General features: G+C 42.5%; 1 protein-coding gene across 1 annotated transcript; it reads right to left on the bottom strand.

Moving 5' to 3' along the window:
* Positions 1-32,767: 32,767 nt before the first annotated feature.
* DBX2 (developing brain homeobox 2) lies at positions 32,768-63,612 on the bottom strand (the record flags this gene model as incomplete). The annotated part of the gene is given in 5 exon segments (XM_080939623.1): positions 32,768-33,203; positions 41,335-41,519; positions 49,097-49,192; positions 63,089-63,449; positions 63,451-63,612. Coding segments are annotated over 5 exon segments (1,131 nt in total). The 3' UTR covers positions 32,768-32,876.
* Between the last annotated feature and the right edge of the window lie 8,477 nt (positions 63,613-72,089).

The raw sequence follows: 72,089 nt of genomic DNA, 5'->3' as shown, positions 1-72,089 counted from the left end.
TCTGTGAAAGCTGTTGTTGTCATAAAAGACAATAAAAATAGCCTCCAAAGATGGTCTACTTAGTGCCATTGAGTTACTACAATAAAAATCCGTTGAGGCTGCATGGCTTATGGACGGCATGAGTGTGGTGCATGCAGTTACAGGGGCTGGAAAGGTCTCAGTCCAGTCACGGTTAGGTTGTGTCAGATGGTAGCCTCCTCCTTACAGAGATGTCTGTGTTGTCTTAGTTAGGGTTTTACCTCTGTGAACAGACACCATGACAACATTTAATTGGTGCTGGCTGACAGGTTCAGAGGTTCAGTTCATTATCATCAAGGCGGGGAGCACAGCAGCATCCAGGCAGACTTGGGGCTGGAAGAGCTGAGAGTTCTACATCTTCATCTAAAGGCTGCTAGGAGAAGACTGGCTTCCAGGCAGCTAGGGTAAGTGTCTTAAAGCCCACCCCCACAGTGACACACCTACTCCAAAAGGCCAAACCTCCAAATAGTGCCATTCCCTGGACCAAGCAAATCCAAATACCTCGTCCCACAGCTAAAAGAACTAACAGCCTTCTACAGAGCCTCCTTAACAAAGACACTAATCTCCCGTGCCGAGAGCATACCCTCATGATCTGACCATATCTCCAACCAGGCCGTATCTCATAATACCATCAGCTGGACTTTGACATCCGAATTTAGGAAGACACCGACATTCAGACCAGAGAAACCACAGAGCTGTGAACCCCCAGGTCCTGTGATTGTGTACTTGCTAGTCAAAGGAACCTTGCAGAAATGATTAAGGTGAAGGACCTCCCTGCAGTGGGGACATTGCCTAGTTATACAACAGCTTGATCTAATCACTGCATAGTCTTCAAAAGAAGAGAGATTTTCTAATTGCTATCAGAAAACCAGTGAAAGGACATTGCAAAGAGGTCTTCTTGGGTTCTGTTTTTGTTGTTATTTGCTGGGCTTTGATAACAGACAAAGGAAGCTGCATTTGTCAGGGGAAAGGGCATTTCCAGAAAAGATCAACAAAGAGGAGGGCAAGAGTCACTCTAAAGGTTACAGTGCCATCCTGTGGACCAGGGACCCAGATGGAATAGGAGGTAGGCATATTTGTGTACCACATCACAAACATCCTCTCTCCCTCTCTCTCGCTCTCCCCCTGTCATGAAGGACTGAAACCAGGGACCTAAATAAACCTTTCTTTCCTTGCCTGTGCTGAGTGGGTTTTTTTTTTTCACAGCAACAGGGAAACTGCCACACTGACCTAGCCAATAATTGAAACATCTGTCCAGGCAACATTTTATTTGTCATAACCATAGCAGCTTCACTCATAATAGCCTCGAATAGAAAATACATACATGTTCTTCAACACATGAACACACAGTGTTCACGATTTGCTTACACAGAGGCGTGATGCTTGGCAACGGAAAGGGATGACCCAACTGGAGGACTCTTGAAATCACATCACCGAGCAAAGGAAGCCAGATGCAGAAGATGCCACACAAAAGCAGTCTACACAGGGGAAGCAGAGCAGTGGCCACTCAGCAAGCGCAACTGAGCGTTAACTAGACAGAAGCTCAAGGAAGTGCTTTAAAGATAGATGGGTGCAGACTGTATCTTCCTTGTGTTGGTGTCCCCTGGAATACGGGTCTGTCAAAATTCTTCCAACTGCACAGTTTAACATACAATATATGAGTGGGAAAGAAAGGGAGAAATACTAAAGTTGAGTATGTGGCTGTGAGTAAATCAGAGAATGGGATTGGGGAAGGGGGACATTTTTTGTGAATGCATCTCACGTCATTTGCACCTTCGATTTCCATAAAAACATAACTCATCTCCTCCATCTGAAAACTTCATTTTAATGACTGTCTTAGTCAGGGTCCCTATTCCTGAACAAGCATCATAACCAAGAAGCAAGTTGGGGGGAAAGGTTTTATTCAGCTTGCACTTCCACACTGCTGTTCATCACCAAAGGAAGTCAGGACTGGAACTCAAGCAGGTCAGGAAGCAGGAGCTGATGCAGAGGCCATGGAGGGATGTCACTTACTGGCCTGCTTCCCCTGGCTTGCTCAGCCTGCTTTCCTATAGAGCCCAGGTCTACCAGCCCAGGGATGGCACCACCCACAATGGACTGGGCCCTCCTCCCTTGATCACTAGTTGAGAAAATGTCTTACAGCTGGATCTCATGGAGGCATTTCCTCAACTGAGGGTCCTTTCTCTGTGATAACTCCAGCTTTTGTCAAGTTGATACAAAACCAGCCAGTACAATAACTCTCTCTCCCTAGGGCACGGCATCATTTCCCTTGCCCAAGACTCTTGATTTGTTGCTGTTCTTGTTGTTGGTGGTGTTTTTTTTTGGGGGGGGAGGGTGTTATGGTTTTGTGAACTTATTTTTTTCATAATTTACTTTTTAAATTCACATTACATCCTCTCCTCCCAGTCCTGCCCTTAGGAATCCTTCCCCCTACTACCTCCCCTGCTTCTCCTCAGAGAAAAGGAAATCCCCTGAGGTCATCTAATCCCTGGGACATCTGGTCTCAGCAGGACTAAGCACCTCCTCTTCCACTGAGGTCCAACCAGGCAGTTGAAGTAGAAGAAGAAGATCCAATGGCAGGCCACAGAGTCAGAGACAGACCCTGCTCAAACAATCCTGTGCAAGAAAAGAATATCTGGGAGTATTACTATAATACAAAACTGTCTAGCTCCTATGAGAAGTAGGTATTGAATAACAGAAAATGGTGAGAGGGTATTTTCTCATTGGTCATCACAATCATTAAAAATAAGAGTCATTGGATGGAAAGAAAGAAAGGAATTAGAAATAAAGTAGGCCAGTCTCAAGTACTGTGCTACATTGTTTTCAGATAAAACAAAAAAGAAAAAAAAAGGCCCTGGATTTTTTTTTTTTTTTTTACTGACTCCAAATCTTAATGTTTACTTAGATTATTGGAGTCAAGTTAAATGTATTAACATTCTAACTGAGAAATGTTCCTTAATATAATCGAGGAAGTGATGGGCAGATAGAACAAAGATATATTTACTCCCCAAAACTTAAAGTGTAAACTAAGCCCCATATGGTCAAAATTGTCTCAGTTCCTGCACCAGTAAGCAGTGTCACTGAACCTCTCATGTGTTATAAAAGTTTCTCAGATGATGCCATTTTCATGACACCAACTTCCTGGTTGGAGCTGATTGGGGGAATAGAGAACTAAATCTATGAATGCTACTCTCAGTGCTCTTCCATGAATGGGCTGTAAGACAGGACATTGTGACACTCCTGACAAGGACAAGCTGTTAGGTCTGGCTGCTGCTTAGAAAGGTCAAGCAGGAATTGATCATACAGCTGAGTAGTATATTTCCTTCTGCTGAGCAGGATCCAGACTCAGGTACTGTCCTGGTTAGGACTTTCATTGCCATGAAGAGATAACATGAAAAAGACAACCCTTCTAAAAGGTAACATTTAATTGGGGCTGACTTACAGTTCAGAGGTTCAGTCCATTATCGTCATGGTGGGAAGCATAGTAACTTGGTAGACATGGTCCTGGAGGAGTGGAGAGTTCTACGTCTTGATCTGATGGCAGTCAGAAGGAGACTCATCTGCACTGAGAGGATCCTGAGCATAGCTTGAGCATAGGAGACATCAAAGCCCACCTACACAGTGATGCACCTTCTCCAACAAGGCCACACCTTCTCCAACAAGGACACACCTCCTCCAAGGACACACCTCCTCCAATAAGGCTACACCTCCTCTCACAAGGCCACACCTCCTCCGACAAGGCTACACCTCCTCCCACAAAGTCACACCTCCTCCAACAAGGTCACACCTTCTCCAACAAGGCCACAATTTCGTTTTTTAATCATTTTTATTGGATATTATCTGGATTTACATTTCAAATGCTATCCCTTTCCCTCCCACTCTCATTCCCCCTTCCCCTCCCCTTGCTTCTGTGAAGATGCTCTCTCTCCCAACCACCCACTCCCACCTCAGCACCTTGGCATTCCCCTACTAAGAAAACAAACCTTCACTAAACCAAAGGCCTCTCCTCCCATTGATATCAGACAATGCCATCCTCTGCTATATATGCAGCTAGAGCCATGGGTCTCTCCATGTGTACCACTGGTTCATGTTTTAGTCTCTGGGACCTCTGGGGGATTTGGTTGGTTGATATTGTTGTTCTTCCTATGCGGTTGCAAACTCCTTCAATCCTTTCTCTAGCTTCTGCATTGGGGTCCCTGTGCTCAGTCCGATGGTTAGCTGCAAGCATCCTCATCTGTATCAGTTTGGCTCCTGCAGCATTGTGAACAGCCTCAACAAAAGTCCGGAAACAAGAGTTGAGTGACACAGATTGAAACTTTCTCTAGATAGAAGTAGATAGACCGATGATAGAAATACAAAAATGGATAATGATGATGATAGATAGTGATAGATGAATAGATAGATGGTAGATTAGAGATGATAGATGGGTAGATAGATAGATAGATGATAGATAGATAGATAGATAGATAGATGACAGATAGATAGATAGATGATAGATAGATAGATAGATAGATGATAGATAGATGATAGATAGATAGATAGATAGATAGATAGATGATAGATAGATAGATGATAGATAGATGATAGATAGATGATAGATAGATAGATGATTGATAGATAGATGATAGATAGATAGATAGATAGATAGATAGTAGGTAGATATATAGATAGATATATGGTAGATAGATAGATAGATAGATAGATGATAGATAGATAGATAGATAGATAGATGATAGATAGATAGATGATAGATAGATAGATAAATAGATAGATGATAGATAGATAGATGATAGATAGATAGATAGATGATAGATAGATAGATGATAGATAGATAGATGATAGATAGATAGATAGATGATTGATAGATAGATGATAGATAGATAGATAGATAGTAAGTAGATATATAGATATATGATAGATAGATAGATAGATAGATAGATAGATAGATAGATAGTAGGTAGATATATAGATATATGATAGATAGATAGATAGATAGATAGATAGATAGATAGATAGATAGATAGATAGATAATACATACAGACATACATTTGAACATAGAGGGTTTTTTTTTTTAGCAAAATCTTAACTATTCAATGTTACCAATGAAGACTCAGGAGCTTTTCATATTGGTATGAAAGCTTAGTGGCTCAGACAGGCAAAGAAAGCTCCCAGATGACCTTCCTCCTCAACAGACATCCCAGAATGAATGCCCCTCTCTCACAGTGTCTCAAAAAACAAAATAACAACAACAACAACAAAACCTTTTGAACCGAATGCCCCCTCCCTTTTACTTCCTGTGCATCCTCCTGACTCCCTCTTGCTCTCTGTGGTTTTATCTTAACAATAAATGTTCTCTTCCTGTCAACTTGTTGCTTGTTCAGCCTCGTGACCTATGGTTGACTTTATTTAATCCTGTTTACAATATTCAACCAGAAAGCTCTTAGATTAAAGGTGTGTGCTAAGGCAGAGCCACACCATGACTAGAAACAGTTTTTTTTTCCAGTAAATAACACAACCTCAGGGTTCACAGTGTGATCAAATATCCTGCACTACATAGATATATGCATATATATATATATACATATATATATATATATATATATATGTGTGTGTGTGTGTGTGTGTGTGTGTGTGTGTGTGTGTGTATGTTGAAGGCAAATAACACTGTTAGGAAGGATTACATAGTACACCAAGAAGTTGCTGTATTACATTTGCCTGATGAGATTCTGAGTCACCTTATTTTTCCTCTTCTGCTTATATATGTGCCAAATTGTTTTCTCATAAATATAAATTCTACTTTTAATTGCTGGGAAAATAAAAGTAGTAAACAAGTTTTTTTTTTTTTAAAAAATTGTTTCTTAAAATATTGAAAAATATTTCCTAAAAAACCTTCCTAAAAACTTTCCCATCTGTGAGGAAAGCAGATCCCAGATCTCTGACTGACTCGTTTGTTGCACAGCTATTTACAACTCTGCTGTATTAAGGGTAGATGAATAGTGAGTTTTCATGCACCTTATTATTATAGCTCAACGTGTTCGCCATTTTGATAAGGGAGAAAAGCTAAGTGGCAGTTGACATAAGTCAAAAGAACTAGAGACTGGTGGCTGAGGGGGAGTCACATCAATGAATGACAAAGCACCTTGTGAGTCACACAAGCATGGATTCAGATGTGAGTCACACAAGCTTGAATTCAGATGTAGTCACACAAACATGGATTCAGATGTGAGTCACACAAGCATGGATTCAGGTGAGAATTTAGTGGGCTCTTTCCAGTATTTTCACTCTCTTCTGGGATACAGGAAATCACTGCTGCTTCTCCTTTTAAAAATTATTTTCTCAGAATATTGCATCTTGATCTTGGCATACAGCTCTGTATACGATCCTGAAAGGGTTCAGCCTCCATGGAAATAAACTGCTACTGAGATTGACTTATCAGGTCCTAGAGCAGATTCTAAAACACCTGGAATCAGAAATACAAATGGAGGCATGGCATCCCAAGGGCGGGATGACAATTTCACCAAAGGAACCCAGGAATAAGAATGCCTAAGACATGGTTTCTGATGAGAATCTTGCAGCCAAGAGTACTTGGGACATCTCATCTTGGAATTCTAGAAAACTTATTGTGGAAAGGTCTGGAGAACAAATGATAGCAAATGCATAGGGTCATCCACATATAGTAATACACATACACACACACACACACACACACACACACACACACACACACACACACACACCTACCAGACTGGCAGGGCTTACTAGAAACCCCAGCCTACCTATTTACCTCATATTATCCTAAGCAAATTTCCCTGTCTGCTTTTGTTTCTGCCTCTGTAACATTGTGATATTATTTCATTCATTAAGTCATTGTAAATACATGTGTGTTTCTAGGAAAATGTAGGTACTCCATCATTGGTAACTGAGGACTGTGGTGTAAAATCACAGCCCAAGCCACTTAATATATAATCACTGATAAACATGAGCTCTGGGCCAACCTAGGCAACACAGACCTCTACCAAGACCCATAGAAACAAAATGTACTAGTTATACAGCATTCCCTTTGGACCACTCACTGTGACAGATCCAACACTGAGAACATGTGAGTTGGTTGAGAAAAAGCTTGTGTAAGTAATTTGTAGACTTAGAGCAGAATTCATTCTCTTTCATGGAGTCCTCCAACAGTTTCACCCACGTACCTACATACCCGCCTTGCAGTTTTAAATGTATTATTTCCTGCATAAGAATTGAACAGTTTAAAAAGACACACAACTATTAAACTCTTGATTAGCTGTCGCCTTGTCCTGTAGGCATATCTAGCTGATAAGAACCGGTGGCGGGAAAGTGGGTTGCATTTTGTGCAAGCGACACAACCGTGTGCATTGCCTGTATCTCTTGTGTTCACAACTCATCATTTTATGAGGAACACAAGCAAATCCTTTGATTCACTGGTTTGTGAGTTTCCATGAGTTTCCGCACTAAGCGCATACGAGACTCTGAGAAGCTATTGGTAAGCATAGAAAAATGCCTTTCTGATAATCCAAGTCAATGTTAGGATATAGATTAGGAAGAAAGGGAAGTTATCCAATCAGTCCAACCTGATAACTAGTAAATTCTCCCTCCCTCCCTCCCTCCAAGAGAGTTCAGTGCTGAAGCCACTAGGTGGAGCCAATCAAGGCAGGTTCCAATCTGCCTTTCCATCTGAGCATTCCACTGTGCCCTGCATGAATTCTGTGGCCCGGAAAAAAACCCTTGCTCACTTTCTCTCTGTGTATTTCTGTTTACCGCTTTATGACTCTTTCCATTGCATGAACTCTGAACTCTGCTCTATTGGGTTTAACCAATATACCCATTCTTCAATGCATCTGCAACCAACACACACACACACACACACACACACACACACACACACACACACACACACACACTTTACTCTTCTTACCTTTCTTGGAACTTATTTGGCTACTGAGAATGGGCCCAACAGTCTGAAGAGAAACAGCATGTAGGTTGACCTTGGTTTTCCCTGTAGGACACAACCTAGAATTTAATCAGTATCTCTTGGTGATTTCTTGGGGGAAAATATGAAAGATTACTTTATTTGGGTAATAAAAAAGAATATAAGTAGGGCTTGGAATTAATAAATTCACTTACCAATTCAACTTCTGCCAAGTACTTGGGACTTATCAGGTTTAATGAAAAGAAAGCAGGGTGGGTTGGGGGGTGACAGGGTAGAGGGCACTGGAAATGGAGACAGGGAGAGACAGTATGGAAGAAGCCACATACATGTGTGGAGTTCGGTAGGGCCAGCAAGGGCCTGGTGGGGGAGACATTTATCATTTGCAATCCATCTCCCTTAATGGCTTACATGCTGCCGTTATGTATTATTTAATACTTTCCATCCTACACATTGTATCTTCCAACCATCACCATAATACTGTGACGTGGACAGATGAACAGGTGTGATGAGCTAAAGACCCTTAAGCCTAGCGCAGTGATTCACACCTGTAACTCCAGCACCCACGAGGCTAACACGGGACAATTAGAGTGAGTTCAAGGCCAGCCTGGACTACAATAAGACCTTGTCTTGGAGGGGTGAGATTATGAAACTTTCCAATGGCTACTGTCAAGGTTACCATTTATGTTAGTGTTGTATAGGGCTAGAATTCAAATTAATTGCAGCATGCCCGAAGAGCACTTAACTTCCGGGTCACACATTCACAAGTTCATAGGTTGAAAATAGAATGTGGTGTAAGTGAAAAATCTCATGATATTAGCAATTGGAAGACTCTAAAGAGCACAGGAGGAACATGCTCCCATGATGCCTACTTCTAGCTATCATGGCAGATATTTTAACTTCCCCGAGAATGATTAAATAATTCTCTTACGGATGACCTGAAATGTCAGCAAGGCACAAGTGATAGTAAAGTTTCCATGATACAAAGTTTTCAAGATACAAAGATTCCACATCTTCTGGGCATGTATCTGATGAGTTTGGTCTTGTCTGGTGCAAAGAAATCAACAAACCTTATCAGAATGAAGAACAGTCTCCAAGGCTAAACCATCAAACATGAAAGATCAATAATGACCCAATTACTGCATCGCAATTACAAGCATTAAAGAGCTAAAGCAAATAAGTAAAAATATGATCTCTAATAGGATCCTAGATGTAAAACACGGGGCTTTAGGGAATATTATTGACACTAACGAGTATTTGGATACTGACTGCCTTAGATGTTACTATTATGTCAGTGTTGAAGCTTTGACACAATGATGTAGCAGACAACGTTCTTGAGAGGTTAATCTTGATCAGGAATATTCCCCAGCACCCACACACAGATGAATGCATGTGAAGTAGGAAAAAGCAAAGGGGAATCCATGCATCAACCTTATGTCTCACAAGTATACACAGGTGTTCATTTTCTCTACCTGGACCCTTGGTAGATCACATTAAGAAAATGTATCATGTTAGACAAACACTGAAGTCCCTTGATTTAAAGAGACTTACACACCAAGGGGAATGTTTGCTATATTGTCATCACCTGAGACATTTTTGTAAATTACCATTAATTAAAATATCCTGTCATCTCTGGCCTTCCTATGTCCCAAGCCAATTCCTTTCTTTAACATCTGTGTGAATGTCCAAAGAAGCAAATCTTTCTTAAAATTTTGAAATGAAGTAATTAGGAAACTAAGCAGTGAATGTTCAAAGCTTTCTAATGGCTTCCTGAATAATGGGACCACTTTGAAATGCCTTGAATTTATAATGTTCTTGTGGCCTGTTATATAGGGATTGAAGTTTTTAACACAACCTTTTAGTCATAATCTCTGTAAGAATGAGGAAAGGGGGAAATTTATATAAAAATCATTGAGCAGAAAATCTTGGGGAATTATCCACTGTTGAAATTCACTGGTGTTATTTGTCCTAAGAGCTCTCATGTACAAGAAAGGAGTGAGGTTGTGCCAAGAATTTTTTTTTCTTACTGTAAAGCATTATGAACCCAGTGTGGCTTACACGTGCAGACAACATCTGGTGCACTCAATAAAGAATGAAAGCCGGAAAGTCTGCTAAAGACGCAACATGGAAAGGCCAAACCTTTGATACTTAAATCATAGTTTCTTTTAATGATGATGAACTCGGTTTGCAGACTGGAACGTATAGTTTCTGATCATTATTTGTTAAATGTTTCAAATGGTGGAAAGAATGGGAAAAAAAAACTATTTTTTCCTCCCTACAAGGGAATTCTTGTGAATTACTGAATTTCCACTTTATTATATAACTTTGAAATATATCTAAAAGCTAGTGTTCCCCTATTGCTATGTACATGATCTTGGAATAATTGTTAAAGTATGTCATGCTTCTATTATCTGCTTAAATCTAAAGTGGCTTAAGGATTCTTGAAGATGTGATTTATTAAAAATTTAGGTAAAATACAAGTGATATAAAGGATCACGTTGAACCATATTCTTTGAGTCATTTATTCCCTTTTACCGTATCTACTCTATGAGGCCACTGCATTGAGTTTTCAAAACCTGAAGGTCACTGAGCATGAACTTAGTCTTCAATGCATAGCTAATCACAGGGTTAGTCTCTCTGAAAAGATCTCTTGAACCCATGTTATCTAAAAAGACTTAGTCACTAATTTCCTTCTAAATACCATCCCCAGATAACAGTGTTCCCACTGTTGACAAAAGGCAGCTTTCATAATGGACATTTGTAAGTAGTCCAGGCTACCAAATTTGACTCACTGAGAGGTGAGACCTCCTGGATTCATAACTAGAAACTCCAGTTCATTGGCTGCAAACTCAGTTGTCCCTTTCCCAGAGTAGATTTTGTCTAAGGTTGGTCTTGAATCAGTTGAGATGACAGTGTGGTTTCTACCATGGTCTATGTCTGTTCAGAATTCATTACCGATTTCAGGGTGTTAAACCTAACTTGTATCCCTGGGATGAAAACCAATGTGGATGTGATGGAAGATCTTCTGAACTGTAGGATAATTTCCGTGGTGCTCCTTCCCTTTGTATTTTATGGGTGCTAACTCTTCTTTGTGCCTTTGATAAAACTCCATGGTGAGCTTCCTACTTACTATAGTAATTTCACTGTTTTTCTTAACTCATATGTGCCTAGAAATTTATTAATTTCTTCTAGATTTTCTAGGTTTTAAAAAAATACATTATCTTTCAGTGGTCTCCATTGAAATCTCAATTTTTTCATCCATAATTTTTCTTAATTTGGGTTTTTTTTTCATTTGGTAAGTTTGGCCTAATTATTTTATGTCAATCATATGGCTTGTTTGGTTTGTTTGTTTGTTTGTTTTCATTACTAACTTCTCATTTGGTATATTTTATTTATTGTTCTTTTATCTTTCATTTTATCAATTTCTTTTTCTTTGAATTTGTATGTTAATAACTTTCAAGGAGCAGGCACATTGTTAGGTTTTATTATGAAATTTTCAAACAAAATGTTTTATTGATTCTTCAACTTTCTCTTCAAACCCCACCCCCACCCCAACTGCTTCTCTTGTACCCATCTGTGCACCCTGTGGCTTCCTTTCTGCTTTCAGGTCTCTTGTTGTTGCAGAATATTTGATCACACTGGGAACCCTGAGATCGTGTTACTTACAAGAAATACTCGTTTCTAGTTGCAGTGTGCCTCAGCTTTAGCATGAACCATTAATTCCTCTGGCTAGAATATAGTCACACCCTTAGAACCCACCTTTTATCCCAAACAACTAGGGTAAGGGTAACGTTAGTTTGTAGATGGAAGCATCCATGTTTGAAAGTGAGGTCTAATTGAATGGCAAATTGATGAATGAGAGAACAGATTTGACAGAATAGGCTATGCCCAACAAAGGAAAGAGAAGCTACTTAAGAGTGCAGCCTAGGGGAGGAGGCAGTTTTACCAGGGTAATTTTACAGAAACAGGCTACAGAGAGAGAACAAGCTAGACATGGGTGAGGACAGAACAAGCCAGATAATGAGGCAGAGCCAGATTAGAACGCATAGCCAAAGTTAGTATGCCGCCAATCAGAGCAATTCAGTAGAAGCCAAGAGAAGCAAGATGGAATCTGTCAGCTTGGAGAAGAATTTGACCCAGAACAGCTGAATTGAACCAGCCAGAGTTCAGAAAGAACTAGAAAGGGGTGACCTTATTCAGCAGTAAGTCTCAGAAGCTGAAAACATTCTCAGCCTAGATAAGATCTTATGGAGATTAGAAACTGTAGATTTTCCTGCAGTGTTTGTATTTTGTTGCTAATTCCACTTCCTCAAGAATGGCTGCCTAGACTCTTACTCAGGTAACTTCATCATAACCTGCTCATTTTAATTAGTAAAGTAAAATCAAGAGCAGGTGATTAGGCAGGGGAAGGGAGGTGGAGAAGAAAACAAAAGGGAGGACGGAGAGAAGCTCCAAGTTGGAGATCCAGAAGGATGAATGAGATCCAAGTGGGCCTAATTTGCATTAGGTAGCTATAAACGTTTTAAGGACTTTATAGGTCTTATATCTCACATAGAAGGGCAGTTTGGATCTTTGTCCATTTGATGTAGTCTTGTTGTGTAGAAGGTTTGTGGATTGAGATTTGAATATACAAACCTGTATGAAAAGCTATCTGGCCTTAGAGTTGTGTTTGTGTTGGGATGTGGGGTAAAGAAACATTCTGGGAGGGAGTAGGGCAGGCGGCGGAATGAACTGTCAGGGAAGGGAGTCATGAGGACAGAATGAGACCGTGGGGAGGCTTGGACCGAGCGACAGACTCCGTGCGCCGGCCCCATACTCGAAACGGCGCCTGCGGAGTGAGACCCAGGGGCCGATATAAAGATAAGCCTAACCAGAGTTAATAATCACTGCAACAAGAAGCGTCTAGGATTAGCCCTAGGTTGGCAGACAGAGGCAGTAAGATCCACAGACAACTTCAGAAGAATAAAAGCTCCTTTTCCATTTTGTGTCCTTTACCTCCCTTCTTTCCTCGATACCTCTTTTCTCCCTCCTCACAGCTTCTTTCCTAGTTTCATAACCTATACCCACATTCAACCCCATTCACACACATCCAAATAATCCAGGCTAGGATCAGCTCATGAAAGAAACATGCAGTTCTTGTCTTTCTGAATCTGACTTGTCTTCTGTAGATTTAATATTATACAGAGGCATCATTTTCCCGAAGATTTTATGGTCTATTTGTCTTTGCATATGAATAAACTCCCACCGTGTATACATACCACCTTTTCATTGCCCATCCATCTACTGGTGGATGTCTAGACTGGCTGGGTCCTTATAATTGTCAATGATGCTGCAGTGGACAAGATGCATCTCTGTTGATGCATTCCTGATGTGGACTATAGATTCCTGCCAGTGTAACCCCAGGGGTAGTATCAGCTCATCTCTGGATGTTCTTGTTCTATTGGGGGGGTGGCTCTATATTGATTTCCAGTGTGGGTGCAGTAGTTTACATTCCCATCGTCCATGATTGCTCCCCTCATGATCAACAGCATCTCCTGCTGGCCTTTTTCTCCCTGACAGGCATCCTAACTAAGGGGTGATGTAATCTCACCCACCGTGGATTCTTTGTTTAATATGGAACACGCCACAGAATTGCGTGTCACCCTTTCACAAGTGCCATGCGTGCTATCCTCATATTATTCCAGTGTTACTGTATGTGCTGCCAAAGCGAGCACCCGTCACCGTACTTTTAATACGCGGTATTTTTAAGACGCACTTCTCTAGTAGCTGATGGTCTCACAGACTTTATAAGTGCTTATTGGCCACTTGTGTTTATTTATTGAGATCTGTCCGCCCGTTTCATTAGCTCATTTGTTGACTGGCAGATTTAGAGGAGACTGCTTAATTTTGACAGTTATCGATTATATTTAAGATATTAGCTCTCTCTGAAGCATACCTGCCAAAGCTTTTCTCCCATTAGCAGTCTGTTTTTCCTACTTGATAAGTTTCCTTTGCTGTATAAGTTTTTTTTTATTTCAAGGAGTCTTATTTATTAATTATTGGAACTATTTTCTGTGAACAGCGTTGTGTTCAGAAAGTTCTTGCATATATATATATATATGTATAAATTTATATAAACATTATGTGTGTTTATGTGTGTGTGTGTGTGTGTGTGTGTATCTTGAAGTACATTCTGTTTACCTCTAGGACAGTGGTTCTCAACCTTCCTTAATACAGTTCCTCATGTTGTGGTCAATCCCAACCATAAAATAGCTTTCATCACTACTTCATAACTGTAATTTTGCTACTATTATAAATCATAATGTAAAAATCTTTGGGTTTTTTTTTTGGTGATATTACGTGACCCCTGTAAAAGGGTCATTTGACCTTCCCTTGCTGTGGTAGTTCTAGCATTTTGGGTTTTAAATGAAAGTCCTTGGTTGAGTTAGAACTGATTTTGGGCAAAGTGAGAACTCTGTATCTATTTTCATACTTCCTCAGTTAGATATCCAATCTTGCCAGCACCTTTTATTGACTAGGTTGTCTTTTCTCTAGCATAATTTATTTTGATACTTTCTTCAAAAAAATCAGGTAGTCATGGTTCTGTGAGTTTGTTTTCATATCTTCTGTTCAGTTGCACTTTTCCATGTATCTACTTTGTGTCCTTACCGCACTGTCTTCCTTACTATGTCACAGTGATATAATCTCAAGTCAAGTGCTTCTAATCCAAGAACATCTCAACCTCACAAAGGCAACAGCAGTATCGACCTTTCAGGGCTGGCGTGCCTTTAGCACTGTGCCTACTGCCAACTAAAGCTCAATGTATAGCCATTTCCTGAGTGGTTAATAAATATGATACGTCATTTGCATAACAATATTTTGAGGATAGAACCAATGAGACAAAAACATGTCATTTATAGGAAGCAAATATTGCCAGCTGCGGAGCTACTGATAACACATGCTAAGTGGCAACTTCAGCTCTATTTATAAAAAGACAAAAGGGCGTTCTACAGATGACTAGAGAAACATGGTCTCTGACTTCATAGAAACCTCTTGAACCTCTTTTAAAGAAAATAATTGGTCCTATTTGTTCAACTCCTGCTTCCTGGAAAAACAGCTCCTCTCAGTTTTAGGCACAGGGGTATACTGGAGTCCAAGTCATCTATGATGACAGTGACACATGCAGGGTTTGTGTTACTGTCTATGACAGGAAGCAATGATTTGGTGCAAACATGACTCACCTCGTTGTGTCTATTGAATGTTCCACCATAGTTATGGCAGCTTGTTTATACAAGACTCCACTCTGAGTCCTAACCCAGCTATATATCTGTCTTCACAGCATTCGTGATTTTGACTCTGTGAATCATCCACAGAGCTGTGAGTTCATGAGAAACTATTTCCCTTGGGAAAAAGCCAAAAATGAATGTGTTCTATGATTCAAGACCTAAATACCTCAACTAAACTTTTCCTTGTAATTCAGATTTCTGCCATCTCTGTCAAGCTTGTGATATACTGACTACTAAATTTCCCTTGAGAACATGTGTTACATGGGGGCATAGCCATATTATAAGCCAAGACTCTTTGTATTGTTAGTTAATAAAACTCAAATGCAAGCGAGCTTAAGTAGACTTTATTGGCTTAAACAAATGAAGGTATTCTGGGCTTCCAGCTTTAAGTGTGACATGTCTTCATCATAGCTTTCCCTGTTCCTCCCATGGAAGGTTAGCTCAATCTTTTTCTGTGAAATTCATGTATTGACTTTAGTTTTAACAACTTTCCACCCTTTCTCCACAAAGAATCACACCAACTATGGTGTTTCAATTTGGAAATCTCTCTTTAGCACAATTTTAAACAAATCTGTTGCCTTCTCTCTCTCCCACTGCCTCCCCCCCCCGTGTGTGTGTGTGTGTGTGTGTGTGTGTGTGTGTGTGTGAGTGTGTGTGTGTGTGTGTGTGTGTGTGAGTGTGTGTGTGTGTGTGTGTGTGTGTGTCGCTTAGCAACTTCTCAGACAGGAAGCAATGTTCCCAGCAGTTCTGGCAGACAATGACCGTGAACAACACTTCTTCAGCATGGGTCAGAACACTAGGGCAGTAGTATCATCAGCCAAACCTAGGGTGTGTCCCTCTGTGCCTTTGAGAGATAGAGTCGTTGATACTCAAATAACACTGAGATTTGTCATAAGATGGAAATTAGATAAAACCACTGGTCTTTCCTACAGATTTTCAGGGGAATGAAAGGTTCTCTAATATCCAATAGAAAGTATAAAACCAACTATGAAATGGAACACACAGGTCTAACATATAAAAGATAAACAAATTTAGCACCATGGACAAAGGAGCCTCATGCATCCTACCAACCCAACAAACATACATAGTGAAGCAAAGGCTTAATGATTTCTGCTTCCCTGTTTGATGTTTATATTCTATAAATACTGCCTTGTTGATCCTCTTAAAGCTCCACTTAAGAACTAATAGTGACCAATGTCTACCCACATTCCGATTCTTGAGTCTAACTATAGCCCAAGAATTCTGTGTAGAATTCTACTCAAATTCAGTCAATGGTACAAATATAATATGACCAAATAGGAATCCTTTCATCTCTTGAAGCTCTACATTACTTGTTTGGGGTTTACTGGATCATATTTCCTTTGATGGACACTGGGAGGGAAAGTCTATCAGTGTCTGGAGCAAACAGAAAGTGTCCTGCTACCTTGTTGTTCACGTTTCCTCCATAGGAATGACCTGCCCATTTTTACATTGTCAGATCCTCCTGATCATCACTCAGGGTGACTCGGAGGGAGGCTATTAGAGGGAAATCCTCATTGGATTTCCCAGATAAATTTGCAAGGCCTAAATCTGTGCTTGCAACATCACAAAGGATTGACAGATGTCTACAGAATTGGCTACTTAATCCCCCACCCCAAATAGATGGCATTATTTGATTCAGTCTTTGTGCCCTCAAGCTCCTAGTCCATAGCCTCAAGCAAAGGAAGATTTTGCAGTTAAATCAGTTACATAATGGATGAAATCTCTCCAAATGCCACAGTATTCCCCCATTCGAAGGAGGAGTGATGGATGTGAACACCTCAGCAGTAATCATGATAATAATTTCCAGGACTTCAAGCTCAATATTAAGAGTGGAAAAGGCGAACATGATATGTCTTCTTGTTCTATGAAAAATGTATACATGGCCTAGTCAATTAAGCGCTAGCATCAGGACCAAGGTTGGATCCTAGGATTAGATGAAGTAACTGAATATAGTCCTATGCACCTGTGAGCCCTTGGCTGGAGATAAAGACAGGAGAATCACATCCCTAAAGCTCACTGGCAAACTAGCACAGATGAGCCTACAAGCTCAAGATTCTGTGTGAGACCCTGCCTCAATACATAAGGCAGTGGTCAGTTGAAGAAGACGCCCAGCACTGACTTCTATACCCCACACAGGCATGCACCATATGTGCACATGTACTCAGAGACACATTCCCATGCGTACGTGTACACAGTCAGAAACACACAAGTGCACACAGTTAAAAGCATAAAGGGTGGCACTTAGGTAGCTCACTGCCATTTAATGTGTCGACTGATCAGTCTGGCTTTTATGAACCTATTTTTTAACCATTCAGTCTCAGAATAATAAGCAATGAAAGGGATGGATGACTTAATAGAACATGTTTGATGTCGTAGCACATTACTTCTTGACACAGGGACCTGGGCAACATCATCAGCCTTTTAATGAAACCACAGCAGAAAGCTTTGTAAATTCCTAAGTAGTGGGATTTTTATGCAAGTTAATAATGCAACTGTCACCTATGAGCTCTGTGTCTTTGTCCAGGACTGTCTTAAGTGCTCTAAGGGGCAGTGGTTACAGCGTTGCTTTATTGCCAGTTTAGTAGAGCAAAGCTCACTCAACACCACTCACTGAGTCCTGTGCATTTGTATTCTGAATCGGTATGATAAAATAAGGAAGAGACCACAGGCTCTCACTGAATCCTGATGGAGCTGTGCATGTGGACACGGCCTGGATGTGCATTAGAAAAGTCTCTAGTGTAAGAATATAACCTTCTCTTGAAATTCAAAGACCCTTTGGGGGCTGACTGGGGGAAAAAAAGACCTTGATGTATTAGTATCTGAGTGAAAACATGCTGATCATATTTACATCAACATACACATGGGTTTGAAAATGAGGAGAGAGTAGCTGCAAAAGGTTTGCTTTCTTTCAAAAATCAAAACCATTAAACTAATTCTACCATTTTTCCTAAAATAATGTCAGTTTGGAATGAGGCTCTGGGAACCCGACTTGCTTCCCAAATGAAGACCGACTAGAGCACTTCAGCGGGACATTTGAACCCAGGATCAGTTGACTCAAAGTGGGGGGCGGAGGGCACTGTGTGTGACTAAGCCTCAGAAAGTCCCCAAAGTCCCTGAAAATGTGTTCAAAGCTGAACTCTTAACTTTGACACTACTGAAATTGTGGACTAGATAATTCTTCGTTGTGGGCGGGCGCACAGTTAGAATGCTAAGTATCACCCCCCCCTTTTGATGCTCCTAGCAGAGTTGCAGCCATGACTATCAAAAACACCTCTCTAAATATCACATTCTCAGAGCACCCCTGACTTAGAGAGAGGTTGTTAGCTCTTACTGGGATCCAAACACATACAAGAAAGCATGTATGATCATCATCACTTCCTTGAAATCTCTCCATATTTAACTCCCCAAACCCCAAAGCTATTGCTGGAATTCACAGGCCGGGGAGAGCAGTGGGTTTTCCCCATTTGGAGTTTCTCCCTGGGACCTGTGATACATAAATGTCAATTCGTTCAGAAACTATGTTGCAAGATCTCCCAACTGCCAAAGTGATAGTCTCAGTAACAACTTCTTAGGTTGGTTGACATCAAGGACTTCATTTTCTCCATCTTGACTTGATTCTCCACGCCCTAACCCAGGACATGACTCATCTAAGCTACTGGAATCTGATTCAGTGAAGTGTGAATCCCACTCTGTGGTGGAAGTGCATTCTCCAATGACCCCTGGGAAGAACCCGGCTCTGGATGTCCTTATTTCCCCAATAACTTAGTCTAGACCTATTGCCTCAAAGATCTACTCTGGAAGTGACTGAGGCCAGTGAGCTCCTGTTCCACTATGAACATGGATTCCTTTGCAAAAGATTCTCTCTTTGTTCCACATAGGTCTGGCCCCATGTGCAGGTCAATGGTATTATGGTTGGTGGGAAGCCTGCATAGGCTCCTTAGCTCCCACTCTGAAACACTAATGAAGAATGGTGTGGGTTATCTAGCTCTCTTTCCCTTTTGAAACTAGACTGTCACCAAGACCTTCTCTACCAGAGAGTCCTCTCCAAATCTAAATCTTGGAGGATATAATCCTTCTGGGGTTCTCCTGCCACCATCAGCAGACGAAGAGACCTCTCCTGCCCACTCCAAATTAAATATATTTCCCAAACTAAGTGTTTCATGGGGAAACACAGAAACAAAATAAACTAGGGGACAAAATTTGCATTTGTACGGCTCTGGGGCCACCTTCTCTGCTAGCCTGTCCCTTTCCACCTCTAGTTTAGCTCTTTACTAGTTTTCCCTCATCTTTATTGGTTACTTATGCAGCCCACAAGACGTTCAAATCTCTCATTTGTATTCTTCCTGCTTTTGTCTAGAGTTGTGGTTCTCTAAATTCTGGGACTTTTACTGTGAAAAATTTTCAGGTTACTGTCACCGTCACCTGAAAATTTGTGAAAGAATGGACTCCAGACTCAGTCCAAAGCTATCAACCTGAAAATCTCAACTTGCTAGTCAGGGAGGAAGGGAAGAGTAGCCTTCTCCACGTCATCATGGAGGACACAGGCTGGTGGACAGTGGAGCAAACATATAAGGCATATATGGACCAGGCTATGAAGTGAGTCATTGCATAGAACCAAGTCACACGCATATTCCCAGGCTTCCTGAGAACTCTTGCCCTGTTCTGTGTATTTTTGGAAGGCAGCTGTAATCGTTATGAAAACAGCCCAAATTCTTCTGGCATGGCCAGAATGGATACGAAAAAGACAGTGTCTTAGTTAGGGTTTTACTACTTGATCTGATACCATGACCGAGGCAACTCTATAATGACATTTAATTGGGGATGGCTTACAGATTCAGAGTTTCGGTCCATGCTCATCAAGAGGGAACATGACAGCACATAGGCAGACATGGTGCCGGAGGAGATGAGAGTTTTCTATCTCCCTTTGAAGGCTGCTAGGAGAAGACTGGCTTCCAGGCAGCTATAATGAGGGTATTAAAGTCTACACTCAGTGACACACCTACTCCAACAAGGCTACACCTCCTAATAATAGTTCCATTTACTGGGCCAAGCATATGCAAACCATCACAGTCACCATGACATGGTTAGACGCTACAGCCATTGTATAAGGAAAGTCCTTGTGTGCACACACAGCCATCTTGCTAAATGCCATGGTTGTCTACTCACTGGTAAAATAAATCCTTCTTCCTCCTCTGGAGAATGGAGCGACATCTATCATACAGGTCTGAATCTGAACAAGAAAGTCCAGGTCACATTTCCTCTCCAGGAGTTGAAGGCAGACTACGAATATCTTCCAATTATATACTTACTTAGTGGGATGGGATTCTAAAAGCTAGGCATCTACCCAAGTGCTTTTATTTATTATTATTGGGGTAAAGGAGAAGCTGTAACGCTAGAGAAAAAAATTCTACACTGTGAAGAGAGATTTGAGAGGCAGGTCAAGTAGGAACAATCACGCAAGACATTTTTCAAAAATATCAGTAATTGTGATGAATGTAACAGGACCATGGTTGAAACGGATTAGACAAACTCAGCTTTCTGTTGCCTACAAGACAATCTTGTAACAGGGGGTTTAGAAGGTGTCCAAGTGTGCAGGACCACCCCAAGCTGAGCACACATCTTATGTCAGGCAACACAACTGGCTCTGTATTTAAAGCCTATCCAGAATCTAACCATGTCTCTGTGCCTCCAGTGCTGTTACCATGGTCCAAATGACCATTTTCCATTTGGAAGGTTGTTCTATGATCCTCTAGTAAAACATGGAGATCCGACTCTTGTTTGTACTATATCCGGTACCCTCTGACCCCCCCATACCACACTCCAGACTGTTGGTGCTCTACAGCCACTCTGCCCTCCTTGCTGTCCTTTGCACCAAACTCATTATTAAACTCTTACTTACCAACATTTACTGCTCTGGACTCCATTTTCCCTCTTAGTTACAGATCTTGGTTTCATTTCTGTTGCCATGATAAAATATCCTGACCGAAAGCAACTGAGGGGAGGAGAGAGTTTATTCAGCCTACAATTCCAAATTACGTTCCATCCTCCCCGCCCAACATTTCAGAAAGCCACGGTGGGAATGAAGTACAAACTTAAGGGTTCTTTGGAAAGTCGGTTGGCTGGTGTTTTCCTGGGGCAAACACGTGAAGGAACGTTTCATTAAAGTAGACACAGGTGTGAAAGGCTAAGGCCGACTCATAAAGGAATGTTTGGCTGAAGCAGACACAGGAGAGAAGATGTTCTGCTAAAGCAAACATGTGAAAGGATACGTGATGAAAGATTCTTTCGTAATGACATACATGTACTGGTTCGCCTTATATTGTGTAGTTGAGCTGCAATTGTCGGAATGCCATAGAAAGAAATGACCAAAAAACTTCAGGTGGTATGCTGCAGTTTGTTGCTGATTCCAAGGACTTGGGCTGATTGGATGCACGTGCTGAGGCAAGGCACAGGGAGGACACTCGATGTTTGCAGGGCATAAATAGGACTTCACAGAGTGACAGAGACGGAGCTTGACTTGCTGTTACAGCTAGCTGTGCAATGCTTGTGGGTCTCACGTCTTTGCTGATCTTCACTTCACTGAGAGGGGAAGAACTCAGCCTAGAACTCCTGGTGTTCCTGCTGTTCCCTCCTACTGACTTGAGCTGAGGCTGAGACTTGGCTGTCTCTGCTAGGTCATGTCACAGATGTTGCTAACCCAACTTTACCGAACTGGACTGCTGGTGTATCCATGGGGTGTTTTTGAGTGAACTGAGCTGCCGCTGCTGACCTTATTTCAGGACAAAGCAGATGGGAGTTGCTCCAAAGAACCTTTTCTAAACAGACCCTCTACCCCCATATCCTTTCTTTTGCACTACCTCTGGTGGGTGGTGGGTTACAAGGAAGGTTAAAGCATTTAAGAACCATCCTTGAAAATAGGATTTGAAAAAATTAAAGTTACATGGTAACTCAACCAGCCACATCACATCCACCATCAAGGGCAGAGAGGAATAAACATGTTCTTGCTTGATTGGCATTCAGCTAGCGTTCTTTACTCTTCCACACTCCAGAGCCCAGCCCATAAAAGCATGCTGCCAGCACTCAGAGTTGGCCTTCCCACATCGATGAACAAACAGGACAATCCCTCACAGACATTCCGGAAGGACAATCTGATCTAGATAATTATCTCATCTGGACTCTCTTCCTAGGTGATTCCAGATTGCAGCTGGTTGACAGTAATGCCAACCAGTGAAGATACTTTCGGTGACTGTTTCTTCTAAGTTCTCTTCCCTAGGAAATCTGCATGACACTGAAATAGGGTTCGATGAAGCTAAATGTTTTAGGCAGCATGAGATAAGAGATGTTAATAAAGCCGTAGAGGCAAAACAGAGCAAGGAGGACATGCACTTGGTATGGTTTGGAGTAAAGACATATGGTGGCCAGTGAGGACGGAGTGAGAGCTGAGTAGGGGGCCGTTTCACTAAAAAAAAAGAATCTATGTAAGCTCAGTTACTGGTTAGACTCCAGAACAGTGACGGAGCTGGAAAGGCAGTTCCACAATTATAGATCCCGCTGTAAAAACAAGCAGACCAGAGTTCAGATCCCCAGAAGCCACGGAAAGATCTAGATGAATTTAGCAGCCTTCCTTTGATTCCAACCTTAGAAGGCACAGACAGGGGACCCACAGAGTGAGCCGCTACTCAAGAGATCTCTGGTTTCTACTGGGGAAGCCTACCACAAAAGAGTAAGGGGGAAGAAGAATCAAAGAAGAATCCCAACACTGGTTAGGTGTCTGCTTGAACACAGTCTGCACATACACATAACAGTGGGAAGAGGTGACAAGGTGCTCCCCAACTGTTCCCCCCTCGTTCCCCCACCCTCTCTGCCACCCATGGCTTTCCTCCATTCCATTAGCCACTCCCCTCCCTGGCCTCACTCTAAGACCTCATTGACATCAGACATTACTGCTAGATCACAGTGTAGGTTTTCACACGGCTCATGGCCTTCGCTTTCTCCAGGACCCTCAGGACACACACCCAGCACTTTCTCACTAACAACCAGCCCCTGCCTGTGTCAGCTCTTCCCTCGTCCTTCCAGTAAACCTCCCACAGTCTACTAACAAAGACCCTCGTCTCCCTTTCTTCTTGTATGTCATCTCGCTTTCTTCTTGTATGTGCAATGATATTTAATATTGCTATAAGGGAATACATGTGAGCTTTACTTAGTGTTCAGATCACAGATCATATAGAGATGCTCTATAAATCCCAGAAACCCTACTCAGCCTTTACCTCAAGCTGATGATTAAGGTTCACCCTAAAGACATCACAGATTGAGGGACCCATCTCCCCACTCTCTACATCAAAGTGCCCTGGACCTTATTTATTTTTCTCTGCACATCTTTTCTCCCAAGGAAGGTCTCATCTCCATAGTGGGTTTCATCCAATTGCTTTTACCAGCCAAAGCTGACTCCTTTTCTCCCTGTTCTTATGATGCTGTCTTTCCTCCCTAGCTAACCCATGCCATCTTCATAGCATTGTCTGGTAATGCCCAACCTGAAGGAAAGAGAACTATGTGCTTTTACTGCACAATTGCATCTAGCCTCCACCCTCTGTCTCCATTCCTTTAGAAACTACTTCACACTTATGACGCATGCATCCCATCCTTCTTTTCGATTTGCATCCTCTCTTCAGCCAGGGTACTCTGATGTTTGCTCCTTCCTGTTCTAGTTAAGGTTGGCTACGTCAAAGCCATTACCATCACCCTGTTGTGAGATCTGCAGAACTTTCCTCCCTTGTGGTTTGTGAATGAAGACTCCTCCTACTAAGAATCCACTTGGGGTCCCACTTGTCAATGCTTGATCTTTGAACTTCTGTGAGATAAAGGACACTGTCATTCAGACAAAATGGTGTCCCACAGATTGGGGAAAGATCTTTACTAAACCTACATCCTATAGAGGACTAACATCCAAAATATACAAAGAACTCAAGAAGTTAGACTCCAGAGAACCAAATTACCCTATTAAAAATGGGGTACAGAGCTAAACAGAGAGTTCTCAACTGAGAAATATGGAATTGCTGAGAAGCGCCTACGGAAATGTTCAACATCCCTAGTCATCAGGGAAATGCAAATCAAAACAACCCTGAGATTCCACCTCACACCAGTCAGAATGGCTAAGATCAAAAACTCAGGTGACAGCAGATGCTGGCGAGGATGTGGAGAAAGAGGAACAGTCCTCCATTGTTGGTGGGATTGCAAGCTAGTACAACCACTCTGGAAATCAGTCTGGCAGTTCCTCAGAAAATTGGACACAGTTTTACCTGATAACCAATTTTTAAAAAGAATACACTTGGGCTGAATTTTGATCCTGGAATCAGCATTGCCCATGTCACGTTTCTCTCCATCCTCACTAATATTGGGAAAGCACTTTGGGCTCTTTCTGTTAATGCCATCTCCACTCGCTAAGCTGCAGTGCAGTACCACATTACATCATCTTTGATGATGTCATCTTTGATTACCAGATCCTTGCACCTTGGACTTGCCATGTTAGTTTTATGACATACTAATTTGTCTTTATTTAAAATTTCAAAGAAATTCCCACATGGATCCCAGATGTTGGCTATTTAATGCAAGAAGGTGTTTCCTCATTACACAAATGGGGTATGCGTCCAAAATATTGTTTAGTTTATGAATTACTTAAAATAACTATATCACGAAAAAACAATGGCTCATGTGTGAGTCATAAATTAAACAATGCCAATTTTTTTTATGTGTACCACATTTGTATAATAAGGAAACACCTTCCTGGATAAAATGGTCAACATCTGGGATCCATGTGGGAATCCATGTGAGCGCTTTAAAAATTAGTGTTGCATTTTCTTAAAATTTTCCTGTGCATAAAAAAATTCAAAATGAAAGCAATTTTACAAAAAAAAAAATGTCCTGCCCAAATAGCCTTACGTTACGAGTAGCATATCGCTTGGCTGATACAAAAGCACAAATCCTCTCAATGTACATGAAATTGCCTTGGAAGAATGCTGAGAGGAGCTGCCCTTCCCTTTAATTCGTGCTGGACCTTTAACTATAATACATACATTGAGATAAGTTGTACTGGTCCTGTAAATGATATGCCATGTTTAAAGTCTGAGACCTGTGAATTTGACCTCATTTAAGAAGAATGCCTTTGAAGATGCAATTATGTTTAAGGATTTTGAGACATGATCACCCTGGATTTGGTTTAAGGGAAAAGGACAGAAAAAAAAAAAATGGACACAGACGAGAACATCTAGGGAACAGCATCTATTTTTTAAATTTGATATTTCCTTTACTTATATTCCAAATGTTTCCCAGTTTCCCATCTGGGATTCCCCTATCCCACCCCCCTCCCCTTGCCACTATGAGAGTGTTCCCCCACCCACCCACCCACTCTCTCCCATCTCCTCACCCTGGCATTCCCCTGTACTGGGGGATTGAGCCGTCACAGAGCCAAGGACCTCTCCTCTCACTGATGACTGATAAGGCCATCCTCTGCTACATAAGTTGCTGGAATCATGGGTTCCTCCATGTGTATTCTTTGGTAGGTATTTTAGTCTCTGGGAGCTCTGGGGGGTCTGGTTGATTAATATTGTTATTCCTGTGGGGTTGCAAACCCCCTCAGCTCCTTCGGTCCTTTTTCTAACTCCTCTATTAGGGACCCCATTCTCAGTCCAATGGTTGGTTGAGAGCATCTGACTCTGTATTTTTCAGGCTCTGGCAGAGCCTCTCAGGAGACAGCTATATCAGGGACCTGTTGGCATGTACTTCTTGGCATCCACATTATTGTCTGGGTTTGGTAACAGTATATAGATGGATCTAAACAGTCTCTGGATGACCCTTCCTTCAGCCTTTGCTCCAAATTTTGTCTCTGTATTTCCTCCTCTGGATATTTTGTTTCCCTTTTAAGAAAGACTGAAGCATTCTCTCTTTGGTCTTCCAACTTCTTGAGCTTCATGTGGTCTGTGAATTGTATCATGGGTAATCCGAGTTTTTGGACTAATATCCACTTATCAGTCAATGCACACCATGTGTGTTCTTTTGTGATTGGGTTACTTCACTCAGGATATTTTCTAGTTCCATCTATTTGCCAAAGAATTTCATAAAGTCATTGTTTTTAATAGCTGAGTAGTACTCCATTGTGTAAATGTACCACATTTTCTGTATCCATTCCTCTGTTGAAGGACATCTGGGTTCTTTCCAGCTTCTGGAAACTACAAACAAAGCTGCTATGAACATTGTGGAGCATGTGTCTTTGTTATATGTTAGAGAATCTTTTGGGTATATGCCAAGGAGTGGTATAGCTGGGTCCTCAGGTAGTATAATGTCCAATTTTTTGAGGAACCCCAAGAATAGTTTCCAGAGTGGTCATAACCAACTTGTAATCCCACCAACAGTGGAGGATTGTTACTCTTTCTCCACATCCTCACCAACATCTGCTGTCACCTGAATTTTTATCTTAGCCATTCTAACTGGTGTGAGGTGGAATCTCAGGGTAGTTTTGATTAGCATTTCCCGGATGACTAAGGATGTTGAACATTTCTTTAGGTGCTTCTGATATTTTTCAGTTGAGAATTTTGTTTAGCTCTATAGTCCATTTTTAATAGGGTTATTTGCTTCGCTGGAGTCTAACTTCTTGAGTTCTTTATATATATTGGATATTAGCCCTCTATCAGATGTAGGATTGATAAAGGCCTCTTTCCAATCTGAAATTGAGGAAGACCTCAGAAGATGGAAAGATCTCCCATACTCATGGATTGGCAGGATTAATTTGGTAAAAATGGCCATCTTGCCAAAAGCGATTTACAAATTCAATGCGATACCCCACAAAAATTCCAACTCAATTCTTCATAGAGTTAGAAAGAGCAATTTGCAAATTCATTTGGAATGATAAAAAAAACCCAGGATAGCAAAAACTATTGTCAACAATAAAACAACTTCTGGGGAATCATAACCCCCAACCTCAAGCTGTATTACAGAGCAATCTATGTATAGAAAAAACTATATGGTATTGGTACAGAGACAGGAAGGTAGATGAATGGAATAAAATTAAAGATTCAGAAAAGAACCCACACACCTATGCTCACTTCATCTTTGACAAAGGAGCAAAAACCATCCAGTGGAAAAAATAGCATTTTCAACAAACGGTGCTGGTTCAACTTCAGGTCAGCATGTAGAAGAATGCAAATCGATCCATTCTTATCACCTTGTACAAAAATCAAGTCCAAGTGGACCAAAGACCTCCACATAAAACCTGACACACTGAAAATAATAGAATAGAAAGTGGGGAAGAGCCTCAGACACATAGGCACAGGGGAAATTTTCCTGAACAGAACACCAATGGCTTATGCTCTAAGACCAAGAGTCGACAAATGGGACCTCATAAAATTGTAAAGCTTCTGTAAGGCAAAGGACATTGTCAATAGGACAAAACAACAACCAACAGATTGGGGAAAGATTTTACCAATCGTAGGGGACACCATCTTAATAGAGGCAGGAGGAACCGTATAATTTAAATTATGAGTCACTAGGAGTTAGCAGGGTCTTTTTCTTGCAGTAATAGCATTGTATGTGTGAGTGTGTGAGTATGTGTGTGTGTGTGTGTGTGTGTGTGTGTGTGTGCCTTCTGAAATAATTACATCACTGTATTTTATTCAAATATGACATGCTTGGTTTTTCAGCTTCAATTAACATTACGGACTAGATGGTTCTGTTTTGAGTTTGAATAATAATCAGGGTTTCCCAACTCTTGGTTTAATCTTGGAATGTTCTGATCTAAAAGACTTCTCAACACACCCATATATATTTTTCTATTTAAGCAACACTTAATGTTGAAAACAGAACCACGAAACTGTGAGGATTCAAGGTGGTGTGGGTACATCAGACTTGTATAATCATTCAAAGCGGTGGCAGATGGCACAGCCCTCTGAAGGTTGGTCCTGTGCACTTTGAGGATAGCAATTCAGACTCAAAAGTGACTCAAGAATATACACCGTTTAGTAATGTAATAATCTGACAGCAAAGCACAGGTGGAGAAAGGTAGGCTTTCATTCCGTTTTAGGACTTCTTTTAGCTGCTGGCTCTGTTGATAATCAAGCACATACACCTGCTTAGACTAGAAATGGATAGAGTGCGTTCTGATAGACTTCACTGTGGCCTTTGAGAAACCACTGTCCCTTTGGCATGTTTGGCACACCATGAGACTGAACACCCCTGAGAGTATAATGCCAGATTTGCTCAACTTGCCTTTATCTGCTGAGATTTTTATTTTTACCAAAAACACAATAGATTATTTCTTTCTGAAGAACAAGGTCCTGTGGTCATTCTTCCTACATCCTGTCATCTTCTGGCCCATTCTCTGGCTCACCCCAAAACTAAAGAAGCTACATAGAACAATGCATCCACCAAAGCTTTGAGTAATCTTTAATGATGTGGGAAGATGGTTTATGAACAAATAAAAAAAACACAGGAAAGCTGGATATACACTACAATTCAAATCTGATGGGCATATATATATTTACATGCATTTAAAAGTAACTGAAGTTTCTTTCTCTGTCGACTGGGATTTCATAACATTTACTTTGTTACCTGTTTTCCAGTACATTTATTTATAACCACAAATAAAAACAATAACACAACGTAACCCTAGATGCTAAGAATTGGCAGTGTATCAAGTGCTATATCCTCAGAAATGCTTGTTTCAGGAATCGTTTGAAAAAGATATAAACAAATCCTGCAGCAGTTTCCTCATAAAGTCAAGAATTCGGCACCATGATTTCTCCCACTTACATGCCTCTCTTCTTAGTGGGGCTAAAAATTTTAAAAGAAATGAGACGGATCTCACTGTGGACAAAGGAAGCTAGTGAATTATTCTTCCTGGAAGCCTTCCTGACTCCTGACTCTTGTGGCAACAGTGTCTGGAAGGAATGCTGCATGCCTTGTGTTTTCTGATTAGTGGAGCATGCAAGAGAGCTCTCACTGCAAACGGAGGTGAGGTCCATAGATGCTAGTTTTTTTTCCCTTAAAATTATGCAAGTCTGCCAGCAGTTATACTCAACGGTTTAAACGTTGTGTGGCAAGGCAGCTAATTTAGAAGCTGTTTAAAGACAAGGACCTTTTTCTCCTTAATATAGATCTACACTGAGGGTGGAACAATGCCTTGTACACAATGCCCTGTAGATGCTGAAAGAAAGAAAACGAGAGAGACACAGAGAGAGCTAGAGATGTACTCCAGAAAACTAATAGACATGGAATAAGCTTCATTGTGTCAAAGACCACATGGCTGAGTCTTGTTGAACACTAGGAAAAATGTAGTTTAGGAATGGTGACATCAGAAAGGTGGTTTAGAGAACAGGATATTTATAATTTTATATTTGAAGTTTTAAAAAGTGTATGTTGATTGGGAGAGTCTAGTAGGAATATAGGTGCTGGAGAAGGGGGTGGGTGCTAGAAGAGGGGGGGATGCTGAGGGAGGGGAGTATGGGGGCTAGAAGAGGGAATTATGGGTCTACGGGAGTTAGACAGTTATGGCATGGTTATGTGGGTGGGTTTTAAATCCTGAGAATCACTTGACTAATTGGTTTTCTTGTTTATCATTTAAAAGGCAGAGCTGTCTTTTTAAATACTGGTGATAATCATCTTCATTGTCTCCAGAGCCTGTGGTCATCTCTAACCTGTTAATATATTTCTAATCCCTAAGTATTAATATATATATATATTTAATTTACATATAAACCAATTAAATTTTTCTTTTGAGGTTTGTTCTTTTTAATATTTCATCTGCCAGGATTCTCTGGTCCTGGTATTAATTGCAAGCAGTATTTCTCTGGAAAGAAGACAGGAAATATATTAATATGCTATCCCTTCCAGAAAGGGATCTGCATCCAGGGAACAGAAAATGCTCGCACATGGCCAGACTGAGGGGCTCGTAATCAGAGGAGAAGAGGGGCGTCCTCTATGGCAAAGCCCTAGCTCCAGTCTAGAACAAGAGAACACAAAGAAAATGTAGAAAATCCCATGTATCACAGGGTTATGCTGTGTGTGAGGACACTGGATGTGTACCATGACTGTGCTTGTGAGGAAGGCACATACGTGTGCCTATCTATGCTTGTGAACACACACATGTGCATATGTTATACATAGGAAGGCTCCTGTGTGTACTGTGACTATGCTGTGTATGAGGGAGCACATGTGTGTGTATACTATGGTTAAATTTGTAAGGGTGTTCATCTACATAGCATGACTACACTTGTGAGGGCAAGTTTGTGTCGACTACGACTATGCCTGTGTGTGAGGTCACATGTGTATATACTCTGGATGTGTCTGTATGTGTGTGAGGGCACACATATGTACTATCACCGTGCCCCACTAAACTAAAGTATGGCTTTCCTGAGCCTGGATACATTCCCAAGGGGAAGAAAACTAAAATACTGACCTGCATGTTTGAGCACCAGGCCCGTCTTATAGGAAGAACATCTCGGAGCTCCCGGGAGTTGGGGAAGCCATTCGGGCAGTAGCTCACCCATGTGTACCACCCAGATGATGCAATGGCCTTGAAAAGTCTCTCTCATCTGACCGCCAGTCATTCTCCATACATGATGACCACATACCAGGACTTTGTGCATGAATCATGTACTTGGGGAACTTCTCTGACCCTACAGCCCACAGAGGCCTCAACGCTGAAGATTTGCAATTCTTTACCTGAACCCCAAAATCTAACATGAGATTTTGTTGATTAGCCAGCGGCTGTAGAGTGCAGAGTACTCTTGACTTCCTTCAGTACATCTTACCATAGCTCCCCAGAGCCTCCTCCTGCCCGGCATCCGGTGACCTGTGTGACTATATCCATGGTGCTGTGTGTCCCACAGGGTTGGTAAGATTCTATGTCATGAAACTGGGTGTAGAAGGCTTACTGTATTAGCCCTGAAACTCTGAATTATCCCCTTTGTAAGCAGTACCTTGACAACCCCTGAGGAGCAACGGGAACCCTGGTCAGTAACAACCCATGTCCCAGGGTTACAACCATGAGAACTAAATGGCCTGATATGCCGAATGCTCAGCCTAGTCTGGCAATAAAGAGCAGCCCACACATGCAGTAATTTGGCAGTAAAGAAAGCACGCTAGGATTTCACTGTTTGAACGGGTTTTCAAGTCTAAACGGTCATCAGACCCCTGGATCCCCAGATCCCACAAGGGAGGTCAAAGACAACCTTTTAATGTGATCGTTAGGGAACATAAAAGTGACAAAGACACTGATGAAGTGACAATTAAAACTCCATTAAAAAAAAGAACCCACAATTTCCTGGTGTTGATTAGAACTGTTCTCTTCTCCTGTGGTCTTTCTTCTTCACACCAAACCCTTGTATGGAGAAGGGAAGCAGGCTGGAAGTCATTTTCTCACGTGCTCACTAATTAAATACCACAGAAGGACTTGAAATTGTGCGCTTGTCCACAGACTCATCCAAAACCATACCATTTCCATCCCCCCCCTCATTTCCTGCAAAGTAAAACATTTTGTTTTGTTCTGTGGACTTAGAATTAATATATTTGGATTAACTAAGAAAATTGTTACCAGAAACGTGACTTTACACAGAGACTATTTCAGGGTAATCATAAAACATCTGGGTGGTGTCTCTTACTATATAAAACCACATACCATGTGTACCGTGGACGAATTAGGTGGGAAATTCAGTTCATATGGCATATGCAATCAGAGTTGACCACAGAGCCCATTGGCCCTGGGATTGTTACTCCTGTTGTCCACTGTTTAAGAATGCTGACCCTGTCTTGACTTTACCTTGGCCACGGATTACAAACTAGTTGCCACAGATGATCAAAAGTTACTGAGTGCCAACTAGTTACCTGACAAGCTCTTCCTTCTACTTAGGCATTAGCTGTACTTAGAAAACTCTAGCCTAGGAAACCCCTAAAGACAAGAGACTAAAAGACTATCGATGCCTCAGTGTGGACCTTCTTCGCAGTCTCAGAACTGGAAATTAGAGATACTAATAACTATATTCAGAAATAGTAGTTTCCTGTTGAGCCCCTCTTCTCTTTCTCCAGTGTGTGTCTAACCACAGCTAACTTGACTAGGGCTGCTAACCTTGCTGAGATCCATTTACACAGCTAGATACCAAAGAAGCCAGAAGATGGAAATTTATACAGGTATGATTAATCGTGCAGCACTGAAGCCCAGATTTTACACTGTTTGAAAAATGAATATTTGCCTGACTTTTTTTTCCTTCATACAAAAATGAAATGAATCTGCTCCATGTTAAACCTGGAGAGAACTGGTTTCTGTTGATGTATTTAATGTGCATATACATACAAACACACAGACACACCCATATGTACACATATTCGGAACAGGCTCTGGTCTGATCCTGGCTCTTCTTTCAGACTTAACACACCTTCTGGAAGGTCCTATTCCATTTACACATTGAGCCTTAGTCTAGGGCTAAATGAGAAACAGTAGGGTGGCTCTCCTTAGGCAACAGCCCAGGCATCATGCCAAGGTATTAGTTTAAGGCAGTTTTGAGGCACAATCTAACTGGCTTTAATCCAAATGTTACTGGCTAAGGGTTCTCTTAGACAAACATGGAACATGTTTCTGTCATATGACACTACAGAGTCCATCCTTGTCTCTGGGTCCCTTCTCAGGACACAGATACAAGGCACCTCGGAGTGAATTTGCTTCTGGTAACCCTGGGTTCTCCTGGGTCAGTCTTTCTGCAGATTCTGGAGAGCCCTCCCTCCAGCTTGGGCTTGGGTGTGGCTGGGAGACTTCCCACACTGTAGGGCACTGCGGAGGACAGCCCACAGCAGGCAGGGCCAGCCTGTCTTCCTGAAGGCTCACTTCCTGGAGACACCTATTGGAGAGCACTTCCTTTTCTTTGGAATTTCGCCACTTCATCCTTCTGTTCTGGAACCAAATCTTCACCTATTGATAAAATAATCAGGAAGACATCCTTATTCCACACATAGCACTTGAGTGATTTACTTATGTATTCAGACTCCTCCTTCAACATTTCCAACTGCTAGCTGCTTCTATTACAAGTTTTACAGAATCTTTTATTCTGGGAGCTTAACTAGAGGCTCCCTGTGGCTTTTCCTGTGGGTTCCTTCAAAAGTACTTGAGAAATCAACCACAGGTCACAGACGAAGGAGTGCAGTGCCCTGATTACACTCTGTGTTTCTGTGGCTTTTGAAATTAACTTAGTTTTAAATATTTTAAAACATCATTTCATTTGGTTTATGCTGATACATCTATTAAAGAAAAAAATCAACGGGTATAGATAGCACTTACATGTTTTGATTTGGGAATATTTTGTTTGGTCGGTTAGTTGATTGCATGGGGGAGTGTGTGTGTGGGTGGGGGGGTGTCTGTGTATGTGTTTGCATACACATATGTTTACATGCAATATGTTTATATGTGTATGTGGGGGTGTTTATATGTGTGTGTGCAGGGCATTTGCATGTGTGTATTATGTGCATGTGTATGCATTCGTGTGTGTGTGTGTGTGTGTGTGTGTGTGTGTGTGTGTGTGTGTACTATAGGTGAACTATTTAGTTTGATGAAATTTTCATGTCATATGTAAGGAATCAGTTCTAGAAAATTGGCCAACTCAAGATCACACAGGAGAGCAGAGTAAAGAGCTTCACCCCCTGGTCCCTAGGCTGTGTTAACATGCAGACCTCACCACGAGCTTTGTAACATTAAATTAACAATGCATTTTGCAATGCTTTGATAAATGTGAGCTTTATACAGCTTCCAAATTTTGATTACTCCCAGGAATTATCAAAGTATGATAATTAGTCCCAATAAATAACCATTGGTTGTAATTAGGCCAGAAGTGTTTGATTGTGGTTGGATATGAATCATAAGTTCCCCCACCACACCCAGCCTGACTCTTTGATGAACCACCCCCATCCGCTGTGCACTCAACCATCCTTAAGCAGAATTCCCAATGACTTCCCTGACATTTTAAAAGAAGAAACAGTCACTGCTGCTGTGCTTCATTCTGCACTATTTACGTTTTCATTCTGAAGCAAACAAAACCCCTTGCTAAACTCAATGAGTCTAGAAAACGAATGCTTGAAAGGGCATGTGTGGTAAGGGGGATAGAGGGAAGACAGAGACTAGAAAGGGATGACAGGTATCCGAATGTTCTTTTTACATCAGTGGTTCTCAACCTTCTTAATGCTGCAACCCTTCCATAGAGATCCTCATGCTCTGGTGACCTCCAACCATAAAAGTATTTCCATTGCTACTTCATAACTGTAATTTTTTGCTACCATGATGAATCATAACATAAATATCTGATGTGCACAATATCTAATGTGTGCCCCCCCAAAAGGGTCGAGAGAGGCCCACAGGTTTAGCACTGCTGATAAACATCTACTGAAAACAAATTTAATAATTTTAAAAAAAACTCCCATTGGAAATTATAAAAATTAAAATAAGAACTTTTACCCAAGAAAACAATTATCAAAATATACAACCAAGAAGGATGGGGACACAGCTCAGTTAATAGAGTGCTTGCCTAGCATCTGTGAGGCCTGAATCCAAACCCTGACATCACACACACACACACACACACACACACACACACACACACCAAGCATGGTGACACAAGCTTGCAACCCCAGCACTCAGGAGGTAGACACAGAAAGATCTGGAGTTCGGACTCATCTTTGGTTGGATAGGAAGATGGAGGTCAGCCTAGACTATATTAGATAAATATCACACACACACACACACTGAAGAAAGCAAACCAGGAGACAGTCCTTCCACACTGACAAGAGCCTCTTCACCTTTCCCTTTTAAGTGTCAGCACAGGAAATCTACTCCAGGCAACTGAGTTCAATGGCAGCCACATGAGCTACAGTGCTGAGTTTAAGGCTTTGACTAAGAAAATAGCTCTACAGTATGCACACCAGGGCACTCGGCTCTACTCTGGATGCATTCATAATTAGCAGTGGGCATTTGCTCCTGAAGAGCTTGCCAAGTCCTTAATGCATTTTCACCAAGAGAGTGTGGTTCCCATGGATGCTTCTGCTTTGCCCAGCATACTTGTTTTCTTTTTCCCTTAGAGCACACATCTGTGTGTGTGTGTGTGTGTGTGTGTGTCTGCCTGTCTGTCTGTATGTGTGTCTATGTCTGTCTATCTGTATGTGCATAATGACTACGTGCCTGTATATGCATGACTACCTGTGTGTGTCTGCATGTGTGTACATGTGTCTGTGTGTGTCCATGTGTGTCTATCTGCATGTGTACACACACCGGTATGTGTCTGTGTGTGAGAGAGGGTGTATATATGTGTGTGAGGTGTGTGGAGAGAGCCAGGCAGAATGATTTAGAGATAAATCTTGGTTTAAGTAATCTCTTAATTAAAAAAAAAAAAAAAGACACGAAATACTGTCTTCACAACCAACGAACAAATGCATGTATTTAGTGAAACACACTGGCATATCTCTCTCAATAAACACAAAAACAACTCCAAGTGGCTTAAATAGCTGAACATAAAAAAGGGAGACTGAAAAAGTCCTAGAAGAAAATATACAAGATTATAATTATAGTCTTTAGGTCACAAATCCTTTTTAAAGCAAACCATAAAACAACCAAGGCAATAAAACCAAGAAGATGGAACTGGCTACATGAAATTGAGAAATTCCTGTACAAACCAACACACTACAAACAAATAGAAAAGCAACAAGTCAAAAGAATTAAAAGCAGGAATTTGCAAAATATTTGCATACATATCTTCCCAGCAGCAGCATCTACAATATCCAAATATTGGGAATAATCCAGGTCATCCAGAGATGAACAGTTATGCAGATAAGTACATCCATATAGTAGAATATTATTCACTCTTAGAAAGGAAGGGAATTCTTTAAATTATTACAATATAGATGAACCCTGAAGGCATTGTGTTATATAAGACAATCCAATTAATTTTTAAAATGCTGTATAAACCCTCTCATATCAAATGCTTATATTCAAATGCCTCTGTGCTGCAACTGAACATAGAATGAGAGGTAGCAGGAGTCTGCCATGGGGGGAGGAGGTATTGGGAGGGATACAGAGTTTCAGTGTTACAAGATGAAGAAAGCTCTGGAGATGAAAGGATTATGCACCAGTGTAAACACACATAGTGCCCATGAAATGAGAGATTTAAAGATTAAAGCGATTGGTTTTGTACATATTTTACCACACTAAATATAAATGTACAAGAGGGGAGAGAAATGCTAGGATACCTGTAACAGGAAAGTTGGACTAATCTTAATATTCTTAATATCCTGATTAATATCCAAAATAATTGCTACATGTCAACAAAAGAACATGTGGAAGTATTCAGCCACAAAAATGCCAATGAACATACTTCAAATTGTCAATAAATTATCAAAAGCTTCTGAAATTCTGGAAGCTAGAAAAATTCAAACTAAAAGAATAATAAATACAATTGCCCATGATGCTGGTAAGCCTTACAACTTTATTTTTTTTAAAAAAGAGATCCATGTACAGATTTTTAAAAGCATTTTGGCATAAAATTATATGGATATAATTTTGTCAGTACTTGATTTTTTTTAAGGTTTGATAGTATGCATTGAAATCTTATGAGTTACCATAAGCATAAAATACATGTAAAACAAAATGTAACATGGAAATAGTCAAAGTTTTCTTAGTGTGCATAGATTAAACATAATGATTTTTAAATACCAAAAATTGCCACAAGGCAATTTTCTTAGCTCTTGAGTTCTTAATGACTTAAGGTCTAGGTGTACCCCACTCTGAGTGGGTGTTATACAATTGCTGTTGTTGTTTATTTTTTCTAAAAAGGACTGAGGCTTTCACCTTTTGGCCTTTCTTGTTTTTTAGCTTCATATGATCTGTGAGTTATGTCTTAGGTATTCAGAGTTTTCTGGGGCTAGTATCCAATTATCAGTGACTGCATATTATGTCTGTTCTTTTGTGATTTGATTACCTCACTCAAGATGATGTTCTCTAGATATATCCATTTTTCCTAGGAATTTCATAAAGTCATTGTTTCTAGTAGCTGAGTAGTACTTCATTGTGTAAATATACCACAATTTTTGTATCCATTCATCTACTGAAGGACATCTGGGCAGTCTTTTTAAAGTGATAAAGAATAAAGTGTTTGCAATAAAAGGACTTGTGTGAGTGGAAGTTTTATATAAATTATATGTGTGTATGTATATATACATATATATATGACTAGAGAAAATTTTTAATCTGTCACAATATATACATAGACATTTTAACATATAAATCTCGTTCCTAGTTCCCTATCTTACAAAACTTATTTTCTAAGTGTACACAAAGAAATACAGTGTCAAAGAAAAGAAATTACTTGGTGATGGGAATGTTTGATACACCTACAGGATGTTATATAACAAGGCTCATGTGAGAGTAAATGAAAAACATGTACAGGTCAGGCACAAATGACCCATCCCATAACACTTAAGAAAAGGAACAGACTGGCCCATGAGATCAACATTGTTACTCATGACATCCCAGTCTTGGGGATGCACATGCCTGTCTATTAGTAGCAGAATGTCTTGCTGGGAGCTGGGATAGTATGTGGTCTTGGAGGACCCAGGCCAACTAGAAGGGGGCTATCAGGGTTTTTGTCTTCTACTGCTTGATCGTCATCATAGAGTTGATTTGTGAAAAGCCAAAAAGGCACACAAAATGTATTTCATTTGCATAGATAGGTAGTCACCCCCACACACATACCAGGTCTGTAGAGCAGGGAAAATATAGCAGATACTTCACAGGATCCTTGCAAGCATTCAAGGACACCAATTATTAGGGCACTGGTAAGCATCATGCAAACATGAGCAAAATTTCAATTCTTGCATATCTATCCCATATATGTTTGTTTTAAGATCTAATATTCTAATAAATTGAACAAAGAAGCATTCATAAACAGAAGAAAAATTAATCTGGATTGGAGAGATGTAACAGGAGCTTCCATTTGTAACCTCACTAATTTTCTTCTTGTTCTGCATAGCTGATAAACAAGGAAGTTAATAAAATGCCAAATTGCTTATTAAAATCCTCCTCAATACAAAATTCAAAAAGCATTCATTCTGAGATGCCTGAATTTTGAAAACAAGGTAATTAAGTGAAACTGTGTGCTTGGGTTAAGAGCCAAATGATAGTGTACAAATAAAATCATTTGTTTCCTTGGTGTGGAGACTGCAGCCATCCCTGGAGCTTATAAAAGGTTGTGGGATTTGATACCAAAGTGTTTCTGTGGCGTGTGGAAGAGATGGTCACACCACTCAGCATGAAGCACTCATTTCTTCTCTCGGCATCTGTTCCAGTTGATAACCCTGAGATCCCTGAAATCCTGACCTTCATGTGGTCTTTCCTCTAACCACAGGTCTTCCTATCCCTGCTTGTGGCACCCCAACCAGGTCGACTGAGGTACCTGCCACTCTAATTCAGGCCTATCAGGCAGGTCTGTCATCTGACTTCCTGGAATTTGAGGACCATGACAAGACAGCCATCTCCAAACATGGGAGGCACAATTTGCAGCCCTATAAAAAAGTAGACTACTGGTCTGACAAACAAAGGCAAGCCCTATAATCTTGTTATCTAACTTATACTGCAAAAGTAACTTCCTGGAATGCCGACACTGATATCCCACCCAGCATTCCTATGCAAACACTGAGACTCATGAAATTCAAAGCAATCAATTAAGGTTCTAGACCAATTACCCTCTGTCACAAAAAAAAAAAAAAAAAAAAGTTCCTACAAGTAAAGCGTATTGGGAGGCATGCAGCTTATAAAATAAACCATTTTCCCAGAAAAGGAATTGAGGAACAGTGCAATTCACACACTAGGACATGTTTGAGATATTGTCATCTACACTTTACTTATTTTATACCAATTCAAAATATCCCAGTGGATGTGGGTCTATAAGGAAAGTGTGGTGTGTCTGATGTATTTCTACTGCCACAGTTGCCACCCCCTTCAGTCACTTGCCCTTTATGATGGCTGCTTTTCACATCAACTATATATAACTATATACAAGCAATAGTGTTCTGAAAGAAAGGAGCCTCAATCAAGAAAATACCTCCCTAAGATCAGGCTGTAAGCAACCCTGTAGGGCATTTTATTAATGAGTGACAGATATGGGAGGACCCAGCCCATTGTGGATGGTGCCATCCCTGGGCCGGTCATTCTGGATTCTGTAAGAAAGCAGGCAGAGCAAGCCATGGAGAGCAAGCCAGTAAGCAGCACTCCTACCGTGGTCTTCGAATTAGCTCCTGCCTTCAATTTCTGGCCCTGTTTGAGTTCCTTTCCTGACTTCCTTCAATGATGAACAGTGATACGGCACATTCGCCAAATGAACCCTTTCCATCCCAAGCTGCTTTGGTCATACTTGTTCGTCACAGCCATGGTAAGCCTAACTGAGACACCCTCATAGGTGGACACCCTGCACAGCTGCAGATGGTGGCTCAAGGCTAAGAAAACCAGAAGTTCCATATTAGGCTGCCTGAGACCTGTGTCACATGGCACCACACCTACACTCAGTCTTCTGCATTTGTTTCTCAATCTGGAAAATGGGCAGGATTGCAGTGGATGGCGGTGTTACTATGGAAGACGGAATAGGGAGATGCTGGCATCCTAGGAGCTACTTGGCCATCTTGAGAGGATTCTGAGCTCTCGAGCCTGGCATCCGAAAATGAAGGCAGAGACACTGCAGACATGGAATCTGCAGAGTGATGAAGCCCATCCTGAGGGGCCCAGGAGCCTCCTGTGCCCTCTCCAATATGGGGTTGAAAGTGAAAAGGAAGACAGGAAAGTTGGCTACTGCTTTTGAAGGTTGTTGTTTACTCTGTTTCTCTGGATTAAAGACAATGCACACACATATACTATATACATAATAATAATATATATATAATACCGAGAATGTATCATATGATATATATATATACATACATATACATACACACACATAAAGTATATAATGCCAAGGATGTGTCATATAATATATGTATACACATATACACACATATGTAATTATATATATATATATTCCACATATAATCATAATTCCGCATGTAATTATACATATAATTCCACCCAGCCTCTTTTGAAACTTCTTATATATGAATAAATGCCTAGGTCAAGAGCTTTGAGTCATTTTCTCTGGCTTATAATCTACATATCCCATTTAAAGCTAGTCTAAGTCATACCACGTGGTTAGTTCCCTCTCCTCAGGTTCATGAGACAGTCTCCTCCAGTGCTGGTGCAAATCTCCTGTGCCTGCTTTCCTAGAATCCCCCCTCTGCTGGAACTTCCACACTTCTTTCTGTTTCCCGCCTCAGCTCATTGTCCATAGTTTTTTTTTTTTTTTTTTTTTTAAATGACAGGTGATACGTTTACACAGGTGTACTGGCTGGTTTTGTGTCAACTTGACACAAGCTGGAGTTATCACAGCTGAGGACATGTCTCCATGAGATCCAACTGTAAGGCATTTTCTTAACTAGTGATAAAGGGGGGAGGGCCCAGCCCATTTTGGGTGGTGCCATCTCTGGGCTGGTAGACCTGGGTTCTATAAGAAAGCAGGCTGAGCAAGCCAGGGGAGCAAGTCAGTAAGCAACATCCCTCCATGGCCTCTGCATCAGCTCCTGCTTCCTGACCTGCTTGAGTTCCAGTCCTGACTTCCTTTGCTGATGAACAGCAATGTGGAAGTGTAAGCTGAATAAACCCTTTCCTCCCCAACTTGCTTCCTGGTCATGGTGTTTGTGCAGAATTAGAAACCCTGACTGAAACAACAGGGTACAAGAAAGTCTCTCTACAATGCCAAGGACATGTATCCCTTCATTTCAGAAAAATGAATTCTGTAGCTCTGTTTTGCCACCTCAATGTGTGTGAATCTGTCTCCACATAGGACTTGCCCCATGGGTCTCCACCTAATGAAAATTCAGAACAGTTTGTAGTACAAACCTGGCATAAGATACAAATGCCAAAAGAACAAACGTCATGCTTCTGTTGAAACTAAGAATAGGAGGCATCTTCCTCCTCATTATACCTGTGACTCCTTCAGTCCCAAGCTGACAGCGAGTTTCCTTCGGTCTGTTTTGCTGATGTATTTCTGTTTCTGAAACATTTTCTCCAGAGCCTTTCTCTGATCCTCTGAGAACACAGCTCTTCTTAAAATCCCCCTTCGAGCTTTGGAATTTGAGTCCTGGGTCAGCAGAGGCAGCCCGTGTTCCTCTGGCGGAGAGAAGAAATACAAAGGGGCACAGAGTTAGAGAGGGCGAGCCCTCCGACTCTCAGAGCAGCGGTATCTCATGGCTGACACAGTGGCAGGCTGTTCTCTCTACAGCGAGAGCTATGCTGCTTAAGCTATCTGGTTTGTGGACGTCTTTGAGGACCTGAAAAATGCTGATCATGGAAGGATGCTCCAAGAAGTGAATAAAATACCAAAGAGATAGCTCTGAAACCCTGTCCTAATCAATAATCCCACAAACCTGCTTCTCCCTTGGTAGCTCATTTACTCCTTACATGGAGATATACATACACATACACACCATACACATATACATATACATTGTATACGAGTACACATATACATATCACCAACCACTTCCAAAGTTACTAGAGTGATGCAGGTCCAATTCTATGTAAAGAACACAAAGCCCAGGTGCCACCCAGACATTCTCAGTTCTGCCTGACTTTCCTCTGCATATTGGCTCCCTTGACTTATAACTGTATCCAATCTAACAGTGTAGCCCAAAGTATCAAATGCCAAGTATGCAAAAAAGTGAATAAACAGTCCAACCTCTAAAGATGAAATGGAAGGACAGACAGCAACTCAGGAAGGACCACGTGTGATGTTTTAAAGCATGGCAACAAGGTATGAACTGTGCTTACAATCAGGAAATAGTGCTAAGGAGAAGAGGTTGAATGGCCAACATGAACACAGGAATGTGGATGTAAAATCCATGCCCGCTGTCTATAGTCTAAGCTTGAGTCTATTTCCCAGCCGGGGACAACTTGGCTGTGGCATAGGCACTGAGTAGGGGGCTAAAGATGAATCCAACTTGTCCTTAAGGTGCTCACAGTTGATGAGAAGAAGTTCAAGGGCTCTTTGAGGTGAGCACATGACCATGGCGGACAGTGCAGAGTCACAGAGGAGCAGTAGCCAGAGTAGGAGAGACCACAGCCAACGTATGGCCAGCCAGAGTGATGAAAAGGGCCTCACTCAAAGACAGGATGAACCAGGACCACGGGGAATTAAATATTATTTAACAAAAGTGTCTGCATTTATATCCATAACACAAAAACCTTATAGACTATAAAGGTGATAAAAAAAAAAAAAAACTGAATTTTTCCCTAAACAGAGTTATACCTGGGGTTTCTGATTTTACTCAATTTTAATGCCTAGGCCAAGTTCTAGGTCTTAAGATAAGGCAATGGGGGAATGAAACTCATTCATATACTCCTAAAACTTTCCATAAAAATCCTAGCAAGTTATTTTTAGGTAAAAAACAAAATGCACTTCTAACGTTGTGGGGACATGCACTGAAGCCAAACCTCGCACTATAAAGACCAAACCTTCTCCTGGACTCATAACCAAGTTCAGGTTAACTTCCGGGCTTAGTTTCTCTAGTTTCTCAGGTTTGGGTGTCCTAAAATGAACAGTAACAATGAACAAGCAAAAGCTATGGTGAACACAAAGAACACTGTATCCTTTGTGTCTTCTCAATGTGTCTATCCTACTGGTGGACCCCCCACACTCCCCTCACCCAACCTCACACACATGTCATTTTACCATGGCAACTCAACACAGCCCGTCTGCATTAACAGTCCACCAGGAGAGGTTTATCCCCTCTGCTTCCTAACTCTACCCTGGGCAGCAGTCCTGGGCGTATTCCTACAGCAGGTCCTAAATAGGATTCTTCAGAGATACATGTTTCCTATACCCCCTGACTACCAATATGTATTGGACTTACAAGTAGATAGAAATGCGGAGGAGAAAAGATAGAATATCGGATGTAAGCACTAAGGTAGGCCATTATAGAAGTATGGACAACTAGTCCGTGCATGCTGTTTTACGTGTGGATCTGTTTCCTAATAGACACAAGCAACCATGGTAGCAACCTTTAGAGGGGTGCACTTCCTTCATCATTCCTGTGGTCACTAACCCTGCCATGTTTTATCCCAAGCTCTGTTCCCAATGTGGGCTACTCAAGGGGCATACATCCCAGCCCACTTCTAAAACCCTGTTTAGTTTCCACATTAAAAAACAAACAAAACAAAAAATCCCAAATCCATAGACCATGAGATACAGCCCAGAGTATAGAGAACCGCATTGCATCTAGGCAGCTTCAGACTCTCCAGAGTTCCTTCAGGATAACTCAAGCTGGAGGCTATCAACAGCCCTTCGAGGAAGAAATCTCTCCCACCCTTCCAATGAACTCAGTAGCTTCTCAAAGCCAAGGAGAGAGAAGCCATTTGTTTGATCCAAGCCTCTCTAATAGGCTAGCTAAAATACCACTAGCCTCTGGTTAGTGTTCAGATTTCACTATGGAAATCTGGAGTCTGTCTCCTGATACCAGTTTCCCTCTGCTGAGGGGCGTGGGGTAACTGTGGAGGCCTTTCATTCTCTTACTTCCCTTTAGCTTGGGTTTTCTTAGTTGAGTATCTTCTATGCAATATGCCTAACCCAGAAATGTTCCTGTTCAAAGGAAAGACAGGGACCAAAAAGTGGAACAGAGATTGAAGGAAAGGCCATCCAGAGACTACCCCACCTAGGGATCCATCCCATCTGCAGACACCAAATCTCCACACTACTGCTGATGCCAAGAAGCGCTTGCTGACAGGAGCCTGGTATGGCTAAGCCCTCAGAGGTTCTACCAGCACCTGACCAGATGCAGATACTCACAGCCAATCATCAGACTGAGCCTGGGGACCCCAATGGAGAAGTTAGGGGAAGGACTGAAGGAGCTGAAGGGGATATGCAACCCCATAGGAAGAACAATATCAACTAACTGGACCACCCAGAGCTCCCAGGGACTAAACCACCAACCAAAGAGAACACAGGGAGGGATCCACAGCTCCAGATACATATGTACCAGAGGATGGTCTTATCTGACAACAGTGGGAGGGGAGGCCCTTGGTCCTGGGGAGACTTAATAGGGAGATGATAGAATGGAGTCAGGAGTGGATGAGTGGGTAGAGGAGCACCCTTATAGAGGCAAAGGGGGGGGGAGATAGAGGAAATAGAAGGTGGATTGTGGAGGGGTAACCGGGAAGGGGAATATCATTTGAGATGAAAATGGATAAAATGATTAATAAAAAACAAACAAACAAAAAGGGGGTCTCCAGATCCATACAACCATGGGCAATCTGAGCCTTTCAGAGTCTAGTAGGGATGGGGTCTCCTTCTCTGCACAGCCTATAGCTAAAGCACACCTCCCATCTGGTGACACTCCACACAAACACTGAGATGGCATCACACTCCTTTCACACGCTGTTCTGTCCAGCCATCCTGCCTTCTTCTATTCTGTACTTGGAAACTCTCTTAGCAAACCAAGAGATTTTTATAAGCAGTCCTATATTTGACTTCATGTGGTACTTGGGTTATAGACAAGAAGACAACAGAACTGGGGGGTCCCCACCACTACCATCTGGGCTGAACACTGAGCAGAAAGGAAACAAAAAGGGAAAACCTGAGCCTTAGGAACGAGGACTCAGATGCTGCCTCTGCCTCTCTAGGGCTCTGAATAGAGCCGTCAACTTGGAAAGCCTATTGTGTTAAGTCTCTGATCCTTCAAAGATTCTTCTTGGTTGACCGAATGTCATTTATCTCTGTGACACCGCTCCATCACTTTTGAGATGTCAGTGCCTATATTCGAATAATCTACAGATTCCATAGCTATCTTCTAAGCAATATAATTGGGCTACTCTCTATATTACAAAAACAATGTTGTGTCCCTCCAAAGATCTTAGTATGGTTAAATTAAATCTCCCTACGTAGTAAATAATTTATATCTGCATGTAGATATGTGTCTGGAATTGCATTCAGTCTTGACTAGGTCTCCACAGCTCTGGCTGGTTTCCTCGGACTACCCATCACTCAAGCCCAGAGCAGTAAAACCAACACTTAGGTTGACACCACTATTAATCAGCACATTACCCATCTTTGAAAGTGAGACCCACAGATCCAATCTGCTTGTATCCAGTAAAACTAATCCCCCTGTCTGCTGCTGTCCACAAAAGGCTATATTCAAACTTGGAGAGTATACAATGTTCTTTGAAGTTTTAACAAGGAAGAAAAGAAGCAATAATGAACTGGAAATGCCAAAGGTAAGCGCATCATCCAAGGAAAGGCAAAGCAGTTTGTCCTGGCAGCAAGTTTTTCTCTGCTCAGACTTGCATAAAGTTGGTTCCAAATTGAAGTTCTGTCTTATAGGGCATAAAATTCTTGAAAGGTCAAGTTGGGTACTCAAAGTAAAATAATTATCTAATTAACTCGATTTGCTAGCCTTCCTAATTAAGATTTCATGTTTTTTAAGGTAGATTTTTTAAAGTCATTATTTGCATTATTTCCACAATGTTCCCTTTCATTTTAGCTGGGGAATGTGTTCTTTTTGAAAATGAGTTTATGAGTGTAATATCAAAGGTTTTATTTTTTCCATGCAATGCTTTAGGGGAGGGACCGGCGTTTATGGGTGCCTTTCGATTTTCTCTACTGTTCTCTGTGTCTTAGCACTGTGCCTGTTAAAGTGTTTACTGCGTGTGAGAAGGGCGCTGGGGGAGTGATGGCTTCCACATTTGCCACAAGGGAGTCAGCCCTAAACCTGAGGGGTCAAGAAAACTCCGTCAGCATTAAGCAAACACATCACACTGAGTGGAAACATTTCCCTTGCTTGGCTACAGCTGTGCTGAGCTGATCCGGGGCTCTGGGAACGAGCAGAGTCAACCTGAGAGGGAACCAATGGTGGCCATCAGCTTAGTCACTTAGCAAAAGTTTTAGTTCTAAACCTTACTTTTGCCTGTCCGAGTGGAAACTTAACACAATCTTACTTGAACAGTTCATTCTCTCTCTCTCTCCCTCTCTCCCTCCCTCCCTCTCTCTCCCTCCCTCCCTCCCTCCCTCCCTCTCTCCCTCTCTCCCTCTCTCCCTCCCTCCCTCTCTCACTCTCTCTCCCTCCCTCCCTCCCTCCCTCCCTCCCTCCCTCCCTCTCTCCCTCCCTCCCTCCCTCTCTCCCTCCCTCCCTCCCTCCCTCTCTCCCTCTCTCTCTCTCTCTCCCTCTCTCCCCCTCTCTCTCCCTCCCTCCCTCCCTCCCTCTCTCTCCCTCTCTCCCTCTCTCCCTCTCTCCCTCTCTCCCTCTCTCTCTCTCTCTCCCTCTCTCTCTCTCCCTCTCTCTCTCTCTCTCTCTCTCTCTCTCTCTCTCTCTCTCTCTCTCCTCTCTCTCCCCCACCTCTCTCCTGCAATGGAAAATAATTTAGCAACTTGGACATAAACACTTATTATTTTTAAAAAAAGAAAATCTAGTAAATTCCTTTAGTTAAAAAAAACAAAGCCCTGCAGATGTAAAGCTCATTAGCCCCACCCGGATAGCCCAGTTGTTTCTGCAGGATTCTTTACGGACATCTCGATCTCGCCGTATTATTAGCTGCTGCCAGTGTGAATGAACATTATAAACAGGAAAATAAGAAGTTCATCTCAGAGTTATAAGCAATAATGTGACACAGCACCATTTATTAAAAACACATGTAGGTCCTCTAAATGGTCTTAGGAGGCCAACATTCGGAGGGCAGACAAGTCACAGGCAGTATATTCTATCCTTGATCTGAACCACACTGATCTTTCAAGCCAAGTGATATTTTCCCCCCAATATAAACATAGGGCTTGAAGCCCGGAGGGAAGAGCATCACTTACTTATTTCTCAGTCCTTCACACCCAGTGCCTCTGTAGAGGGCACTGGGTGTGAAGGACTGAGAAATAATGAGAGAAAACACAACCTTCTTAAAATAATCACTGGGGCTCTTGGAAAGATGACGAGCTCTATTAAACCACCCGGTCCTTCTTTTTCCCTATTTATGAAACTGGCCCAAACGTTTATGGGTTAGAGACTCTTAAAACACTGCTATAAAATAAATACACAGCACTGCCACGTATGCCCCACATGCCTGAGCATCCCTATGTGAGACTTTGGTGACTGTTTCCACACACCTGAACTACAGCATTAGCAACCTGCTGAAGTAAACCAATATCAAGGTGAAGCAGGTGAACTCCAGTGTGAGACCTCTTCGATAAACGAAGGTGTCACTGTGATGGGGTTTAAGTATCTGGGTTTAAACATCATCTTCTCCAGACATCTTTGCCTGCCACCCTGCCACTCCCCCCCCCCAGACTCTGGTGATAAATGGTGCCTGGGTTTGCACAAGTTTCCAATCGCCCCATATAGAGGACCACCTTGAAGGAGCGAGGAAAAGGTTTAGTCATGGTTCCTATTTCTCTATTCAAATTCAATACATTCTAGTTAAATCGACAATTAATAGGTCACCGCCAAAATAGCAGTGTATTGGTCCTGGTTAATACACAATCCCCACAGTTGATAATGGGCCCTGTGTATTCAGCAAGTCCCTATATACACTCAGCTCAGCCACTAAAATCCCCTTTCAGGTGGACAGGGCTATATGGGAAGATGAGCTAGAATGAGTCTATAAAAGTCAGCTCCATTCACTGTTTTATTTTTCAGCCAAGGGCTTTAAATGGCGTCCAGAAACTCACTTGGAATGTGAAGCAGGGGAAAAGACTGACACACGGAGCCTGGCTTTATGACCACACAAAAGGACAAATGACCCTTGCCCAAGCCCTCTCACTGCGAAATGGTCCCTAAAGTTCATCTGCGGAGTGAAAAATTGTGGTGAGGTCGCGTGTGGATGAGTCCGGCAAAAGTGAGGATTGGTCACGGGTCTGTCGCCCATTGTAGCCGCATCCCAGCCGTGAAAGGGGCTCTGTGGGAAAGTATCGGCCTCCTAAAGAGAAGCTCAGAAGCCTGCAGCTCATTAAACAGCAACATTTGTGCCTCTCTTGTCCGGAGCCATTCTGTGGGGAAACTGCTCTCCTGAAACTTTCATAAAACACATGGACACATACAGAGCCATGGGGGCTGAAAACTGCCATGAGGCTGTGACATGGGACTCACCCTTCTCCACTGTCACCTGGCGTGGCTGTATACCTGTCCATGTGCATTCTCGTGGCCCCACTGACTCTCTGGCTCATCCTCTGCCTGTAGGTTTTACCCACACACTAAGACACCTGTATGCCTGAGAGAGCGTGGGCACCACGTGCTCCGTTCAGCCTCTCCTCTTCTTTCCCGGACACAGATGAATTTGGCTTTTATAACGTTTAGAGACCCATGCCCTGAAAACATTTACCACCTTTTATCATCCCGAGTTTCTAATTATTTTTCTAGACCTGTGACTTTCTTGGGTCATTTTAAGCCAAAAGGAAATACCACACAGCGCTCTACTCCTACTAACGGAGTGTGGCTAAAGCGTCTTCAGAAAGTCCCCTCTGAGATTGGTGATATCAAATGGAAAACAAGCCCTTGCCTTGGAGTGTCAGCTGCTCCGGAAAACCAGCGCACAATCGCCCACTGTGCCTAGGTCTGATAATCTCTGGAAACCTCCTGAATACGGTCGCTGTGATTTTTAGTGAGGAATTAGCTCCTTGCCGCTGCACTGCCAATTAGCTTCCCTGAGCACATTAAATCCTGCTGCTTTGGTTTACAGAATAAGGAAGGCATTGCTGATGAAGCATTAAAACTTACTTGAAAAAGCTGTGGGGGAGGCTGGGCGCCTGCAGGACCCACGGCAGCAAGCAGAGTAGAAAGTCCCGGCGCTCAGAAGAAAGGGTTTGGAAGGCACTGCAGAGAAAGCATTGATCTCATTGGTTAACTGTTTCTTTTACACAATATTCAAAACTCCAAGCTTCCCCCAAGGCCCCTGCTGAAGGCCCTCCATTGCCGAGCCTTCCTCGGTTCTAACTCTTTACCGAAATTAAAGTCATTTTAAAGTGTCAAAGCTCTGGCCAGGTACTTTCCTCGGCTTTTGGAAGATGTGGTGGAAAAGACTCAAGCCGGTGTGGTTGTAATCACAAGTAATGAATGGTGACTGTGCTTTTTATACAAGACACACGAGGGTAATAGTAAGCAAGCGACATCTGCAGTGATGGGCCCGTCCTCCGCATCTGTCCTGGCCAACATGGCAGCTTCTGGCCAGAGGTGACTGCCAAGCTCAAGTGTGGCTAGCTTGAGTAGGTACCACATCCTCAGACCAAATAGGTCTTGAGTAGGTACTACATCTTAAGACCAAAGAGACTTTAAGAGACTCTTATGGCGAAGGATTACAATGTCGGATGGCATGGTTGTAAACATCCCACTGACCAGGAAACAATTTAAATGCCTGGTTGTTCTGGAGAGATTCTATCCGCTTCAGTGTTCACTTCCAGGTTATGTGAAAGATGCGACTAGCTGAATGCTCGGGATGGTCAGAGCGGGTTTACTGAGCAGCTCCGTAATAAAAGCACTGCTTCTGACCCCAGACACTTGTCTTTTGAAAGTATTTCCAAAGTATCGTATTGCCTCCCAAGGTAAATCTAGTCGCCAGAAAGTATGTTTACCCTACAGTCCTCGATTCTGTTCTGCTCTGCCCCCTCAAACACAGGTTCATGAAGCTGTTAAGAGATGCTCATGGGCTCCTGCATGTACGGGAAGGTCACCTAACTGGAGCATCTGAATAATAATGACACTTTTTACTACTATTGTATGTGGTACTGATATCTGACTACACCATCGCAGAGAGGACGATCATTTTACTTAAATACAATTTCAGAAGAATTCTGAACTCCGTTCCTCACTCCATAGAAAACCAGCTCTAAAAACTACCGTCGGTTCTAATAGACTTGTTATTAAGAAGAGTGCCTGGCCCGGTGAAATGCTTTGGCATACCATCTTCTTTAATAATGGGCACCTGCTTTGACCCTGACATACATGACAGTATTACCTGACATACTATAGTCAGATTTTTAATAATTGAATGAAATGAAGAACAGGAAGGGAAGAGAAGACATCAGCCTAGTTCTCTACCCCAGAAGACCCTCACATATGGCATCTTTTGAGACTGGTGGCCTCGAAATCTCAATCTCAACCTGAAAATATTTCTATTATTTTTCTTTTGTGGCGCCATTTTTCCCTTTCTTGATCACACTAGATAATCTTATTCTGACAGGCCTACACACCTATTAAAAACCATGATATTTTCAGACTTGCCAAAAACTAAACCAAAGAGTGTGTAGTTGTTTTAACCAGTGTCTTTAAAAGTTATCATAAAACAAGTAGATTGCCCAAGAAAAATGTTTATGGTATTTGTAGAATCCCAGAGGCCTCAAATTGGAAACTAGTTAAAAACCCAGTGTCTCTCCCCCATCACATAATGTTGAGATGTCAACATTTTTGTGTTTACTTATTTAATATCTGAATTTCTAAAAAAAAAATTAAAGTGTTTTAATGCTGTTTTGAAAATTTGTACCTAAAGCAAAAAGAAGAAAGGACACATTAATCTTGTTTTCCAAAATTAACAAATGAAATAGTGTCATTACTATTATGAATTGACCTAGTGCTGACCATCAACCCATCATAGAAATGATCACTTTATCTGGATTTTACATTTTATACTCTAAGAGTAGTCAATGAAATTATAACAGTGTGGTCATCTAAACTAGATCTGCATAATGTCACCAGCTGACATTCCAGCACAGAGGAGGAAAAAAAAAATCTCACAAGGCCCCACCCCCCAGATGAAGGGCTATGGGCCATGGTCAACTGCTAAGAGAGAGAAAAGCAGTCAGTCAGTCTTCTTGAGGGACGAGCTGCCTGATATGTTGTCCAGTCCCAAGTGGTCAGCCTTAAGCACACATACATATAAGCAACATCAAGGGGACTCAGCATACATGTATCAAGGAGAGGTAGTGAGGTTGGAGATAGTCGGAAGATGTGGGGTGGTTGAGGGCAGAGAACATGAACTGGGAATGAAAATACAGCACCTTTGTATGAAATTTTCAAAAAATATTTAAAGAAGAGTATGATCTTTTTAAGACTACATTTCCATTACTACTAGGATATATAAAGTTGCATCTCTGAGTTTATTTTCAAGCCTTTCTGTTAACTTGTTACCTCTGCAGAATGAGCCTTCTTTGCATAATTAATCATGGCCATTGGGACTTTAGGTTCCTCTTTGTACAGGGTAAGGGTGTGGGGTAATGATTCGACAGTGTTACAATTGCGTATATAAAGTTAAAAACATCTACCATGTTATCTAGATGTATCAAAACTGTGTATGTCCATTTTGGATTTGTTCAAGAATAGCACATAGAAGGCTATACACCAGTGGCACCCAAAACAATGCAAGGTATAAGGTGGACACTGGTCCTATTCTAAGAAAATATTTTCCAGGCTTAGGCTATGGCCGTAACAATAGAAAAATAATGGATTTTTTTAAAGTAGTTTACGTGAAATAAGACACAATCAAATTCCTGTGTGAAAAGTGTGCTTTTGAAAACACATGCTCTGATGTTAAACTAGAAAAGCTCCCATTGAACATACCACGCACTACTGTTTGAAATCTGTAAACAAAGTGGCACCAAAAATCTGTACCGACAGAAATATAATCAGAATGTGCAGTAATCACTCTAATTGGGGCAATAGAAACTGGCTTCCAGGCTGTGACGTGACTAGACTGGCAGTTCTTTTGTGCAGAATGGTTTCACTATTTCTAATCATCTCTTTGACTCACACGTTTAACAGGAGATTAGTCAGCTCCCGATTGCTATACATAAATACACCTTATTTAGGCTGGCTTATGTGGGAAGGACTGTGAAATTCCAATTAAGTGCCCCTTTCTTCACATCTGACAGAAGCCACGAACCAGAGTCTGTGGCAGCGTGAGTGCCGAACAGCCATAGGAAATCAATGTTTGAAACACCCTGAAGCCCTCAAAGTGGACGTGACACTTTTAATATTTGGAAACAACAGACTTTTTTTTTTTTTTTGAAGCTGAGAGTACTAGGCAAACTGAAGGCTGAGGAGAGCAAGTGTTAGGCTGGCCGACATCTGCATCTTTTAAGCCCTTCGCAACTGCTCGGAAGATGCTCTCAAAAAGGCAGGAAAGGGGCAGTTTAAGCCTCAATAAACCTTTCAGACTCCGCCGCCACTGAAGTCTGCATGTGGTTATTTCACCGTTTATCACGGCAGGCTCCCTGCCCAGTAGTTGTAGTGAAGATGTTTGTGGTGTCCTTGTCTTATGCTGGCCCTGGACTGGCCTTGAATTTAGAACATTCTCTCTGCGTTCACCGACACCAGACTTCAAAGCAGCAGACATCTGAAACGTGACCGACTTCTTTCAAAAAAAAAGTTAAACATGGGCAAGATAAACCGTGTAGGTTTTCGAGCAATGATTGATTATCAGTAGGGGGGGGGGGGTAGGGACACCCCGGTTACTGCACAAGAGGTGGGATCTGGAAAGTTAAACTATTCCTGGACAGAGCAACAAATAGCTTTAGGTCAGGTTGTCCCACAGCCCTGTTTTGGCCTACCAATAGGACGTTTGCAATTCCACACCACACTGACAAATCTAACATCCCGATTCTATGGGGCACTTATGTTATAAACAAAACAAGTTAAACATGTTGGAGCTAAGCTGGGCTCTCTCTGCATCCAAAAAGCTGAAGTTAAATGTTTGCACACAAAACTCATGGGCCTTCCATACTTTTTAATGGAGTATCCTACTCACTTGGAGAAACAAATTCCCAATGCCAACTGCTTAGAACTTCAGCTAAGTGCTGATAGCAGATTTAATGTTGAAGTGGCCCTTTAAAACAAGTACGGTGAGTTTTAATGTACATTAAGTACTAGGCTTCATCCGTTAGTGTCCCCACAGTCAGAGACAGCTATAAGCCCACTGCAAAAGAATAACTTTCAAACTTTTATTGTCTAAAATTATTTTTAATTGTTTTTTTTTTAATTTTCATTCTTCTTTACGGATGGAGTAGCGTCAGTAAAGGCAGTAGTAACCATGTGAATCTTAGCCATGTAAAAGCAGCTCCTTTAAGAGGTGGTACCTACTATCAGCTATTAGAAAGAATGACTTTATGAAATTCCCAGGAAAGTGGACGCATCTAAAGAATATCATCCTGAGTGAGGTAACCCAGTCACAGAAGAACAGACATAATATGCAGTCACTGGTAATTGGATATTAGCCCCAGAAAGGTCTAAATAACCCAAGAAACAACTCACAGGCCATATGAAGCTCAAAATAAATAAATAAATAAATAAATAAACAAAGGCCAAAAAGTGAAATCCTGAAAGCCCCAGTCCTTCTTAGGAAAAAAAAATAAGTGTATAGCACCCTCTCAGAGTGTGGTATACCTGGACCTTAAATCATTAATAATTCAAGAGCTAATATAGCCTTGTGGTAATTTTTGGTATTCAAAAATCATTATGTTTAGTCTATACACACCAAAATTCTCTGTTTCCATGTTATGTTCTGTCCTACATGTACTTTGTGTTTATGGTAACTAGTAAGATTCCAATGCATACTATCAAACCTTTAAAAGAATTTAGTACTGACAAAAATATATTCATATAGTGCTATGCCAAAACGTTTTTAAAAATCTGTGCATGTGTCTCTCTTTTTTAAATAAAGTTGTAAGAAAAAAAAAAAAGAGGTGGTACTAACTGAGATGAGATGCTCTCGTGGAGAGAGGACAAAGCTCACCAGTGAGATCTTGGTAATGAGTAAATCTCGGGAACACATCACGATCTGTGTGGTTTGCACAGCACACTTGAGAGGAAGAGGGGGAAACTCACTTCCTAAGCCTAATGTAAGATCAACCAAACAAAAACTTGTACAAAGAGCATAATGAGAAATTAATAATATTAACGTTCTTTATGACATTCCTTCAAGAGCCAGGTCTTCGGGCTCTGGGAATGAAAAGAAATCTAACTGCAATGTCAAAATAGCACACAGCTGAAGTGACTGTCTAGGTTAGGGTGGACCCAAAGACAAAGCTTTACAGAGGAGCAAGCCTCTGGCTAGAGCCATGAGACCTAAGAACTCTCCATTGTCTAACGAGACTTCGAGTTCTCACACGGTCAGCTTGGAGCAATGCGCTGGTGTGATCCAGTTGCAAACTCCACTTTCATTCAGCAAGGAAACACATTCTGTGTGTTTCCGTCCGTCCCTTTACCTTTCCATCCTCAGGATGCAGGAGAAGGAGCATTTGGGGCATGGCTTCAAATATTGGACAGACAGACAATAACAGATCTCCATGTGTTCAAACAGCTCATGAGAAGCTGATTCTGGGGGGAAAATGCTACTCCTTAGACTCTGACCTTGAAATCCACTGCAAACAGAAAGTGCATTCTATCAAGCTCCACGGTCCGCACTGTCTGCCAGGACCACAAAGACAAAAGGGAGCTTCCCATTCATTGAAGAATTAGCCTTTTTTAAATGAACTTACAGACCTGAATCTCCTAGTTGAAGAACAAAGGAGTTGGTGTAAATCTCCCAGTACACCAAATTGCTTTGTTCTATCAAGCCTTATGCATTCCCCATGTAGACAAAGGTTAAGAATTTCGTACTGTTTCTCCAACCAATGGTTCTCAGCCCTAAAGTCACATTAGATATCATCCAGATATTACAACACACACACACACACACACACACACACACACACACGCAAAATGCTGATGCCTAGGCTTCATACCAACTAGGTTAAATCAGACTTCCTACTTAAGAGGCCCCTTTATAACACTGGTTCAAAAACTTCACAAGTAGTTATAGTGTCTAGCCAGAATGGCAACCCTGAAAAGAATACAAAACAAGGCCCAGTACCTGGTAGGTCTCAATTGATGGCGTGAATGAAGGGAGATACTGGGCCAGCACAGGAAAAGAAACAGTACAGCCCAGACCTCTGCTGAAATATTTAAGCCGGCAGCTAGACAAAGAGACTGGATACCTGTGATCTCTGCATTCTGATATATACAAATGGGGTGAGGGGAGCCAATGAACTATAATCAGGAAGGCCTGGCTAAGGGTGTCTCTAGGCATGAAAAACATCCTTGGATGTTTGAAGATCATTTGGAAAGTACTCAAAAGGATGAAGGAAGAGAAGGGTATTCTAGCTAGGAAAGGCCACATGTGCAAAGGGATGGGGTGTGGGGCAGGTTAAGGACAGCTGTCCAGCTGCGGGGACCAGGTCAAAGGAAGGAACAAAACATAGCTAAGAACAGTTCAGTGTAGCTACCGAGGCAAAGGCCTTAATCTGGTGACACAACACTATGGCAACAGGTACCAATAAGCAAATATTTAAACACCTGCACCAACGTCATGATCCAAGACCAACAAGTAGATAGCCTGGCTTCCCCTCATGCTTCGAGTACACTAGATCCTTATGGGCCAGACCACAGAAGTCTGTGGTCACTGACTGCCGTCTCTCCAAGCATGGTCCATTACATTGCTCCAAGAAAATGAGCTGGATTTGAGACCGTGTCTTTTTCTTTATATTATAAAGTATGTGGCACAGAGGATACTATAAAGCAATGGCATCTGTAGCCCCCAGAACATCGCTTCTGTGAAATCTCCCCGAATTTCAACCATTTAACACTCTGTGATCAATTCCTATGCAGGTCCACCCAGAAGCTGGCTCCAGCAGGGCTTGTGAGGTCCTTTTTTGGCCAATTGTAAATAGCAACAGTGATCTGAAAAGCTCCCTACTACGGAGAAGTGCAGTGTGTTCCTCTCCGGAACAGTGACTGGTCTTGGTGACTTTCTCAATCAAGAGGTTGGCAGGGCCACATCTTAGAACCACCAAGGCATGTTGAGTTTCGTTAGAGACTCCAGAATGTCCAATGTCCACGAAACCACGTGGTCTTGTTTTCTGAACTCTCCCATTTAGAGCCCAGAAACCATGTAATAAAAAGGTCAAGACATTAAAGAATCAAACTTGGGATGACAAGCTCCAGCTGACCACCCAGTCACCAGCCAACATCAAACCACCAGCTCATGTGGCGACACTGTGGGCATGCATCCCACAGAACCTGGACATCCAGCCACAGTCTCAGGACATCCCAAGTAAGAACCACTCAGCTGAGCTCAGTCAGCCCATCAAAGAAAGGGGAATTAATACATTGGGTTTGTTTTGTTTTTTGTTTTTTCTGATCTGCAAAATGTTGATGTGGATTCTTACAGTATTTTAGCTATGATAAAATAGAGGAAACGCCTTTTTCCTGTCTCTTACCAAGGGGCTTTTGAGATATATGCTTGAAAGGTAAACGCTGCTAACCTCTGTTCTCATGTTGCAATGAGGCCTCTAGAGCCATTCGGCACTATGCAATCGGTAACAGGAAGTACTTGGATCTAGACCTTAAAATTATGGTAGGTTGCTTAAGAGTCAGACGTCGATATGATACTTCAATATCTCCCCAACTTGCCATGTGTGCTTTGGATGAAGGGTTGGCAAATTTCCAGGGGCCAGAAAGTACACATTTTGGGCATTTCATATCAGGACACATCTACACCCACTGGGTTTTGATCTATAGTGCAGAGCACCTATAGAAAATATGGAAATACACAGTATGATTCTGCCCCTCCTGTCAGAGGGTCAGAGGGTCTTTCGGACTTCAGGCTCAGTGTGACTACGGAGTTGAGGAATGTGACTCGACTATGTTTGGGGTAGTCTATTAGAGATCTGCCGGCAGTCACAGTTTTAAACACATCATTCACTCTACTTCCAACACTTAGAATGAACAAAATTAAGGGTGCCAAGAATGCCTGCAAACATAACGGAAAACCCAAAGTCTTGCCCTCTTGCGGCTCTGTTTAAACAAGAAAGTTATTAAATATTCAGCAATATCCACGAAAAGGATCAAACTTCTTGGCTTCTTTTCCTCTTTCCCTTCCTCCTTTCCTTTTCCTAGATGCTAATGGTTCTAGAAGAGAGGTCTGAAACTTCACGGCAGCTTTTTGATCTTTGACTTCAGAAAGAATTTAGTGCCTGGAAGTTTACTGTTCACATAACTCGCACAAACACACCCCTGATACATTCGCGACTAATAGCCAGTTGACAAAAACGAATATTCCCATTAAAAAGGAAATGAGTTATGGTAACCTTGTATAAAGTGACGAATGGCTCAGCGTTGCCAAGTTAAGTACCGACTGGAGGCTAAAGAGAATGAAAGATGGAGATTCCATTAAAAGTGGAAACATTACTGAAATTAAAATAAAGTGCTTTGGAATAAAATATACAAGGGCCCAGTGAGCGTGTTATATATTAAGGCGAAAACCCAATTTCTTACTCGGATCGTATAAAACAGAAGAATGATCTAATGAAGCCTTAAATGAGGATTATAACAAGCATTCTTAGATAAAAATGATATTGTTTCCCTTTATGGTTTGCCTTTTTACTCCTGGCAAATGCCAGGTGCGTTTGAATGAAAACTTATTCATACTGACGTTAAAAAGTTGTATACTTTGTTACATGTATACATAGGCCTGGGCTGGAGAGTATGAGTCAGAGAAAACGTTAGGAGTGGTGAATCAATGATTTTGGAGGAGGAGATGAAGAAGAGTTACCTGTGCACCCAGGCACGGCCGAGCACACCTTTAATCTCAGCACTTCGGAGGCTGGGGCAGAAGAGGCAGAAGTTCAAAGATATAAATTTGTATAAAACAGAAATCATTCCAAGCCAGCATAGGTTATGTGGTGAGCTCCAAGTTCAAAAATCCAAATTCCTAAGACGGAGTCGGAAGTTATAGGCAATGCCCGCCACACAAATCTGACCATTAAGTGGTGAACTGTAGAGTAAATGAACTACTACCCAGTTAAAAAGAGGGACACGTTCGCCTAAAGAGCTTAAGAAAAGTGTCCCTTGTGTGCTTTTGTTACCAAAGAAGCGGAAAGCATTTCAATACACAGTGACTAAGCAGACCTTACGCATGGACAGCGGTCCTTTACTGACAAGTTGCCATCATTTCTACAATCCTCTTAGAGTGTACAGAGATGCTTTCTGGTGAGAACAAGAGCAGGAAGGAGGCAGTCACTGAGGAGGGAGGCAGTGGGATCTGACACAAACAGTTAAAGAGGAGGAGGTGACACCTAGCTCCTCAGGTCACACAGAGCTCCAGTAAAATCCCAGCAGCGGAGGAAACATAAAATCACCCTGGATTATCTCAATTTACCCAGAACATACCACATCCCTATCTGGTACGGCCTCAGCCCTCCTGAATTCTGTTTAAATTCTACGTGATATCCATGCAAGCCCTTGTACCTCTTAACCCCTGAAGTCACTGAAGTAGGAACTACAACTTGTCTGAGTCACTGACTCCTGCTGTGTTACAAAACAGCAGTGGCTTCCATACAAGTTTTTCTGGTCAGAGTAAAGAAGTCCGTGCTCGATGATGGGAGGCAAGAGCAGGCGCGGTGGCTGAAGGCAACTATAACAAAACCATGCACTATTCCAAAGCACATGCTATTTTATAGGGAGGGTGGCTCTCTCCGTCAGCACTGAAGGGCCTGGTAATGCTAGCCAGGATATTCTTACCGTTTCTTGAATCTAAAGAGGTTGTTTATCCTGACATTTTGCTCAGAATTTTTTTCAGGAGCCATGTAAGTCACACTTATATGAACCACAAAGACGTGCTGAGCAGGTTGCAAAACTATGCAGGTATACTAAGAATTTGGTTCTGTGGCTCCCAGCAAACGTTGGCAGAGGGAATGACCAGACCAAATTGCAGCTGATGGCCAGCAGCTCATGCTGTGTCCCGCACTCTTGTGACCCTGGTTCTGGTTAGCGATTGTTAATACTCCTGGTTCCAAGGTTTCTGTTCACCAAAAGCTGGGGGGGGGGGGGGTCGTTGCCAGTAAACGTGACAAGTCGTGGACAGAATCCGGTTTTAAAGACTTCTGAACCATTTCTCACCAAGCGCCTAAAATGCTTTTACAGCCACAGCCTCGGTGTATCTCAAGGAAGGGAACGTAAAATGTCATTCATAATGCAAGGCTTACGTGCAATAGGCAAGGCAGAGTTAAGAATTCATGGGGTGACAATCTCCAGATGAATGACAGGAAAAAAAGCCACCAATCTTGCTTTTTCTGGACTCCACAATACAACACATAAATTAAGACAACTTGGAGAACGATTAACTCACTCATCCAGGGTAAAAAATGCCTTCTAATCCTTTCAGATACACAAATGGATTTAATGACTAGTAAAGTACCTTTGTATCCAATGCTTCCCAAAACATTTTAAGCAAATGTCATTAAAATGTCAAGTTACCTGTTACACTTAATTGGGAAAAAATCTTTGGCACAACCACCCACAGGAAATCCACACCACGTTCTCTGTAACTAAGAGAGCCTCATTTTTTTTTCTTTTGTAAATTTCAAGACCTCTCTTTACGTATAAAAGACGTGAACATTCTAAGATACACAGTATTTTCCGGATAACAAGTTTTGGGGGGAGGGTTGTGTCTTTCATGGTTAGAGTTTCACCTACAAAGCCTTCTGACTCCCACTAATAGACTGTGATGGGTTGGATACATTTTTCTTTCACATAAAGAGCAGAAGTGACTGTTCGTTACCTGCTGCCCATACGTGTGTCTCCCCGGAACCTTCAGAGAGGCCCTTTGGTGTTGCCAGTGTTAAACCACAAAAATTGCATGCTGTTTAGAGCCTCTTCTCCCAAAAGTATTGGAACTTGTTGATTCTCAGGGACTAACCAGGAACGCTCTGCTTTCACGCCTGCCCTGTGGAGCTGCAACCCCGTTCTCAGCTACACACCCTTTTCCTGTTTATTCCTTTGGTTGGACTCCCCATGAGGTCTTAATATTCCTCTAAGTTTCCCACAGGCGATGCAAGACCTGGACGAGGTCACAAACTGCAGACTGGGGCGGTTTTTGTTTGGTTGGGGTTTTTTTGTTTGTCTGTAGTTTGTTTCCTCTTTTAGGAGTCCATACACATTTAGAGTGGCACTTAGGCCACGAACAAAATTAGCAAGTGAAATAATTTTATTCTGGAAAACAATTGCCATGCCAACGGCTACCTCCTGGCCTACTATGAGGAGGAGAGAAGCTAGAGCCATTGTGCAGATGATTGGTAGTGGAGAGCACCGACCGCTGACAAAGTCGTTGCTCCTTCAGTGACTGTGCCAATGGACCAAAACAGAGGTGGACACATCACAGACCTCAAGCTTTGCCCAGGGAATGAGAGCCATAGGAGGCAACCAAATCATTGAGGTGAGGCTACAGTGGAACAGATCATTCACTTTGGACAGTGTGCTCTGTAGAAAGCAACTGTTGTGATTTCCCACCAGTTTGTTGAGAGAGGTCAACAAACTGTGGTCCGAAAAGCAAACGGTAGGATGCTCGCCTGCTACCCACAAGGCGCCAGTTCCATCTCCGACACTGACCAAAACCGAACTAACCAAACAAAAGAACACGACCAGTAGTAATTCCTCACTCGCTGTTTCTAAAAGAGATCTATTCTTTGGAAGAGGGGAAGAGCTCTTCTAAGGAGCCTACAGAACGTCAGCCACAGGCTGGGGTTGTTTGATTGCTCAGTGTGTTTGAGACTGAGAAGTCAGCCCCCAGCTGAGGGAGGGAGACCAGCCACACCCCCTCACCTGATCGCTGGCTGCTGACCCCTCCTTAAAGCATCAGTTTACAGATTAAGAACAACTAGATGAAAGAGTACCCTTACTTAGTAAAACCCGGACAGCACCATTTAAAAGAGAAGCCATGTTCAGAAAAGAGTACTCTCTTCTAGATTATAAAGATAAATGGGTATAATATATATATATATTATTGGAAACTTCAAAAAGTGGGTTCTTTCTTCACAAAAAAAAAAGTGTATTTTGAAAGAAAAGTTTGCTTGTTTCAAATTAAAATTAACCTAGAAGAAGACGAAATAAATGGATGTGTTCCAGTCAATGAGAACTTAATAAAACGTGGTAAAACATACGTGAAAACTCTTGTGGGGTATTCCAGATTATACCCTCTTTATTACTTTTAAAAAACGCACTTGTTTTGCATTTTGATACTGGAGTAAGTACACCCGAATTTATATGTTCTTGTAAATGAATGTTGAAAACCCTTTCTCCAGTAATTACAATAGAGTGGAATGGGTGTGTATATGAAATTACCTGGTGAGTTACTGAGCTCTCCATGTTCATTTACACTTAGTATGACCACTGAAAATCAACCGAGGCTACCATTAAGCAGTTTTACAAGCCTGGAAGCCAATCAGCAGAGACCTAAGAGTTCTTTCAAAATAACGTCTATGAACACAATTCCAAACCGTCAAATCACGCAAACCACCAAATTGCCTTGAACTGTTATTTGTACGACGCGATTGACTTATCCTTGGTCACGTGACCCTATCATCTCACAGGTTTCTGACTTCATAATATCTCAAAAAGAGCAGTGTTCCCGTTGTCCGGGCGTATGAACATGTCCAACGCCCATAGACAGCTTGCCTAAACCGGAGCCTGCTCTTCTCCCAGGGTGCAAATGATTTTCCCAGCAATTTAGGCTTTACACTCTGTGAGTGAGGCCGGTGTTTATAATTTCATTTGTTCCATTCTGTTAGTGGCTATTTCAAGTGAAAGGCCAGGACAGGTTCTAAACACACTAAATTCTATAAAGCCATTAGTAATAAATTTGATCTGGCAGTTTGCTGGGACAATGGAAACTGCTGAAAGGCGTGTTAGTCATTCCGGACAAACCCACTGGGATTAAAAGAATGAGTTAAGATCGTCTAAGGGCGCAGTAAGGAAAAAGAAAAAAGAAAAAAGAAAAGAAAAGAAAAGAAAGAAAACCAGTTGGATCTCAGTTTCCCAATTGCCTGGTGACTTTGTTAATGGCTGGTTTCAGCTTTACCTTTATTTAACTCAATTGCCCAAAGCCTTCCTCCCAATTATACCAGTTAGATTTTCTTCAGTAAGTATATAAATAAATCGATAAATTCCTGTTTATATGTGAACTTCCTAATTGAGTTATCAACTTAACATTTACCAGCTAGCTCAACAGTATGCAAGCATAGGCCTTGATAACTTTACACCTCGGGAGATCCAAACTGCGAAAATAAGGAAAATCCAAAGTTTGTGCAACTCTTTTTCAAACCACCAGACCCCTATCAAGGCAGCGCCGTTCTCCGGGGGCCCGCAAAGCCCGCACCACCGCCCTGACCGCAACTTTTCCAGAAAAGCGAAGCCAACTTTGGGGACAGGAGAAATGTCAAATCCCTGAGCTTACCCGCTGTGATCAAACTGCTCAGGTAGCCCAGACAACCTGTTGAGGGAGGACCCCAGGAAGGAGGAGGGTGGGATGGGGTGAAGAGAAAAGGGATCAGAACTGGACCCCAGTTCAGCCCGCTGCACTGGGCCACCCAGGCGAGCACTCATGCGGCGAAGGGCTCACAGGTGGGAACTGGGCTTGCCGCTGAGGCTGGCAACAGGGCACTGGGGTGTCACCTGGAACCAAGGCTTCCCTGGGCTGAGGTTCCCAACCTACCCCACCCCCGCCCCCGACTCAGGTTCTCCTGGGCTGATGCTCTCCTGGGCTGAATCTCCCCTAGACTGAGGTTCTTGAGGCGTCCCTGGACTGAAGTTCCTTTGGTTCAGTGCTCCTCTGAACTGAGGCTCCCCTTGGTCCAGGCTCTCCAGAGCCGAGGCTCTCTGGAGCCGAGGTTCCCCTCGACCAAAGCTCACCTGGGGCTGAGGGCTGGAAGGCACTGTCCCGCTCCCCCGGAGCCCGGCCAGGGGGCATCTGGAAGGCCCAGCGCGCACCAAAGGGTCCGGCCGGGCACAGCTTTAGCGGCACTGGGCTGGCAGGCAGCGGCCGCAGCTGCGGACACTCCGGACCCGGCGCTGGGCGCGGGGGCGGGGGCGCGTGCGTGGGCCCGGCCCCTGCGCGCAGCAAGTTCTCGATCAGAAAACTCTTGCCCAGACTGCCAAAGCCGGGCGCAGGGAGGCCGAGGAGTGCCGAGGACGCCACCACATCCCAGTAGGCTCCCGCCTGGGCGGCCACAGCGCTGGGCAGCATGGTGCGCGCCCGCTGCCCTGGGAGCCGTAGGAGCGAGTGTGCGCGGGGACAGGGACAGGGCGCCAGCAGGATCCGGGCTGCGGGGTGCGTCCTTGGCCCTCAGCGGCGCCTCTGGCAGCCTCCTGGAACAGTCTGCAGATCCGGATTGGGTTTTCACGGCCGGGATGGAAGGTGTGTCCGGCCCATCCATTCATGTCATCCTGCCCACAAAGTGACAGATGCGGCCAACAATGAGGGCAATGAGAGTCCGGGCTCTGGCGAGGGGAGGGGACTCTTGCTGAGGAGGTGGGCGTGGAGGGGACGGGAAAGGGGCGCTACCACTCTGCCTGCTGAGCCTCGACCCTGCTGCTGGAGCCCCAGGCCCTCTGGTATATACTCCAAGGGACAAGAACTCTGTCGCTGAAGCTTGGTTGTCATCATCGGGGAGAATCAAAAAACGTTGACATTAGTAACCAGTGAAAACTCTTTTGCAGGTTCTATGGGTGCCTCTGTTTTAAGAAGAAAGGAAATGTGTTTTTCTTGGATTTCTTTTTGCAAAAAATCTGTTTTCATCTCAGCTTTTGTAAGATCCGTTTAAAGGATTCTGGAGAGAAGTAGCCTTCTAGACCTGCAGTCTAGAAGAGATGATGTAATCAGTTTTGATCTAAAGAAACAGAGCTTGGGGCTGAAGAGGTGGCTCAGTGGTTAACTATGCTTGCCTCTCTTAACAGAGGACCTGCGTTCGGTTCCCAGCACCCCAGTCACCACCTTCTGTAACTCCAGTTTCAGGGGATTAGATGTCCTCTTCTGGCCTCCACAGGCACCTACAACACAAGTGTGCATGCCCACAATGAGATCTCTCTCTCTCTCTCCCTCCCTCTGCCCCCCCTCTCTTTCCCTCATGGATCTTATTCCCTACCTAATGCCAGTGGGAGACTGGGTAGACAAAATGCATGTGGGGGGGTGGGGGAGTAGAAGGAAGGAGGGAGGAGAGAAGGGGAGAAGTCGGGCCTTTAACTACAAGGCTTTAAAATTTTCTCATTTTGGAAACTATCAATGGAGTGTTAAAACTGTGATTCCAATTAACACTTACTCTCCTTCCCTAATTTAGACAGATTTATTTAGGATAAGACTTCATTAGAGTTTCTGCAAAGTTTGGAGTCAAATGTATAGTTCTACTCCTTGCCCTAAAAATAATTTGGGGCTTGGATTCAACTTACTTAAATACCTCCTTTGAGTTGCCAGGTTAGAAAGCCAATTTCCCCTGTTACAATTTCATCTTTTGGGGACCATCAAGATGGTTTGGTGGATAAAGAGAGTTGCCACCAAGCCTGATGACCTAAGTTTGATCTCTGGAACCCATGTGGTTTGAGAGAGCTGATTTCCAAACTTCGTCCTCTGGCTTCTATACGAGTGCTATGAAGCGCAGAAACACACACGCATTTGCGTGCGCTCGAACACACACACACACACACACACACACTCACACACACACACCCCACAAGCACAATTTGTTGCTATTGTTTGGATTCATCTTTTGGTGAGTTGGTTACTTTACACTTTACTGACACCAAATAAATATACTTATTATAAAGAACGCTTCTCAAAGATCACCTCTGATAGCCAAATCCATGAAGTTACCATTGCTTTCTAATACAATAGACAAGCTTATCACGATGAGAGCTGAGCAAAATTATTTGCAAGGCTGATAAATATATCATCCATACACATTCACTTCCCAGTTCTAGGAATATGTAGAAAAGATCTAGCCCTTTCCCTGTAGGGAACTCTCAGCCTGGTGATGGTAGAAAGGCAGTGTCTATGTGAGGATTTCACACTTGAGGGGCCATGTGAGGCAGAGCCTTCTGGAAGTCTTCCCAGAACCGAGTCTCCGAAATAACTTCCGTAATATCCGAAGGGAACACGTGTGGCTGGAGCTATTGAGATGAATGGTGGAAGCAATTAGAGAGTTGCTGTCATTCCCACGTGCCATCTTCCATCTCTTCCCCGCGGCGTGCTAACATATGCTTTACCCATGTTGGCTCATCTACAATATCTCACACACATGACCACTGGGGCGGACCGTTGCAGAGCCCAGTGTTTCCGGAGCAGTACAGAGACTGTACTGAGGCTGAGCTAAGTCCCAAGCAAGGAGTCTACAGCTGTGCTCTTAACCGTTTCGTTTGATTGTGTCCCTGTTCATGAGCCTGGGTGCCGTGCTGGATTGTCACCTATATCTTTGTGCAATCGAGGATGAAAAACGAGCCTCCCTTTTTCGTGAGTGGACAAAAACAAGAAAGATCTGAATCAATACTGACTATACAGCCAGTGTGCTCACCACTGTTGGAGAAATCTAGAGACAAGATGTTAGGGGATTTAATAGAATTGGTGCCAAGAATAAAAAAAATTAGCATAGACCAATGTTGCAAAAGTTATGTCTATGATGGAAGCTCTGCACTAGGGTCAGGTGCCTGCTCCCCAAAGGATATTCAGTAGCCTCTGGAGATTTAGGGGACTGACAGAACTCATGACAGGGATGTCTCCTGAAGTTGTGTAAATAGAGGTGAGGATTCTGCTAGGCTCCTACGGTGTCTGGGCTAGCTTCCGCAGCACAGGATTGTCTGTCCTGACAATCGTTGGAGTCACAGAGAAGTCAGCTTGATTATGGAAGACAACGAGATTGACAAGGTTGCATCTGCTTTCTTGGTTTGACAACTCTCTTGATGCATAGGCACCTGCAGGATGGGGTTAAGTTTTACATTGGGAAGTGGATCTAAAATGCAGAGGGAGATGTTCTGGTGTCTGCGAAGTCTCCTTGGGTGAATACATGGTAATAAAAGAAATCAAGAAGGAAATGCCAGAGAATGCCAACATTTGAAGAGACAGATATCCAAAAGGACATTATGAGCAAGCCTGAAAAGCAGCAAGAACTTGAAGGCAGAAATTCTTACAGTGCAAACAAAGCTGTGAAAACTCTGCCTTCATGAATAGATGAATACTCTATGAAAACACTAGAGACTTCGAGTTCTCTCTATACACCCCCTGCCCTCACTTGGCTGTTCTGTCCAGGATGGCACAAGAAGGCTTTGGAAAGATGCTAGAACCTTGATATTCGTCCTCTGTAGCCTCCAGCACTCTGAGAAATATATTTCTTTATAAATTACCCAACGTGCTGTCCTGTTGTAAAATAAAATTCAAATAGACTAAGTCGGAAAGTAAGAGACAATAATAGGGATGTTTCAGCAGCAAACGATGGGAGGTCTTGGTTAGGAAGGATCAGATGACCAGTGCTTTCCTTTATCAAAAAGACCACCAGACATGGTGCATCTATCTCCCTTACAGGGTGGATGGTGTCTGATGAAATCCAGGTAGACATGTTTTTTTTTTTTTTTTTTTTTTTTTTTTTTGCTGTGCTCTTGTCTACTTTAGATGTAGAGATCTAGCTAAGAACCACCAAGGGTCCTAGAGAATGCTGATGCCAAAGCCAGAATTAGCCAAGACCTCCATGTTTACAGAAGACCAATAAACAACAGCTATACCTGAAGATCAGGGCCTTCAGGACCTTGATTAAAAATAAGTCTGAATAGTGCTGTCAAGACTCAGGGATCACTCTCCAAAGTATATACTTGACTACTCTAATATGCTGACCCAGAAATCACACACACACACACACACACACACATACACACACACAAACACACACAAAGACCAGCTTGATCCTTAAAGGCTTAAGCAGGAGATTTTCAAGAGGAAGAGAGAACTTTGCTGGGGGTTAAAGAAGGGAATAAAGGGGTAAGCAGATATGGAGGCGAAAACAGGAGAAAAGCTTAAAGGAATGTTGCATCGTTGTCTTCCAGGGAGACGCAAATAAATGTCTACTCACCCCAGGAAGGGAACCACCAACATCCCAAAGAATGGTTCCAGCTAAGCACAGCTAGGTGAACCAATGAGTTTACTTGGGTTACTTTCAGAAGTGTGGATGAGAAGTTACTTATAGGAACATGAGCGGCTGTAGGGAAGTCTGTCTTTTTGCCAACAACTGTTAACTGTTTATATAGTCTCAAGGAAGAGATGGGGCTCAGCCCTACTTGTGAGACACTTGGTAGGACCACCTCGTGAGCCCCCTGTCTTCTTGCCTTCTGCATCCATGAACCCTTTGTCCTCTCCATGAGGAAATGTGAGTCCAATCTTGTGAGGATTTTGCATGTGTAATCAAAGCTGCTGATTCTGGGAAGGCAATGGACATGCAATGGCCTGACATAGGGAGTTCTGGGGCAGGAAGAAGAAACAAGCATCTGTGATGGGGGGAGAGAGATTATTCTGAGGGGAGCTGAAGAGTGGCAGAAATGGGATGCTTGGATGAGCAAGGTCCTTGTCCTCAAAGGCTAAGAGAAGAATGCAGTGTCCAGAGTTCAATCGGGACAATGTAAATCGAGGAGGAGCCAACATATCTTGTCCTTTCATGAGACAATATGGGGAAGCATAGAAGAATTCCAAGAGGTTTGCTCTTGCCCTGCAGCTACTATCACTTTGGCACACAAGCTGTGGAGAGGAGAGGACCTTTTCTGAGAGCTGGGCTTTGAAGCCACCTGATGTTTCCTCTACACAGTGGGTGGGTTTCCTTGACAGTCCAAATCAACACAGTTTATTTTTTATCCATTCTCCACTGTTGAAAATCTGGGCCCAGTTACATGATCTGTTTTCCTCACCAAGATGAGAGGCGGAGTCTTGGAAAGGCACTTGGGAGCCTCCTCTTCCTCTCTTGGATTCCTGTGCTTCCTGGTTGAAGGAGACAAGAGAAGAGCTGACTTATCTCCAGATCCCAACTGACGATAGCTGCTTGAGTCAGCAGCACATCCCAGAGCAACAGATCCAACCAATGGACCAGAACTCATGGGAGAGAACACGTGATTGTTGCTTTAAACCAGGAAGTGCGGGGTGGGCCATCACTCAAATTGTACAGAACACTCGGTAGTAGACTACGCCTTCTTTGGGATCTCTTTCATTTTGCTGATGAAGCATTCATCCCTCACCCATAAAGCTGTTGCACTCACTGTGTTTTGCTTTTTAAAATCTTGCTCAATGATGCCACTGTCAGTTGGATCAAATCACAGTCCCAGTTAACACAAAGCTTAACATGAGGTTATTTGTTGAGGGTAAAGGCAAGGGAACAGAGTCAGTGTGGCTGAGAGCAGGGAGAGGCTAAGGCTTGAGGACATGAGTTTGCAATTTTGTTTTCTTCTTCTTTTTTTTTTTTTTTTTTTACAGTGAGCCGATAATTATTATCTTATCTGTTGTGAAAGAACCTACAAGTTGAAGAAGGAATGATAAGCTATCGATACAGAGTTAGTTCTTCTAGCAAGCTGCATTTTTCAAAGGGACCTAGATAACACCTTATGGCACTGATGACATGGGTCTTAGGGTGTAGACTGGGGAGGAGACATAAGAGAGACAACACATCTTAGGGAGTCAGAGACTAGTGGTATCAGTGGGACACACACCTTGTGTATCAGAAACACCATCATAAGAATGATTATTAAATAAATGGTTACGATCACCGAGAGGTAAGGTTGTCAAAGCCTGTAGCTAGGGGCTCGTCAGCACAAGGTAGAAGAATCTTCTAATGTTGCTGTTGTCTCTTTACAGGGACAAGTTATACGATGCTCTTTTAAATATTTTTGTTTTTAATCCATAGATTTGCACTGTGTCCAACCTTGGCAGAGAAGCTTCTTACTGTTAGGCAAAGGTCAGTGCAGAGACACATAACTGATGTAAATGCTGAGACTCAGTAACTGCGAGTACCACGGAACATCTGTATAGACACTCTCCATCCCAACCCCCAGACTCCACAGAACAGCTGTATAGACACTCTCCATCCCAACCCCCAGACTCCACAGAATAGCTGTATAGACACTCTCCATCCCAACCCCCAGACTCCACAGAACAGCTGTATAGACACTCTCCATCCCAACCCTCAGACTCCACCGAACAGCTGTATAGACACTCTCCATCCCAACCCCCAGACTCCACAGAACAGCTGTATAGACACTCTCCATCCCAACCCCCAGACTCCACAGAATAGCTGTATAGACACTCTCCATCCCAACCCCCAGACTCCACAGAACAGCTGTATAGACACTCTCCATCCCAACCCCCAGACTCCACCGAACATCTGTATAGACACTCTCCATCCCAACCCCAGACTCCACAGAACAGCTGTATAGACACTCTCCATCCCAACCCCCAGACTCCACAGAACAGCTGTATAGACACTCTCCATCCCAACCCCCAGACTCCACAGAACAGCTGTATAGACACTCTCCATCCCAACCCCCAGACTCCACAGAATAGCTGTATAGACACTCTCCATCCCAACCCCCAGACTCAGAGAGTATCATGGAAGTGGGATGTCAGTGGTGGTGGATGTGTCTGAGAAATGGAACTCACAGCCACTGTGGTTCTCTGCACAAGATCAAACCAATTAAGAATTCCAGCATGGGGTTGAGAGGTACTCCCAAAGCCCCACTCCTGGTTGAAGAGCTATATGCAGTCGTTGGCTACTATGGGAAGAAGAGTCACTTTTCTTTAAGGAGTGGCAATATCGGGCTATCAGTGTCCCATTGAATACCTCCAGTGCCATAGGCAAATGTGAAACATTTATTGGACTCTGAGTTTCTTTTGAAGAAGAAGAAGAAGAAGAAGAAGAAGAAGAAGAAGAAGAAGAAGAAGAAGAAGAAGAAGAAGAAGAAGAAGAAGAAGACGAAGAGGAGGAGGAGGAAGAAGTCTTGAAGCTATAAAGGAGATATATTGGGGAAGAGGAAGCACATATAATTAATATGCATTGTCTACATCTATGAAATTTCCAAAAAATAATTTTTTAAAGATCTAAGATTTCCAAGATAAAGAAGTTCAAATTAATGAGACTGTTCAGTATACAGTCAAGGGAGCAATTGACAGGCTAAGGTTTCAGTGAAGTGAACACTTAAGAGTTCTTTGGAAAGTCGTTTGCATTGGATGGTGTTTTGCAAGCACGTGAAGGAATATTTTGCTGAAGCAGACACATGAAAGGACATGTGATGAAGGATTCTTTGTTGAGAACACGCATGTATTAGTCCGCCTTACATTGTATAGTTGAGCTCCATTTATCAGGACTCGATAGAGAGAAAAATGCCCAAAATCTTCTGGTGACGTGCTGTAGCTTCTTCCCACTTCCATAGACTCAGACCTAGAACACGTGCTGTCTGGAGGGAGTATAAATAGAACTCCACGGACGTTGTGGATCTTTGCTTCTCTGAGAGAGGCACAGCTGAGAAATTCTCCTGGCATCCCTCCAGGTCCCTCCTAGTGACTGGTTCCTAGGCTGAGGCCTGACTGTCTCTGGTAGGTAGTGCCACCACTGCTGATTCATGTCTGCCATCCTGACACTACAGAACTGGACAGTTGGTGTATCGTGAAGTGTTTTCGAGTGGATGGAGCTGCCGCTGCTGACCTGTGAACTGAACTGCCGATTTCCAGACAACACAGATGGGAGTTGCTCCAAAGATCCTTTCCAAACAGACCCTCTACCCCCATATCCTTTCTTTTCCACTACCTCTGGTGGGTGGTGGGTTACGAGGTGGGTTAAAGCATTAAAGAACCATCGTGAAAAGTAGAGCTTTCAAAATAATTTAAAGTTACAGCTAAGGAAGTCAGAGACATCCGGGGTCAAGACATGAGACGAAATATCCCAGTAGAAATTGAGTCACCAAGGACACCCAGCCAACTTACCTGCAGTAGGAAAAGTAGGGTGACAACCCCAGAGCTTCAGTCTCAGAGTACTGCTGGCAAGTTAATTTTCTCCATTTGCAGTGCAGATGCTGTTGGCAAAATGCTTTGATGACATGTCTTCACTTGGACCTAGAGAGAGGCAGGCTAGGATATTACTAGTGAGGGAAACCATAGTGACCAAGGATATGGTGATGTTTATTCCTACAACAATGGAACAGACGTTGGTATACTAAAACAAACAGCAACTATGTGCACCATCCACCACAGAATGCAAGACTATGGTGTCATCTCTACATGATTACCTACAGTTTAAAACCTCATCTTGTGGCCTCAGGATCCACATACCACGTAGAGACATGTGCTCAGAAATGTCTGTGTCTGCTTCTCTGACACAGTGAGCTTGGAAGACCTACTCCTGTAAGAGAAAGAGAGAACTGTGTGGGTCCCCATGAAAATGGCACAGGGGGCAAACTGAACCATGTACTGGTAAGACGGGAGGACTTGTGTATTAAAGTGAATATGGACCACAGCAATCTGGAACACACAGAGACTTTCTTGAAAACTGTGAGTTTATGGTTAATAATAATAAATAATGGTAATGGCACTAACAATAGTGGTACAAAATTTTACTACTTCCTTTGCAGTATTGCGCGCTAAGGTACGCATTCACTGGCACACACACTAGGACATTATTCTGGACTTGAGCATAATCAAGCAATTGATAATGGGTGATTACCCCTTCACAGAGGAGTCTGTATGTAAGACAATAAATGCAGAAGGGATGACAGGATTAGTGTCTCATCATCACAAAGAAGATAGATGAATCGGGCATGGGACACTCGAATACATGTCGAGTTTATCTCACAAGACAATGCCATGTTATTTGTTGCCTGACAAAGGCCCAGTTACTGGCTTTTCAAA

The sequence above is a fragment of the Micromys minutus genome (genome assembly GCF_963924665.1).
Source record: "Micromys minutus genome assembly, chromosome: 27".
Classification (NCBI taxonomy): Eukaryota; Metazoa; Chordata; class Mammalia; order Rodentia; family Muridae; genus Micromys; species Micromys minutus.
The sequence above is the reverse complement of the archived record's forward strand: the minus strand, read 5'-3'. Positions and strand labels throughout refer to the sequence as shown.